The sequence below is a fragment of the Oryx dammah genome, unplaced genomic scaffold (assembly GCF_014754425.2).
Source record: "Oryx dammah isolate SB20612 unplaced genomic scaffold, SCBI_Odam_1.1 HiC_scaffold_4, whole genome shotgun sequence".
Classification (NCBI taxonomy): domain Eukaryota; kingdom Metazoa; phylum Chordata; class Mammalia; order Artiodactyla; family Bovidae; genus Oryx; species Oryx dammah.
In genome coordinates, this window is record NW_024070188.1 from 38,333,838 (window position 1) to 38,405,926 (window position 72,089).

The following is a 72,089-nucleotide window of genomic DNA, read 5'->3' on the forward strand; positions in this document are numbered from 1 at the left end:
AACGCCCCGGCCCCGCCAGGGTTTATTACATCCCCGCCACCGGCAAAGGTTAGGAACGCGCATTTGGAGATGGGATAATCCGAGTTTAAATATTAACAGTAAAAGCAGAGCCGGTGGAATATTTACCTAGAAACTGAGCAGATCTCCTTCTGCCAGGGGTGAGGAGCACGGAGGAGGCCCCGCTCTCAGGCCTGGGGCTCCGGCTGGGCTCTTCCCAGTGGCATCACGGGAACCACCCAAGACTCACCTCGGGAGCGTCCTCGGATTGTAGTTAAGCGGGGAGGGCCGCGGACCCCCCTCGCTTGGCCAAGTGGATCGGAGTCTGTGGGGCTCGCTCCGAATCTTCTGCTTTGTCATATTCTTCTTTTTAAGGGCCTCCCTGACCAACAAAAGGTGGCGGAAAGTGCGTTGGATCAATAGCAAAGATTGTTATTTAGATAACGAATTAATCTCCCTGTTATAATACTTTTTATAGTGAACTTTGCACCCCTTCCATAAGAAAAAGGAATTTAAAGGGAAAAAAAGTCTCAAACAGGATTAAGGTTTTAATTACAATTCCCTATCGAAATAGTATGTTTGATGAGCTGATCTTATCAATTAATAGTAACATTAAAGCTCAAGAAACAGATTCACGGGAAATATGCTTCAGGACGTCTCTTAAAAGTAATGGCACCTGGGGAACTAACGAGGCAGCGGGCCAGCGAGCCGGCGTCCAAGCAGGTTTCGGCCCCGCGTCTGCTCGGACTTTGTCAGTGCGGGGAGCGCATCTGGGTCTCAGGATGGGGTGGGGGCGGCGGGCCCACCCCTACGAGACGCGGCCGCGCGGGTGGGAGGGAAATAATACCAACAGACGCCTCTTCCAAGCCGAGGCCCACATCAAAGTTGGGGCCCCGCAAGGGCCATGCAGTTCACTGCGTTTGGGTCAGCGTTATATTCCAGGGGCAAATAAAGTAATTTGAACATGCACCAACAGTTTTCCATAAAATACGAGTTAAAAGAAGTAATAGAACTAATCACTGTCTCCTCAAATCAAGTAGAAAACATTTCAATGCACTAATTAGAGTAATTAGAATAATAAGCCTCTGCCTATATGTGGTAAGACAATGTGTACAAACAACTTTATTTAATGTATACTGGTAATCAGCGATGCGTGCCTGCTTGAATGCTTAGCGCAATAAAACTACCCTCCGTCCGCCCAAACAATCAAATACAAATTAGTTTAATGATTGTGCCTGCTGAATGTCTTAGAAATCCACAGGCAGAGGCGAGTAAATAGAAGCATCCTTGTTTGCGTGCGTCCCCGCCCGGACCAGCCCAGGGGCTCGGTGAGTGGCCGCGGGCGGGCGCGGCGGGAGCGAGCAGGAGGCCCCGCGCGCGGGGCGGAGGCCGGGCCAGGCGCCAGCACGGACCTGCGCCCGCCGGAGCCCCTGCCTCTGTCCTGGCCGCCTTCCCACCCCTCCTAGGCCGGCTTCCCGCCCTGGGGCCCAGTCGCGCACCTCAGGCCCCAGGAGCCCCAGTGTCCCGCTGGGCTTCCCCTCCTCCGGAGGCGAAAGGCCTTGGTAGAACTCCCTGCGCCCGTCGACAGGGGTTTTAAGAATTGAGTTATTTCCTTCCACCAAGCGACGCTTCCCAGCGGCCTTGGGGGACCAAGGGACCATCCGCCTGGGCCTTGGGTACCCAGACCCCAGAGGAGAATCTCGGGCCTCGGGTGGTGCGGCGCGGCCCCTCCCCGCTCGCTGCCCTCAGCTCTAACTTGGGATGATGGGGCGTCCAGAGGGGCTCCCAGGTTCCCTTCTCTGGGGAACCGAGTTTCCTCCTGTGTAGATCTAAGAGTGACTTTAGGCCCAGCAGGGAGAGATCAATGTCCGAGGGTTTAGAGATTCGTTTTTCTCCCAGTTTCAGCGCTTGGGAGCTGAGGTCAGTGGCAGCCACAAGTTTGACGGCTGTGGGCTGAACACGCTACACAAGTTCGCTTATCAGCTCTCGGCTCCCCTGCTCCATTCCTTGGCCCTCCCCGTTTCCCCACCCCTTCTCCCACAAAAGCGACAAACAGGAAAAGGCCCAGTTATCTACTTCACAGGCAGCTTATCCTTTTTCCCTCCCCAGTTTTCCTGCAGTTGCCTCCTCTGCCCTCTTCTCTTGGGGCTCCTTCTTCCACGATTGCCTCCATCAAGCAGAAAACCGTGTCCTGGGCCCAACTTTGCAGAGACAAACGGAAAAGCTGCTCGGGCAGAAAGCTAGGAAGGAGATTCATTGCCCCCGGACCCTCGACCCTTAGTCACCTCTGTGCCGCATGGCATCTATGCCCGGGCCAAGCACGCCCCCCGGAGAGACCTCGCCAACTCAGCGCGACTACAAACAACTTCCCCGGGGGCGGCGGTCGCACCCCGGGCATCTGCCCTCGTTCTCCTGACCATCAGATCTCCTCTGGCCAGATAACCAGATCTACCCGTCGTCTACCCTCCCTCGGCCTCCCAGGATCTGCCTGGACAAGGAGTGTGCTGGAATGGCCCAGAAGGTCTGGGCTGTTCAACCTCCCCCTAAAGGGTTGGGGCGTCCGAGCCTCTGGAGCCTCAGAGAATCTCCATCTCTGGCGAAAACACTTAGAGGTAGGTCTTCATCCCTCAGCGAAGGCTGGGGCTGGAATCGGGAGAAAGCGAGGCTCCTCTCCCTTCGGTCCCCCAACCGCCCAGCCGGCGGGGGATGAGGGGAGCAATCCAGGACTACCTTTCCAAGCTGGGCTCTCCGAGGTGGGGGGCGCGCGGCCGGGCTGCGGTGTCTCCCGGGCGCCCAGCCGAGACCCGCGCGCAGGACACTAGCCCGCCTGACTCAGTCGCTGTAACGACTTGGAAGGAATATTGTTAGGAGAGCAAATGAACAAACACAAAGTTGGTAATGTCAAATCATTCCCTCCAGAATCCAGCGCTGTGGAACACAAAATTCCTCGGACGGGATGAGATTTCTTAAGAGGAGGACGGAGGACTCCCAACACTCTCCACAAGGATTTGCCCAAACAGTAGAGCCCAGTAATTCACAATGGCTGATTTTACAAGCCCGCAAGAAACTTTTTCTTTTTCCCACTCTGCTGCCAAACTTTGGCCATATTTAGTTGTGCGTGGGTTTTTTCTTTCTTTCTTTTTAAACAACAAACCCAGAGGAAACACTGATGGGAGGAAAAATACATGCTCCAAATCAAAATGGATGCAGATTCAAATTTACTCCACCGCGAGGTTTCCTATCGCCGTCGTTCTGCACACTGAGAGTTAATCGTATACAATTTATAACAATCAAAATCCCCTCCATATTACTCAGATGGGGTCCAAGTGCTCCCCTGTCTTTCTGAAATCAGTGACAAGTGAGTCTTTGTGGGGCATTTATTTTCTTCTTTTCTCTAGATGACAGCTTCTCATTCTGAGAGCAGAGAGCTGTTTGCTGCCAGCTACACACCACCCCAGAGCCCAGGCTCCTCATCCGCGAGGCGTATGGAAGTCCCCCCCACCCCAATCCCAGACAAAGAGCTATAAAAACTCAGAAAAGACGTGGAAGAAATGAAGTTTAAGATATAGATGCACTTTTACTGATGTATTAAATAACATTTAAGACATTAAAAAAAGTAATACATCTTCATGTTATCAACAACCAGAATTCTGGGAACAATGAGAGAGGCCAGGGTTGTTTTGATGCGACATGATATTGTGTTTAAAACCTCTAATAGCTAAGCCAAGCAGAGTTGTTATTATGGTAAAGGGAAAGAACTACATGATAAAGTTAATTAACTTTTTTCTTAAAAAAAAAAAGGGAGGAAACATATTTCCTAGCTTCCCACCAAACACAAGAACAATGTGAAAATATTTTGATTTTTCTTTATCTCCATAACCAAGCAAAGCCTTAAATAAAACTAAAAAGCCATTTTCTGGCCCTCTGTACTCACATCTATATAAGGGGCATTGAAATAAGTCTGGCTTAAGTTCTACAAAGGTGAGCAAGTTCATTCCATAATTTGCTAGTTAAGTGGCAAGCCCCTGCCACTTGTGCATTATTCCCCATCCTGAATCAAGTGGTGATAGGTACCAGGAGCCTTGGTTCTCTCCTACCACCATCTGTCCCCTGTGAAGAGACTATGCATCATTGAAAAAGTAAACTTCCTGGAACAGGGAAAACATTTGTTTAAAATTTAGCTGTAGGTCTCATTTAGTCATGTTGTCAAGATTTGTCCATAGTACTTCAAGATGCATCTTTTTCTTTCATTTTAAATAAACACTGTCCCTTTTGCCTCACTGAGATATACAAGCAGACCCCAAAAAACACTTATACCTTTGACCTTCCCTTCACCATCCTTCTTCCTTTTTCTGTATAAGCTCCCGTTCTTTCCTTCATTCTTTACCTTGTCTAAGAATTTAATAGAATCTAGAACTGAGTTCTATAAACTGATTGAAAAATCAACAAAGACAAATCACAGAGAACAGTGATAAAAAGATCATTTCTCTCACCCTGCAATCCAGCACTATCCAAGTCTCTGCTTCCACAGTAAGGCAAATGAAAGGCAAATGAATGCAGCATATAGACACACAAGGGCAGGTACCTGTGCGTTCACATACCATCCTCCCCCGCCCCCCCACCCCCCCGCCATTGTTGCTGTTGCATCTTTTTATTAGTTGCTTTTGGAGAAATAAAATGATAGAAAGATGAGTGCCTTTATTAAAGCCATTTCACCAGAAAATTTTGCCAACCAGTGTGGCTCCCTCGGTAGGAGCTGGAAGGGAAGGAGAATATTGCTATTGTTGTTGCATCTGAAATATATAGGAGGTAACTTCGTGGGAACCGAGAATATTTAGAAGTGCCAAGCATAATATTATTTATGGCCATTCCCTCCAGCTGACCATCGCATAACTCTCCCACAGGATTGTTTCTTCCCCATCTTACACCATAAATTTTAAAAGGAAACAGAGGAACTCTTTCAGGATGGCTGTATTCTGCGTTATTGTCTTTAGGAAAATGAACGGGTTGGTCATGGCTAGTCAGCATTTTAGGGATGACTGCCCCACAGATTTCTCTCAGTGGCAATGATGGAGTTTTTCATCTTAGCATGCCATACACTCCCCAAAAGGGCATCAAAAACTGCCAGAGTAGTTCTAGAGTCGGAATGGCAGGCATGGGTCAAAACCATGGCGTGTCCGTTTAACACGTGACAGTTTCCAGTCAGTAGCCCCTGTGGCTAAGAACAAAAAACACCTTCTCAAGGTCCACTCAAATGCCCTGCAGAGGGCACATGCTGCTTGTTTTCTGCCTACAATGGAGGGGGATATTGACCCAGAACTCAAATCTATAGCCAGCTTAAACATTTTACCCATCAACATGACTGCGGTCACAAAATACTTCTTCTTTCTGTCACTTCTCTTTCAGACTATTGATAAGATCATTTGGCTGAATCTGTTTGGGACCTGGGTATTATTGACTAGAAGTTAGAAAAGATGATCAGATGTAATAAGCCCAGAAACTACCTTTCAAATGAGCATATATACTTAAACCACTGTTCCAAGGAGGGTTTTAAATACATCAGCAAACTTGTAAACTAATGCAACACTGCTGTATTTCTCACTAACCTTAAAACTGATTTTGGTTAAGTGTGATGTTCCCTCTAAGACTATCTGAAACAATATTATTCACATCCCAATCTTGAGTCTCTCCCATATGTTCTTTTCTTTTTCTTTTATTTCCTGTTTCAGATCCTGTTTGCTTGGCTGATGAGAAATAGACACTACTGTATAAACCATTGCAAATCCCATCTTTTTCTGTAAGCCTGAAAGGAAAAACATATAGCACCTACCTCTAATCACCTGGCAAACACACATAGTGCATATTGCCAGAAGCATTCTTTGTTGAAAGATAGTTGTTAATCATGAAAAAGAATAACTCTCTTAACTAACCCTTGCTCTTCTGTAGGTCCCAAATTATGTGAGGACATGTGGGTAAAAGATCAAAGTTCACCTAGTTCCATGGATGCTCTCCAAAAAAGCACAATCAGATAAGGTAAAGCTAACCTAGAAGGAAGATGCAGGGACACTGCAGATATATCAGGGGACAAATATCTCTTTGTCAGACCATGAAATGGAAACAAATTGAAGCTCAAACCCAGTGACCATTTCAATGAAATGCTACAGGCATAGTACCTTCAAGGTTTGGGACCAATAGTTTTTGCAAAGAAAAGTGAACCAGAAGAGTAACTGCTCTTAAAAAAAAAAAAAAAAAAAGCTCCTGAAAGTTATAAACATGAAATCTGGCAGTATATGCATAAAATTTATTCCAAAACTTCATGAAGTATAAAGGAAGGGAAGTGTTTACACACAACTCAACTCAGTCAGTATAAGGTCTAGGGTTTCCCCCCCTTAAAACTTGGCACTATTTTTAAAATAAAATAAAGATATTTCAATAATTAGAACAAACTACGAAGATATTGTGCATTTCTGTTTTATGTAGATAATAAAATATTACTTTAACATAAATATATAAGGATCTCTGCGTTTTTATTTTCCCCACAAGCACAACCAAATGTACCCAAACAAAGTATTTTTAAAGAGACTGAACAAAAAAAATTACATCCCATATAGATTTTGCTTACCTACTCATTTAAAGCTACAGAAAAACAGTTTCCAGAACCTTTTTGCTTTAAAAGAAATAAATATACATTGAGGCAGGCCACTTAAAAATGATATGAAAATATTTCCCTGGGTAGCATTTAAAAAAAAGAAAATAGACAAAGAAACATTTAAACTATTTCTGCATTTCAAAAGACAGATATTAAACATATATACATAGTGGTAAGGTTCAGTGGTAACTTTCATCTTAGTAAACCTATGAGAGTTAGAGGCTACAGACACATCCCCTGAACTCCAGCTTCTGACCTTACCCACTTGGTAATAAGAATTTGAAAATTCATTTCCTCCCTTTACCATTGGCTCTATGCCCTGCTCTGGATTGCTTCTATAAAGGCCAGTTCCCACACCTCAGGAACAGGCGGCATGATGCACCCCCAAGGAGCTCCATGCCATCTCCTTGAGACCTTCACTGGGGGAAATGAAATACAGGCAAATAAATATGCCCATTTATAAGCCATCATTTATCTTGCAAAAACACTAAAAATGAAACAATCACAGGTGTTTGAAAAGACAATATAAAGCATAGTTCCTAAAACCTTAACTACTGTTTGCAATGCTAATTTGATGCTGAACCATCATTTTCTGATAGTGAGAATTTAATTTTTTAAAATAAAAATTTGTCTAAGACCTAACCAGGAAAAAAAAGCCCCAAACTTTTAAGATGAATACAAAGTATTTTCCCTTTTAGCGCCCTTTTGTGCTGATTATTTAATATTTTAACTGATCACAGTTTAATGGTATTTATTTTCAGTAAAGTTACAAGTTATTGTTTTTTTTTTCCCACTTACACTTCTCGGTAGAGTCTTTTGTTAAGGGAGTCAATCATTTTCCATCAAGATATGGTCAAAAAAAAAAAAAACGCACTTAAAACTGTTAACAAAGGGAGAGTAGGAAGGATTGAAAATAACATTGTTTTCCTATACTTCATTTGGCTTCTTTAGTAAAAGAGGGGGGAAAGCTGTCCAAGTCAAACTGGTATTTTCTGTAATAAATTACATACGAATAGGGTGTGGGACCTTATATATGATTTGATAAACAAATGAGCTAGTGAAGACAAAAGTCAGCCTAGAGTGGAGATATTCTCTGTAGGCATGTGGGTATTTTGTGTGCTAAGAATCATAGTCTATGCATACACCATTAAGTTCCCAGATTATTTTATGTTAAAAAAAAGCTATTAGAGGAACAAAGTTTAACTGCTGCTGTCAGCACAAATAATTCCTCATAATTAAGTTATTAAAACTGAAGGCAAAGAACTGAGCGGTGGTGTCTGAAGATATATATTTCCCTTGTTCCTTTCAAGGTGCCACTTTCCTTCTGTTGGACAACTCTGAAAATATATTTAACCTCGGCATTTCCTCTGAGCTCTTTCACAATGGGCCCCGCCTGATAAAATGAAGCAATCAGTCACTCACTATCGATTTCGCTTTTTCTCCCCTCCACAACCTCCCCCAGAAACACTGCCTGAAAATGAAGTTTACTTTGTGGCTGGTCACTGAAACCAATGCTTCACTTTCATTTTTGTATTCCAAACAGGATTCTTGCCTTGAATAAAGCGGGTAGAACATGCCCATTTCCTGAAAGCAGAGAATTATTTATTTTGTATGAAGTCGATCGGGTTTGCTTTGGTAAAAGGAGTAAATAAACGTTATCCTAATGTAAGGAGACGGGATCTGAAGGTAACCAAAGTTCACAAACAGTAAGAATAAGGAGGGGTAACACAAGAGCATCAGAAATGGAGAGTGGCCAAAAGCTGGCTTCAACTCTCTCCCAGGAATCAAACCAAACCCAACCCGGCAATTTCAAAATTAACGGTGGGAGAAAGAAAAAACATGCTCGTGAATTTATTCATGTAAACTTCAATTTTCCTGCAGTGCAAATTTATGTGGTTAAGTTTTGCCTACATCAAAGAACGTGTGTATTTTTCCCTCTTTCCTGATGGGGATCCACATTGAATAAACACAGCAGCATGTGCCAACACCGAGCATCAGGAGCTGTGTTTTGTATTTACTACGGTTTGGTGGATTTTTTTTTTTCCTTTTTGGTAATTTATTTAGTTTTGCCAGGTATTTAACTCAGTGCTCGCCATCTCTCTCTCTCTCTCTTTCTGTCTCTCTCTCTCACATACACACACATACACACACTCTGCTCACTCTCTCTAGGAGACACTCCACTCCATTGCCTGGGTACTAGTCTGTAAAGGTCAAAACATATCATTACACCTGCTACCGTTTAAAGGATAGTCCAGTGCCTTAGTTGTTTTCCTTATTATTATTTTTTTCTTTTTAAGGGACGAGGAAATAATAATTAAAAAGAAAATAACAATCAGAAGTTAGAGAGGGAACAAGGGGGTCGGGAAAGGGCCGCGGACCAAAGGGGAGGGGGAGCCCCGCGCTCTGCCCCTCCCCCTCCCGCTCGAGTTCACTGGACGGGTGTCTGCACCCCATGGTGTGGTGGCGTGTCCCTACTCCCCCCGTACACATCCTCGGCGCCCGGCAGAGTCCCTCCGGGAGGGGTCATCCTTTTCTCTTTCTGTCTCCTGTTACAAAACCAAACTCTCACCACCTCCTTCTCCAGCTGTAAGCTGTCCGCGAGGGAGGTGATCTCCTGGGCCGAGGGCTTGGGGCATTTGAGGAAATGGCTCTCCAGAGCCCCCTTGACGCTCACCTCGATGGAGGTCCGCTTTTTCCTCTTGCGCCCCTGCGCTGCGATCTTGTCTATGCTCGTGGGGCTGCCCGAGGACGAGTCCGCCTCCTCCAACCACTTGTTCAACAAAGGCTTCAGCTTGCACATGTTCTTGAAGCTCAGCTGCAGGGCCTCAAACCTGCAGATGGTGGTCTGCGAGAACACGTTGCCGTACAGGGTGCCCAGCGCCAGCCCCACGTCCGCTTGGGTAAATCCCAGTTTGATCCGCCGCTGCTTGAACTGCTTGGCGAACTGCTCCAGGTCATCCGAGGTCGGCGTGTCCTCATCCGAGTGCGGGTCGTGGTGCGCGCCCGGGTGGCCGGGCGGGCCCTGCGGGGGCGGCGGGGGCGGTGGCTGCTGGTGCGCGTGCGAGTGCGGGTGCGGGTGGTGGTCCGCGTGGTGCGGTTCGTCGTGCGCGTCCCGCAGGCCGTGGTGGTGCAGCCCCGCCGGCTGCCCGCCGGCGCCCAGCATGCCGTTCACGGTGAAGCTGGGCTGCGAGTAGAGCAAGCCGCCGTTGGACGCTCCCATGGAGGGCGGGAGGTGCGCCGCAGCCGCTGCGCTCCGCCATGCCCCGGGCCCCGGGTGGTGGTTGGCGGCGTGGTGCACCAGATGCGGTGGCCGCTGCTGCTGCTGTTGCTGCTGCTGCTGCTGCTGTTGTTGTTGTTGTTGCTGCTGCTGCTGCAGGGTGCCCGGCCCGTGCAGCTCGTCTCCTCGGCCGCCCTGCTGTACCACCACCGAGGGCTTGATGTCCGGCTGGCCCAGGGGGCTGGTGGACCAGGGGGAGCCGTCGCCGCCGCCCCCGCCGCCACCCCCTCCCCCGCCGCCGCCGCCACCGCCCCCGCCGCCGCCGCCGTGGGACAGCGCGGTGATCCACTGGTGAGCGTGGCTGAGCGGGTGCCCGTTGCTCTGCAGCGCGCCGTAGTCGCCCTGCACCAGGCTCTGCGCCTCGCGGTAGCCCCCCGCGCCCTGCTGCATGCCGCCCGGCGGCTCGGTGTGCACGATGGAGGCGCTGGAGGTGAGCAGGCTGTAGTGGTTAGACGCTGCGGTCGCCATGACTCTCGGAGCCGGACTGAGCGCTCCGGTTAAAGGAGCCGCGCATTTGACAGTTACTTTTTCGCCTCGGGCTCCTCTCCTCGCTCGCTTTCCGTCCCTCTCCTCTCTCTCTCTCCCCGCCAGCAGGCAGCTCCGACGCCCGCTCCGACGCCTTCTGTGGCTGCTCCTGCTATTACTGCCGCCGCCGCCGCCTCCCGCCCGCCCGCCCGCCCGCCCTCGCTCTCTTTCTCCTCCTCTCCCTCCTTGCTCTCGCTCACTCTCCGACTAGCTCAGCGCTCCCCCCTCTCCCTGCTCTCTCCAGCTCTCTCCCGCTCTCTTGGCAGCGCCGGCTCGCAGCGGCACGCGCCTGGGCCCCGCCCCCTCCACCCCCTCCCATTGGCTCCGCGCCCTTTGATTTACGTGGATACCGCTAGCAACCTCCCAGGCCGGCGCCACTGATTGGCGCAGAGATGCCCCCTCCTCCTCCCCCCCTCCCGGGCGCGGAGTCCTTTTAGCTGTTCTCTGATTCCACCCCCCCGCCCCATTCAGATTCTCAGAGTTCTCACCTCCCCTTCTCCCCCACCCCCGGCCTCCTCCGACCCTCTTGGATGGGCCCGCCCCCCATCTGTCTCCGGAGCAGACGCGCCTGGCGGTCCGGGCGGAGAAGTGGCGGGGGGCGGGGGCGCCCCGGCCTTCTATCGACCACAGCCACTTGCAAGACTTGGGTGGCGGTGGGGGGGGGGCGGGGTGTCGGTCCACTTTCTTCTCCCAATAGGGCGGGAGAAGCAGTGAAGAAAGAGGAAGAGAAAGGCTGAGTCCCAACAAGCCAGGGGGAGTCCGACTTTTATTCACCTTGGGACATACACACACATACACCCCAACGTCTAATACCTAGAGCCAGAAGTCAGGCTACACCGCCTCCCCCCTCACACACACACGTTGAAGTCTCCTTTCACCAACTGTTAGAATTTCAGTGCCCATGTGCCTCTTGCTCCAGGGTGTGACACTTTTGCCTCCCCAAAGGTGCTTTTATTCGCCTCCCCCCACCCCGCTAGCGCCAGATCTCTTCCTTTCAGGTTCCAGACCCGATGGTCTTCCAGCACCTCGGGGTGAGGACCCCATTAAAGGCAGGCTCCACCGGCGCCTCGGTTTGTAAGAGTCTACTTGTTCAGGAGCGGAGGAGTTGCCTGTTCTGACAGCGCAGCGGACTGGACTGAAAACAAAACAAAACTCTAAAAGTCTCTGACACATTCAAACACTGGGGGCGCGCACAGGTTTGAGTTTAGAGAAAACTAGGATCCTACTCGGGTAGCCCTTCAGTTTGTGACAGGAGCGCTGTCAAGGGGGTGTTCGGCCTCCGGATAAGGGGCAGGGAGGCACCAACGGCGGCTTCGACTGCGTGAGCGCTTCTCCGTGTTCCTGGAGATTTTGGATGCAACTTTTCCCGCTAGCTGCTTCGAAAGAGAGGAAGAGCGAGTGAAGGAAAATGGGCTGTACTAGGGGAACCTTCCGGATCCTAAACTTCGGCGGACGCCAGCGGGTGGGGTGGTCTAACTCAGCTGCCAGGCGCTCACTGGCGAACCTGTCTGCTTAGCCTTCAGTAGAGAACTCCGGAGCGAGATTGCGGGACCCTGCACCGGCAGTACGTTTCTACCCAACGCGAGCGTGTCGCGCCGTCAGCGCCGCAGCCACCCGGAGCAGGTGCCTGCCGCCGCTTTCGGAGCCTGCTAGCAAGGGTAGAAGGATCCGGCGCAGGCCGGTGCTGGAGCAGCGGAACCACCACGCACGCTCGAGTGTACCGCGCGAATACTGCAAAGCGAATCAGAAGTTGCTGCCCTGGAAGGGGGTGGAAAACCCAACCACAGGGAAAGTGAATTGCGTCCCCACCTCTCATCCTCCGCCCTCCAACCCTCCGTGGTCGCCCTTAGCGCTGGCGTTGCCGGCGATCGTGGGTTTGTGAGGAAAGCCAAATCAACGCTCAAGGGGAGCACTTTGGGGCCTCCGAGCATCTTAATCTAGACAGCAAAGTGGAACGGGCCAGAGAATTCATCATGACTAACGAGGAGCGGAGGTCTTTGGGGAGTGGCTGAGCTGTTTATAAATCACCGCGTTGAGCACTCGCCCGGGCAAGGCGCTTTGGCGGAGAATTTCCACGTGCCCTGTGTTTATGAGCGTGTGTGGGGGAGAGAGAGAGAAATGGTTAGGGGAGGGGCGAGCCCACAGGCCGCCAACCGAACGGACCTGCATCCCCCCACGCGCGCACCCGCGCGGCGAGGCGAGGACACACACCTTCTGGCGCTGGGTTCTCGCGCAAGCGCGGAGCCATTCTGGCCGCGCGCCTGGGGGCTGCTAGGAATCCCGTAACTTTGCCCGGCTAGGAAAAAATGAAAAAGTCCAAGCCTGGAAGCGCGCAGACTCGGCCGCTGGCGCCCGCTGCTGCTCGACCGGGAGTAAAGGGGCTGGGCTGGGGGCAGGACAGCCTCCCTCAGCAGCGCCTCCGTGTCCCCAGAGCTGGGCGCCTGGCTCTCCTGGGGCTTTGGGAGCGCATGGGCCACTCGCCAACCGCGTCCTGGCCCAACCCGCCGCGCCTCTTTTCATCACCTCCACCCCCCCGCTACCCCCGGCCGCCGGCTGTCCTCCTCCCCAACCGCTCGGCTGGGAGACCTCGGAGCTCCCACAGATGGAAGGATCCAGCCGCCGGGAAGGGCCGCGTCCGGCTGCTGAACAGCTCGCCTCCTCCCCCTTCCGGGGCAGGTGTCTGCTTTTCTCTGGATTTGATTTCTCATTTCTCAAGGGACAAGGCCCTTTACAGCCGGTGGGGGTGAAACACTCGAGGGAAGAAAAAGGTTTCCAATCTCCGAGGGAACCGAGGCGGCCAGACTCGGAGTCAGTTTAAAATTTCTCCCAACACACACCCTCCTCTCCTTCTGCCTCCCTTCCCCCAGTTTCAGGCTTTGGGCGCTGGGGTTTTGGGTGGGGGAGCAAGAATAGGCTGCATGTGTACATCCAAACTTCCTGTCTGCAGCGGGACTTCACTGACGATGACTGCTCGGAGATTCATCCCATGCTGACGTCCCAGCTCTCCACTCCACCCCCCTTCCCCCACCTTCGCTTCATTTCGCTGGCAGGCAACGGAGCCGAAACATTCCCAACAGGGTAAGCCGGGTGGTTCTACTCGATTAATGCACCCAATAAATCCCCGGGAGTACACAAAGCACTGCCCTACCCTTGGGCCTCAGCCTCTGCACCCCACCCCCACCTCCGCAGCCTGGCCAATCAGCGGGCGGGCTGGGCTGGGCGCGCACAGTGTCTCTGGGTACCACCTCCCCCGCGCCATCCCCTCCTCTCCGCCTGTCGCCGGAGGCCCGGTTGGCGCGAACGCCGGGTCCTGAGTACCTCGGCTTCCAGTCCGCCTCCCGGCGAGGCCCCTTCCTGGGGCTCCAGGAACCTCAGAGATTTTAGATCCCCGATGAGGGGTTTTTGGTCCTCCCTTCCTTTCCTCCCACCGTCGTGGGCGCCTTTCTTTGCGGCTGACACCACCGGAGCAGAGTCCACGCGTCTCCCTGCATTTCTCCACCCTCATAAAAGCACGTTGAAAGTGTCTCGGGGAGACACCTCCAGGTTTTGATTCAGCTCATTCCCTTTCACTGTTCAAAGCACTGTTCAAATACAGAGGCTGCTTACGTCGACATGGAGAGGATTTCAAACAAACCTAAAATGCTTTGAACTGACAAGGTGTCTTGATATCTCCCTCACTCCAGTACAGTTCCCCGAGATCACTGGCTAGGACAATGGCTGAGCAAGCGGTTCACGCGGGCCTCGCAGCCTCCTTGGCTGACTGCTAGGTCCCCCGGGCCCCTTCCATGAGAACAAGCTCCAGGCGTCCTGAGCAACCTCGCCAGCCCATGCCCTTCCTCTAGGTCCCAGCAAGGGCTCTGCTGAGTCGGTATCCTGACCTGGACTGGTCTGAGGAATTGCTGCGGACTTCGTACTGCACTACTTGGAGAGAAAATAACTCAGAGAATCCGAGCTAAACCAAAAAGACAGATATTTATCCCCACATTTTCACACTTCTCAAAAGCGTGAGCCAGACCTGGGTCTTGGTAGTGCCCATCACCTTGACCAGAATCTCCCAAAGTCTTCACATGAGTAACACTAATGATATCAATCTGTACACTCTAATTTGAACTCTATTTTAACTTCATCTAGTAAACACACACCATATGTAAAATATCATTTATTGTATTTCTCCATACCAGGTCTTGGCAGAAAAACCACCATAATCACTCCTAAACATTGAGCTGAAAGGATGCAGTTATTAAAATAGAGGTGAGATGGTATTTATTCATTTGATAGATCTTAATTTATTTCTTACTGATGTTTTAATAGTTTTATGATAATGGAAATCAGGAAACAAAGGGAATTTTCTTCCAAGGTGGCAGCTGGTTTGAACTTGGATAAAATTACCTACTGGGATTTCCTTTTTAATATATCCACCTTGGAGGATTCCAAGTCCCTTCTCTCTCTCTCTCCTTTCTCCCTTATCCCAGTCATTGTATTCCTGGACTTTCTGCTCTTCTGCTAATATCCAGGAGCTGTTTGAGAGCTTCATTTAAATGGAACTTCTTTGCTAAGGGCCTACAGAATGTCAAAACTGAGGTTTCTACTTTAGAGCTTCAGCTTTAAACAACCAATCCACACAAAGAGGCAGCTGGCTCCTTTAATGAAACCCTCCTTAGAGCTTGAAGACTTACAGGCTTAGAGATGCATTTGTAAGAAGCAAGAAAAATGCATTTCCAAGCTGCCAGTTCTTGTGAGACACAATAAACATTTACTTTTAAGAAGAACAGAAATTAATATCTTTAATTATGCAGCACAATGTCTTCCCCATTAAAAAAATTCTACATAGATTTATATGTTATTGTGTATATATACATTTTACAAGTTTCTAAATGTGCATCCATCTCCATGTCATAAACGGTTTTGAAGAAGGAAAAGTTTTCTGAAAGTTGAAACACCCATTCTTCATATTCTTGCCAAATCTGTGTTTGTCCATGTCTCACATATGGATGATTCTATTTTATCTTTACTACTGTGTAAACCAGTAAGATGTAATGTTCTAAGTTCAGTATTTTAAAATGAAATTATTTGAATTTGTGGATATTAATCTGTTTCTCCTTTTCTTCAAGTTCTCAATCTCATCATTAAAAGTGACCCCCCACCTTTGTAGTCCACAAGTGACTATTTTATAGACAAGCACGGCTTGGCTTGAAGACTTCTAAAACCGTATCACGCAGGCAGTCTAGCTATTTCAAGGATTACTTTGAGTAATTTATCAAAGGAAGTCTGCTAAATTTTGAGTGGTGAATATGAGGCCTTACAGGGGAGAGAGCATAAAGGACACATTCCATCAGTGTACAAGGCAAATTCTATTTGGCATTAATACAGCTTGTTTATACCAAAATAGCGGGGAGACAACATGAGGGGATTGGTGGCTCTTAGTAATCTTTCTGAAATTTCCTTTTCAAAGGACTAACACTCTATGACTTCCTAACAATGAAGCCTGAAGGTGTTTCCCACCCTTATCCCTTGCCCTAAAGCAGAAGGAAATGACAACTTTTTAATAGATAAAAGTAATTTCAACAGAAACCTCCTTCCCTCCAAAGCTTTTGGAGATAGTACCGAGATTAAGCTCTTGCCACAGTCCTTTCTCTTTCTTATCTTTTGGGGCACAGTCTGAGAAGCAGAAGGAGGGGCCAAAAGCACCCCCACACACCTGTGCACAGGCGCAGGGGAAGAGTATCCTCAGCTACTTTATGGGTGATGTGTCCAAGATTTAGGGCTGGGTTTCCATCACTGGGGGAAACAAGGCTGCATTTAGTTGAAGACTTCATTTTTCTTATCCTGGTTGGACAGAGTATGAATACAAATCCCCGCTAAAGTGTAAGAATGCACTAAGTCCTATTGTTAGTGTCCTGGTGGATTGAGCAAAGTTTTTCTTGTGTACAGTTGACCACAGCAATAATAGCTGTGGACTGGGACCTTCTTCTAGATCTCTGAGTTTCAAAACTGTCATTCTAGGCACTTTGGGGCTTAGTGAAACTAGAGATGACTGTTTTTTAAAAGACTGGTTTCCAGAATGTGGGTCCTGGGAATGCAGAGGCTGGCATTGTCTGGAAGAAGACTCAGAAAAAAGGAGCCTTAGGTTGGAGCAATGAGACCATCTCACCCCTCTGGTCTTTGCTGCGAGTTTTGATGGTAATCTGGGGCAGCTGGATCCCAGCATTAAATGCAAAAATAGGAAAACAGGACAGGCAGAGTCACAGGCCTGATCATATTGACGCCCTAGGTCAGAGGAAGAGAATAATGAATAGGCGAGGAGCTCGTGGAAGGGAACTTAATTAACCTTAGGAGAGTGAAAGAAAAGTCAGAGATCAAGCCTAGGCCCGTGGTTTAGGATGCTTATATTTACGTGAATGTGCGGGGTGGAGGAGTAGCCTGTTTCGTGCATTATAGTAACCTTTTTTAAAAAAAACACTGAAAGAAGCTGGAGTTTGTGCCCCTCAGGGCCATCCAACCACCCACACGATCTCGCGGAAAACTCCGCGGTGGGATCCCGCGTACTCCGCCGGGAGGCAGTGTGTCCGGACCTCGGCCTGCGTGGGGCGTAAGCCCGGGTAGGGAGAACGGGCGGCGGCGTCCGGGCGCCCCGGCCTGACCTCCCGGGGGTACCGCTAGGGAACGCCGCGAGCTGGGGGTGGGGGCGTTCCCGGCCACCGAGCCACTGAGCTCCTAGGCAGGTCCTGGCTGCGATCCGGGGGAGGAAGGCGAGGGCGAGAAGCGGGAGGCCCGGCCATTGTCCAGGGAGGGCGCATTTTTGTCCGGATGCTGCTGGTTGCTATAGCGAGGAGGGAAATCCAAACAGAAGGGCTCAGTTCGCCTCCCTCGGGCCTGGGAGCAGCGTTCTCTCCTCTCAGCCAAAATAAAAGTGCCGCCCGGGGCCTGGCACTCCTTCCCCGGAGAGCTGACAGCGGGCTCGAGAAGAGGGGCCGGGAGGATCCGGGCACCGAACGAGGGGAGGGGGTATCCAGCCTAGCAGGGAACAGCCAAGCAGATTACTGCTGGAGCGGGCGGACGCGCCACACACACACTCTCTCTCCCTACACTTTCCCTGCCATATTTTATTTAGGAAAACTCTTACAACCCTCTCAAACTCGAGAGACGTTTCGATGGGTGAAACCCCCTCCTTGCTTAGACCTGGTGGGAGCGTCTCAGCGCTGGAAGCGCCGTCGGAGGAGAGAGACCTGCGCACGACCGCGACGCTGTACCGGGAAGGAGCGGTGACACCAGAGGCAGAATGAGCTGTTTGTTATGAGTTTAAAAATCACCCAAAGGGAAATTTTACTGGAAAGGCGTATAGATGCAAATTTTTACGTTAAAAAGAGACTCTTATTTTGCAATAGTGTTCTTTCTTCCTTTTCTGTTTTTCTTATCTTACTATTCAACTTTGAACACAGTGTGTGAAGGGAGGGTTACAATAAAGGCTCCTTACGATTTGGCTTATAATTTCTCCAACCGCAAAACTTAGGACAACTAGGGGAAAACAGCACTATTTAATTAATTATGATCTGTTAGTTTTAGAAGATTTTGAGTTGGTATTTTTTAAAGGAGAGAATATTCGTTTATTCTAGGCGTGGCAAAAAGTTATGATTTTGTTTGTGGGGACAAGTTATCTATGCCAGGAGGAAATCAGATAGCAAAAACTTAAAAAAAAAAATCAATTCTCTTACTCTGCTGTGACTTTTACATTCTCTTTCTTCTCTCTGTGTCTGCCTCTTGCCTAGAAACTGTCTGAAAATCCAGAGAGAAAACTTTTATTTGGCTGGAGGAAGCCATTTGAAAAGCATAACAAGAGAAGTTCTCTCCCTTTCCGACTTAAATTATATCCTTTCCTTCTAAGTGACAAGTCTCTGAAAAAAAAAAAGTTGAGACAACTTTGTAAGAAGTTCCTTAATTCATAGTAATATTCACATTTTTGAAAATGCTTGAAAGAAATCATGTTAATTAAGAGAACATTTGCAGTAATTTGGTGATAATTATCAGAATCGCCACATATTCGCAGAGGCTTGAACAATTCGTGTTCGGAGAAAAGCAAAACACATTATTTTAATAGTCTGATATGCAAACTATGGACCGTTCAATTACGTGGCTTAATAATGCATACATGATGCGATCTTGTTACTGGGATGGGAAGGTCTGCGGTGAGTCACTCCTAAGACCAAGTGTGCTCTCACATCCAGTAAAATCCATTGCCATGGATCAGGGGCCCCTGCCAAACTGCATCTAAGAGAATAAAAATTAATGACTGAGAATTTGAGCGTTAAATTAACATTAATTATATGACCTGCATGCTGGAAAGATTAAATTTCTTATGCCCTAATTAGATAACGTCTCCTCATACATCAAACAATTTCCATTTTCATTCCCGGGTTTCAGGAATACAGTGCAAGGTGGTGAGAGGCAGTAGTGGAAGGTTTTCCTTCTCTGAGGTCAAAGTTTGGGGTGCCCAGCCAGCCACCAGCCCCGCTGCTTTCCTTTGTTTCTTTCCGTTGGCTTCACTGGGGAAGAGCCCTCAGGTTGGAAGAGGTCATATTTTAGAGAGTGAATCTCCTCCACCCTGTACAGACAGTGGTAGTTGGAGAGCAAGGAGCTTGATGGGCGGTCCTCAAGTAGACCTGGAACTCCAGAGGGACCCGTATCAACTGTCTGGAGAAAACCTGGGTCACTGGCCATTGTCTCAGGCTGAGAAAACTAGGCAGTAAGATCCCTGCGGGGAAGCGGAAGGAAGGGAAGTCCAGCCAAAATGCACCGCCGCGAACCCTTTTCAGAAGAAATGTCAAAGCTAGAATTGCAGGGACGCGAGAGATCCTCGATGTTGTATTTGCAAAAGAAAAAATGTTTTCTTAGGTGGGAAACAGTCAAAGGCCAAGACAAGGGCACTCAGTTCCTTCGAGAAGAGGTTTGACAAGAGGCTTGTCCGCCGTCTCCTCAGCAGTGCCCTGACATTTTGAAATCTCACACCTTGTTGGCCACAAGTGACCCTGAGTCTCTGCCTTACCCTGTCTGGGGCAACACAGGGCGGGGCGTCGGCCACAAGGCGGCTGGGAAGGAGGACCAGATGTTGCGTGGGTCTCCTTGCTTTAGTACCTGTTGCTGATGCAGGCGGCAGGGTTAAAGTGAACAGTACAGCCACCGGCCCCCACCTCCAGGGCAGATGGTCAGTGGTGGCGCGCGAGTCCGTTCTCTCGGTTCATAAGACGTGACTTAGGGGTCCCAGGGCTTCGAAAAAAGCTGCTCCGTGCATTTGGCTTGGTAACAATGCAGAGGACCTCAATTCCTGGGATTAGGATATCCTCTTGTATACACCAAGTGGCCCCAGACCTCTCACGTTTCCTTCTCCATCCTCCCCATCCTCCTCGTCTCACCGTCCCCCGGGGACAGTAAAGAACTCCGGGACCTTGCGGACAGCTGCCCCGAGCGCCGGGCGGGACGGAGCAGAGCAAGATTAAAACCTCAAGGCGGCGGACGCTAAGTCACTCAGAATAGAGTTTTCACGTGTCAGTGTTTCCATTCAGCCACTTTCAGGCTTCTGGGGAAGGGGCAGGTGCGGGAACGCGAGTCTACGCAGTTCTCAATGGCATTTACGTGGCAGGGGAAAGGGGTGTCAGGGCAGTTAGCAGATTCCGGCTGCTCGGGGCTCTGCCTGTTGGGTCCCCTTCCCGCGGAGCTGTCGGGACCGGGGTGGGGTAGAGGGAGGTGGGAGCGGAGGCAGGAGGAGGGGGCCGGTGAAGAGGGGCTCATCCCGGGCGGAGCCGGGCGGGACACTTCCCGGGGCTCCAGGCCCGGCGGCTTCCTCCCGCCGCCCGCCCTCCGACCTCCAGCGCGCGGCCCCGAGCTCGCTCGGCCGCAGTAATTACTTCGCGACCCTCAAACTCCCAGTGCAATCCGGTCTCAGGGTTGGAATGGACCTGGAAGTTAGAGACCACCGTCTCTCTGGGCCCCGGGGCTGTAGGGGCGCCTGCACGGAGCCCGGTGAAGACCGGGGGCTTCTGCGAAGTTCGGCCGAGTTTGAAACCCAGAGCCCGCTCTCCTCATCCCCCATCTCTCCCTCCCGCTGTACAAGGATGGGGTTCCGAACGGAGGGCGTAAGGACCGGAGTAACCGAGGTGAGGCGACAGTGGAAACGGTCGGAAGAGGGTGCCTCCCGCCTCCCTGAGAAGTACAGAAATCTCTCTCTTTTGGCAGAGACAACTCTGGCGGCAGGTCCACCGAAAGAGAGAGTCGCAGCTGTTGTGGCCAGAACTTTGCAGCCCGGATACTTTGGCTGAGAGAAGCCGCCGCTAGCTCACCGCAGCTTCCCTCCTCCCGTCTCCGCAGCGCTTTCAGTTTGAAGTGTTTCTCCGTTACACAGAGCACCCCTCTCCCCCACCTCCCGCCCCCAGCGTGCCTCTGCTGGAAACGGTTACTCCTTTTAAAAATTGGAAAATCAATACCAGTTTAGCCTCTTCCGTGAGATGATGCACTGTCTAACATTACAGGGAGGGAAACGGCCCGGCCGGAGGCATGGCTCCAGCCCCTGGAGAATTTTACTTAGAAATTGACAATGAACCGTGCTCAAGAGCGCTGCTGAAATATACTTTGGCTTAGTAGCACTACTATAAACCTAAGGCACATCTCTTACACATTGTCTGTTTGGTTGTGGCTGAGGTTTGGCTAAACGATTGATCAGAAGCTTGCACCGTGGGTGTTTATTCTTCCTGTTTTCTTGAACCAAATCTTGGATGGCTTCCTGATAGTTTTCAGATGCCATTTGCTGCACAGACAGATCTCATATGCCTACTGCAGATTGTCTTCAAAGTTCTAGTTTAAAGAGCATTATGTAAGCCTCTCTCTATTTACATAAGAGCTTTAACTCAAACCTCTCAGAAAACCATTTATTACCAACTGAAACCCATACAGGGTAGCAGCATAAATGACCTGTATCTTTATGATGCTCTCAAGAACAGCAGTAGTTCATTCTTGAAAAAGTAGATGTAACAAAGAATTGGAACATTTTGCATTTTTATTCACCTTGGTATCTTGTAATTTGAGCATCACTCTTAAGCTTAACTCAGACAGTGGGGACATTTATAGGATACTCTTGTTCTTTGTGAGGTCAGCATTTATCTAGGCCACAGAGCTAGCCCTGCCTCTCTCAAGTTGAATCCCAAAAGTGAGAATAAGTTTTAGTTAGTAGAATCAATTAAGTGCAAATTTAACTAAATTCTAAATTATTAAAAGGATCCATGAATACATGATCACTGTAAACAAAAGTCAAGCAATAATATATGGAATAAAATGTAACTTTTCTATTTCACTACCTTCACCTACATCACAGTTCCCATCCTTGAGATAACCACTGCTGATAGTTTAAGTTCCCTTCCCTCCATGGCTCCCCATCTACTTACTAAACTTTGGGCCAGATTTTTATTGTTATGCATTGTTACAATTCCTTTTAGCAAGAGGGGGCCTGGTGAAATAAAAAACTTAGTAATGAAGAGTTCAAGTTTGGGATACTCTAAAGAAGGAAAATGTTGTCTAATCACCAAGTCGTGTCTGACTCTTTTGCCACCCCAAGGACTGTAGTCAGCCAACCTTCTCTGCTCATGGGATTTCCCAGGCAAGAATACTGAAGTGGGTTTCCATTTCTGCCTCCAAGGGATCTTCCGGACCAGGGACTGAACCCAAGTCTCCTGCACTGGCAAGTGGATTCCTTACCGCTGAGCCAACAGGGAAACAAAAAAACTTGTTCCAAATGATGTGGGAAGCCAGCTTTGGAGTATTGCTTTATCACTGCTACTGCACTAGCTGGAAACAAGACAAAGCAAAATATCATTTAGAAACTGGCTCTTTCATGTCAATAGAGTCAATAGAAGAGATCAACTAACGTTCTGGGAACATCTTTGTTTAACTATTAAAAGCTAGAAATATATCAATAAGGTTCTTAGAGTCCAAGGTTCTTCCTGTTGAGCATCTTCTGTTTAAACAATCTTACCTGTCTCAGCAGACACAGCCAGCTGCTTTTTACAGCTAGGTCTCCAACATGGGACTTGTCTTGTTAGGGGAAGGGACTAGACTCCCAGACATCCTTTCACTGGATGCTGTTTCTGACACACAGTAAAGCTGTTACCAAGAAAAACCGTAGTCAGGCTGTGTCTCGAGCATCCTGTCCCTTTCTACCCTTCTCATTTTTGCCTATCACCCTGATCCCGCAGTTCCAGGTCTGCCCTTTGTGACATTTTAGCCCATTTAGACTCTTCCTTGTCATCATCAGTCTGATAAGGTAATCAGTGTCAAGGTGTTAAAAGCTGATACACGCTAAGAGGTATTTACATATATTTCCAAAGCATCTTGAAAGGTCCATGTTACAGGCCCCAAACAATGAATCTCAGTAGTGGAATTGGAATTTAAGACTCTGGTTGGCAGATGGGGAAGATATTTTAGGCAAGAGGAATTTGCAGCATTCCTAAAATATAGCCACATGGCCATGAGTCACCTTCTTTGTCCTCTCTTTAGAGACCAGCTCTACCTCTGTGATCTACCCAGATATGAACTTTCTACTGGAAAAACAGTGCCATTATAGAATTCTTTATTAGTAACTGGGCAGTGTTGGAACTGTTTTAATGGAGTTGTATTATAGAATTTGCCTTTGGTAACAGGTTTTCATGGGACTGACCCCACAATCTGGGGAAGAATGACCTATTTTGGCCTATGATATTATTTGTACCCTATTGTGACTGGTTTAGAAAATGCACATGACCCGAATAGGCCAATCAGAGTCAATGAACATTAGCTTCATAATTTTGTCTAGAATGGTGAGGAAGAAGAAAAAAGTTAAAGTTCTCATTACCCTACCTGCTAAAGTAAAATCATTCATCCTCTTAAAGCTCTGTTATGAAGAGGAGATGCTTGAAAGAAACCAATACAGAGAAACACATATGACAAGTAACATAAGATGACATAGTTGAGCTCTTGGATTCAGCTGCACCTTTACCCTTGGATTCTTTTTTTATGTAAGCCAAAAAAATCACTCCCACCTGCCCCCTCCCCCAGCCCCGCCCTGGAATTAGTTTGAGTTCATGCTCTTAAGGGCAGAGAGTTAAGTTAATCAAGTGGCTCAGCTCATGGCACAGCATCATTGGGTCTCACAAAGCCCTTCTTATATCTATCTTCCTTCTTTCTTCCCTCTCTTCTTCCTTCCTTCCTTCCTTCTCCTTTATCCCCATATCTCACTCAGATTCCTGTCTCTGTCATAGGCCACTGTTCTGTTTGTATATATTATTATTCTTTTTTTTTTTTAAATCCCAAACTCCTAATTTACCCCTTTCCCACACTTCCTCTCTCCTTTGGTAACCATCTGTTGTTTTCTATGTCTGTGAGTCTGTTTCTGTTTTGTAGTGAAGTTCATTTGTATCATATATTAGATTCCAGTGTAAGTGATCTCATATGATACTTGTCTTTCTCTTCCTGACTTACTTTACTTAGTATGTGATCTCTAGTTGCATCCATGTTGCGGCAAATGGCATTATTTCATTCTTTTTTATGACTGAGTAATATTGCATTGTATACATGTACCACATCTTATTTATCCCTTCATCTGTTGAAGGACATTTAGGTTGCTTCCATGTCTTGTCTTTTTGTGAATCATGCCACTATGAACATTGAGTACCTGTGTCTTTTCAAATTATAGTTTTCTCTGGATATATGCCCAGGAATGGGATTGCTGTATCTTATGATAGTTTTATTATTAGTTTTTTAAGGACCCTCCATACTGTTTTCCATATTGACTGCAACAATTTACATTCCCACCAAGAATTCCATGTATTCTTGAAAATACATGTTGTTTTTCTGAAGGAATTATTTTTGATTCTTATAAGTGACATTGTGTTGAAAACCTTGTTCTGTTTCTTGCATTTTCACTCATTACTGTATATTTAATATCTATTTATGTTGCTATGTGTACATCTAATCCATTGCTTAGAATTGCTACACAGTTCTTGATTGTGTATGTATCTGTCAAGCTTCAGTAGGTAAGAAAATAAACCATAGAAAAAAGTTGGAGATTGTGCCCTGTGCCCAGTCTGTATGTATAGCCGCAAACTTCTTCCCTAGTCTTTCAGCATTGTCTTAAATATCCATCTGTGCTCTTATGTTTACACTTTTTGTGTTGCTCCTCATGTGTCCTCATGCTTTGCTTTTCTACTCTTCCAATTATGGGTACTCAGATAGCCTCTAACTCTTTGCCACTACAGATAATGCTACACTGACCAGCTTGTTAGATATTTCCTTATGGACTTTTGTGTGAGTTTTGTACATATATATGTACATATATATATATCAGATATATATATTTCATAATTCAAATGGTGATAGTTTAGTTGCTAAGTCATGTCTGACTCTTGTGACCCCATGGACTGTGGCCTTCCAGGCTCCTCTGTTCATGGGATTTCCCAGGCAAGAGTGCTGGAGTGGGTTGCCATTTCCTTCTTCAGGGGATCTTCCCAACAAACCTGGGTCTCCTGCATTGTCTCCTGCATTGCAAACAGATTCTTTACTGCTGAATTACCAGGGAAGACCATAATCCAGATATCCAGGGGGAAATTTCAGCACCATAAGTTATTTAAATACTTGATGTGATTGACTAATGTAAAAGTGTTTTCCCAAATGGCTATACCAGTCTATATTTATACCAACTATCTATGATGATTCCTCTATCCCAGGGAGATCATGTGATTTATGCTCTAAATGGAGACACTTTTGACAATGAAAGCAGATATTAATAATTATGATGGACATTAAATGTAAACTAGGACTGTGGCATCTGGTCCCATCACTTCATGGGAAATAGACGGGGAAACAGTGGAAACAGTGTCAGACTTTATTTTTGGGGGCTCCAAAATCACTGCAGGTGGTGATTGCAGCCATGAAATTAAAAGATGCTTACTCCTTGGAAGGAAAGTTATGACCAACCTAGATAGTATATTGAAAAGCAGAGACATTACTTTGCCAACAAATGTCCGTCTAGTCAAGGCTATGGTTTTTCCAGCGGTCATGTATGGATATGAAAGTTGGACTGAAGAAAGCTGAGTGCTGAAGAATTGATGCTTTTGAACTGTGGTGTTGGGGAAGACTCTTGAGAGTCCCTTGGACTGCAAGGAGATCCAACCAGTCCATTCTAAAGGAGATTAGTCCTGGGTGTTCATTGGAAGGACTCATGCTAAAGCTGAAACTCCAGTACTTTGGCCACCTCATGGGAAGAGTTGACTCATTGGAAAAAACGCTGATGCTGGGAGGGATTGGGGGCAGGAAGAGAAGGGGATAACAGAGGATGAGATGGCTGGATGGCATCACCGAATCAATGGACATGAGTTTGAGTGAACTCCGGGAGTTGGTGATGGACAGGGAGGCCTGGCGTGCTGTGATTCATGGGGCTGCAAAGAGTCGGACATGACTGAGCAACTGAACTGAACTAAACTGAGGACTGTTTCAGACAAATCTGGATGTACGGTCACCTTGTGCTATCCTACATCTTGGCCAACTTGATGTTACCCAGCCTTCTTATTTCTGCCAGTCTACCTGTATGAAGGTGTTTTCCTTTTCCTTTTCTTTTGTTTTTCTCTGATTATGTTTAAGCACATTTTTCATGCTTGGATTTTCTTTTCTGTAAATTATCTGTTTATATGCATTATCCATCTTTCTTCAGTTGGGATTGCTACAGGGTTTCTTTGTAGATTCTAGATATTTGTAATTATTAGTTATAAACATTGTTGATGTCTTCACACTTTTTGCTTCCTGCCTATTAACTTAATCCAAGGTATTCTTCACCAAAAAATATTTAATTTTAATGGAATCATACACATCAGCAAAGTGGATCCAGGGGTATGCCATCCAACTCCCTGTTCAAGGAGAGACCTGTTATCCCAGCTGCTGGGGATGCTATTAGCAGACATATTTTAGTTTTCAGCCACTAATGGCCTCAACTGGACTCTTAGTTGTATTCCATTAACAGGTTATGCCTATTTGTCAGTACCATACATTGTTTTGTTTACTGTAGATTTGAAGTAAGTTTTTTTAATATAAATTTATTTATTTTAATTGGAGGTTAATTACTTTACAATATTGTATTGGTTTTGCCATACATCAACACGAATCCGCCACAGGTATACACGTGTTCCCCATCCTGAACCCCCCTCCCTCCTCCCTCCCCATACCATCCCTCTCTGTTGTCTCAGTGCACCAGCCCCAAGCATCCAGTATCATGCACTGGGAAGTGTGGTTGCTGCAATTTTGTTCTTTTTAAAGATTGTTTTGGGAATTCTCTGTTCCTTGCAATTCCAAATGCAGTTTAGGATCAATTTGATCATTTCTGGAGAAAAACGCAGCTAAAATTTTAACAGGGATTATATTGATATGCAGATCAGTTTGGGGGTCGTTGCCATTTTAACAATAATAAATAAATAAGTCTTATAAACCATAAACATGGTGTATCTTTCCATTTATTTAGATCTTCTTTAAGTTCTTTTAATAATGTTTTGTAGTTTCAGGGAACACACCTATCTTGTACTTTGGTTAAATGTATTCCCAAGTATTTTATTCTTTTTAATGCTATTATAAGTGAAATATTTTTCTTAATTTTATTTTTACATTATTCATTTCTGGCGTACAGAAATGAAACTGATTTTTATATGTTGATCTTATATGACCTTATATCCTGTAACTTTTTGAACTCATTTATTAGTTCCAATAATTTTTTCTTACTACATATCATATCATATCATCTATGAGCAGAGATAATTTTAGTTCTTCCTTTTGTCTAATTCCCTTGGGTAGAACTTCTAGTGCAGTATAAATAGCTGTGGTGAGAATATACATCCTTGTCTTGTTTCTGATCTTGAGGGAAAGGTTTTGGTCTTTTAGCATCAAGTATGATGTTAGTGTGGGTCCTTTTGTCAAACTGAGAAAGTTCCTTGTTTGTTCAGTGGTTTTATCATGAAAGGGTGATGGATTTTGTCAAATGATTTTTCTGTGTCTATTGAGACAGTCATGTGGTTTTTCCTACCTTTAATCTATTAATATGGTGCATTGATTGATTTTCATGTTGAACCAACCTTGCACTCCTGGAATAAATCCCACTTGGTCATGATGTATACTCATTTAATATGCTTCTGGGTTGAGTTAACTAGTATTTGTTGAGGACTTTTACATCTATATTTATAAGGAATATTGGTCTCTAGTTTTCTTGTGATACCTTTGTCTATCTTTGGTATCAGGATAATAATGGTTTCATAGTACGAGTTAGGAAGTATTGCTTCCTCTTCTATTTTTTGGAAGAGTTTGAGAAGTCTTGATGGTAATTCTTCAAATGTTTCATAGAATTCATCAGTGAGTTTTTCACTGATTATTAAGATCACGCTACCTGGTTTCAGTTTGAATGGTCTTTTTACACTCCTACTATGCGAAGTGAAGACTGCCTATGTGTGTGTGTGTGTGTTTTGTTGTACACAAGAGCATATTCTACATTCTACACAGGGCATATATTCAGTTCTCAGTTTATAATTGTAAGAAGAACTTCAGATCTATTCTAATAGCTGACCCATTAAGATTTGTTCTTCAATAACTTTGCTCAGTTAAGTTCAGCTGGGCCATCAGTCTTATTATCTTAGGCATTTATACAATAACATTATTGCATAATAAGGATGTCAAAATTCCAGTAGGTGGAACCAGTGACTCTCTAAGGAAAATAAATTTGTTGTATAGATGAAGTGAAATCATCATCATTCAAACACTTGGCAGATTTTATGTTTTGGCTTTTGTTTTATGTATGTATTTATTTTAACTTTGCTTTCATTGCAGTTTGTATTTACTTACATACACAACTTCCTGTGAGAATTCAAAGGGAATTAAAGAAATGTCATGATAATTCTATCACACTATTTAAATGATATCAATTTACCAAGATGTATAAATAAAATAATGAGAAAATAAGTAAATATTCACACATTTTTCAGCTATTTTATGTGCTGAAAAAATTTTGCAGAAGAGACTCAGTAAATATTTCACCTCCCCAAATGAGAGTCTCTCTGGCTTTATTTCACAAAATTCAGGAACATTCTAGCTATATTTAGGCCAGGAGAGCAAGTAAACCTCATCTCATTCACGCTGGGGATAAGGGAAGCTTAATAGCAAACATTCACTGAAACTGGAAGCAGGCATCCCTGGCTACTTAGGATAGTTTATAATAAATGGCCATCCGGTAAAGGATGCATTATTTACATTTGTGTTCATGAGGTGTGAGCCTGTCCTTTTTTGGATGATGTGCTCAGCTCTTCCAGGAGAGCCCCCAAAAGTCCAGAGAAAAGCCAAAAAGGATGTATTTTCCCACTTGTTTCATGATTTTCTCAGAATAATCAGTCAAGGCCAAATTGCTGTACATTGACTATTCAGTACCTAGTTCTGTGTTTATGGAGTTAGCACACAATATATGTGGAAGCGGAACAGTGGCACACTTGTTTCTCTCCTTTCACTGGAAACACATGAGCAAAATCTAATCTCTAACTCTCTTCTACTTAAAAAATATTTTTAAAAATTCATTGACCAATAAAATTCTTTTCTTCTTATTTCATGTTACATTTTTTTTTCAACCAAATATTGAGCCAAGGGATGTAAAGGTGAATGAGACACCATGTTAGGAGATGGGGATAGGAAGCAATACGCCCCTTGGTTCTCTCATGAGCTCACAGCCTACTGGGGGAGATAGCATAATGTAGTCTCTGACATCTTCACTCATTTACTGATGAAATTTCCTATTCATTCGATGTAGCGTGCCCACACAGCAGGTACTGTGCTAAGCCTTTTAAAGCCGTGGTTTGCAACCTTGGTTCTAACGCAGAGAATCCCCTGGAAAACTTAACAGAGATATCTTGGTTCACCTTCAGAGATAATGGTTTCAGTGGTTTGAATGCAGCATGGGCACTGGGGCTAGGAACAATGTCCTGGGAGATTCAAATTGCCCTCAAGGCTGAGAATCACTGTTCTAAAGAGAGAAAGGTATTCTTCCTTTCTTCAGGGAAGAAGAATATCATAATATCCTGGGAGAAACAGACAAGCAACCAGACAATTACAATCCAGTGTGAAAAGCCTTTGATAAACATGAGTGTGGGGAGCTGTGGTCTTTCTTCTCATTTTACAAATGAAGAATCTGAGGGTTTCTCCTGTTAGTGGATTTGTCCAACATTATGGATTGAGCATGTAGGTGACACAGTCAGGATAGAAACCTAGATCTGTCAGATCAGATCACTACACTAACTCCCAGAAAAAGGAAACTATACTTCCCAATAAAAGGTAAAGATAAACACCAGGATTTATTTTCATTATTTTAGAAGGACGTTTACAGTGCTCTAGTATGGATAAAGTGCTCACATGAATTTCTAAAGATTTGTAGGTGAAGAACTATAACAACATAAAAATACTGTCATGATTCCATGTTCTTAAAATATTTACCAAATCTACTGTAAGGAAATCATGCAAAGTCAATATTTTTGCATCATGATTCCTATGTGTCTTATTGTATCCACTTAACACAATTGGGCAATGTTTATTTACTTACGATTCTCATGAAAATATGGAAACAGTGAATATAATTTTGGATGTTAGGATGGACGCCTCTTCGATAATCTGATCCATAATGATTAACTCTTGAAATGTGCAACAGTACTCTGGACACCCTTTCTCGAAAGTGCCATTCTAGCTGGGCTTCTTTGCTTTCCCAGAGACTTCACAGCATCCTCATATTTTTATGCAGGAAACTGTAAAAATCTGAATGCAAAGTTTCTGTTTGTTCTATTTTAGCTTTTTATTTTTCATTTTTTTTCTTTAGGAAAACTGTTGCCTGTGGAAAAACATCTCAGCTCATCATAAAAAGGGTCTACGCAGGCAAAAAGCAAAAGAACTTTTCTGTATTTTGTACTAATGTTTTATACATCAGTGAGGTTGTGCATGGCATGTCCAAATTGAAAAGAAAAAAACTGAAGCAACGTCTCAGCGATGTCCATCTGGAGGTTTCCTGAGTAAGGATTATTAGCTAAACCCTAGAAGAAACCCCTAGATCTTGCCAAAAGAAGGCTGGAGGTGGAACTGACAAAAAAAAGACAAAACAAACTGAATTTTCTATCCATATTACAGGAGCAACCCAGTCTAGGCAGAGATTCCATTTCTAAAAGTGATTTTAAAAAGAATAAAAAAAACCTCAATGATGCAAATATTTTGTGAGAATAAACATTTGAGCGTCATTGAGATATTTAATAGTTATATTAAAATGTTTTTGATTTGGAAATTTCTGAAACTTTAAAATATTACAATTATTCGAATTATGCATATCTGTAGGGGTTCTTTTAGATGTCATGTAGCTGTTCCATTTTTATCTGTGAGACTCTATTGAAGTTCTGTTGAGCTGATTGTATGGAAAGGTCCTACAAAGTTCAAGATACATTTTCTTCCCTAGATCTCAGGATAATAATAACCAGAGGTTACTGCTTTTGGTCATTATATGGAATAAAATCTTTAGTTATTTCCATTCATTGGTTTATATATGTAAGCCAGCTTCTTTTGGAGCCACACCCAGGAAGCAGATGTCTGGGATTTTTGCTGTTATCTCAAAGAGACTGAGGCCCATATGAAATTTAACATGGGCAACTCAGCATGAGATGCTTCATGGTGGGCATTCAAACCTGAGGAAGCAGTTTATGGAGTATGGAAAGAGCTATTCCAGGATATAAGGTTATATGTGGAATATGGAGCTTACCTTTTCTACAAATTATGTGTATAACTGGGCTGTTGTGTAGTAATGTTATTGTGAACACAGCCCTCTGTATCAGCAAGCATGTGAGTAATGACTCCCAACCCCAAAGCTAACTATCTTAACAATAGGAAACTTCTGTTGTCCTACATATCAAGAAATCCTGAGTCAGAGTGTTGTCAATTCGTTGGCTCATTGATTCATTAAGAACCCACGTTCTTGCCATTTCTTTTTTCCTCGTTTTTGCAAAATTGTTCATGCAGTTTCAGGCATAACATATCACAGTGTCCAACAGTAGAAGAAAGATGTTTCATCTCATGTGTCTCTTTATTGAGAGGAAGTGAAAGTTTTCCAAAGTCCCCAGAAGACTATGTCCGTAGACTGGAACTCAGTGTTGTGCACATATCTAAATCAGTTACTCACAAAGCAATCAGAATTATCTGAATTGTATTCCTTGCCAGGTTTTATTCTGAGTCATATGAGAGGATGGACACTTTAACTGAACTGGGGCCTCTCCTCGTAAGGGAGAAAGTGAATGACTGTTAGCTGGGCAAAAATGGGTGGGATTATAAAGAAAGTGATAGAGGAGAGTGATCGAGGGAAAAAACCGTTCAAGGAAATAAGGTGCTTCTTTATAGGAACAGACGGACTATAGGAAGCAACACAGTAAAAGGACTCTATTTTTAGCCAACCAAAGTGGATCTCGATGTACAACAGGTCAGGATTGTGGGTAAAACAGAAAAAGGATTTGGAAACTGCCTGTGCTGGTCCCTGAATTGATGTCCATTTTGTTTTCTGGATGATTAAGCCAGTTAAAGTAATTTTTACAATGAATCAAGATGAGGGTGCAGTGTTTAAATGACTTGCTCAGGTTCACATGATACATTCGATGATCACTTCCAATCTGCAAATAGACATGGGAATGGTTTCTTGTGAATGCCCCTGACATCATTTGTTCATTCATTTCTTCACAAGTATTTATTGAGCGTCCATGTTCTAGGTGCCATTTTAAGCTCTGGATTTTATGTTAAACTATGAATAAAAAAATCTATGCTCACATGAATCTTACATTGTAGCATAAGAAATAATCAAGTAATCAAATGAATATATAAAGAATAGATGGTGATAAGTTCTACGGAGTAAAATAAAGCAATGCAAGGTAAGATGAGGCAAATTTGGTGCTTTTACATGTTCAGTAAGGATCCTACTGGGCTTCCCAGGTGGCGCTAGTGGTAAAGAACCCTCCTGCCAATGCATGAGACTTAAGAGTGATTGGATCCCTGGGTTGGGAAGATCCCTTGGAGGAGGGGATGGCAACCCACTCCAGAATACTTGCCTGGAGAATCCCATGAAAGACAGAACCTGGCAGGCTACAGTCCACAGAGTTGAAAAGAATCGGACACGAGTGAAGTGACTGCACATGCATACACACAAGGAACTTATTAAAATTATTTGATCAGAGACTTCAGGGAGGGTGTGGCCATGAGGATATCTAGTGGGGGAATGTTCCAGGCAGAGGAAATGGAAGATACAAAGATCCTGATGTAGGAGCTGGCTTGAAGGCCAAGAAAGTTAGTGTGGCTTGAGTACAGAAGAAGCCAGGGAGCAATGAGTTGAGAGCAGTCACAGATCACACAGAGCCTGTTGGCCATGGTTCTCTGAGTGTATTCTCCAGACCAGCAGCACCAGCACCTCCCAGAACTTGTTAGAGATGCGAATTACTGTGCTGCACCCCAGCTTCCTGAGTCAAGAAACTCCAGGTATGGCCCAGCAATCTGATCTGTGTTTTAATAAGATGCCAGACATTTCTGATTCTGTTGCAGCTCAAGTTCAAGACCCAGGGTTGGAGGCTATGTTTGGATTTTATTCTGAGTTAAATGGAGAGCCACTGAAGTGTTTTAATCATAGGACATAACTGGATTTTCATTGAAAAATGATCACTCAGGCTGCTTTGTTCAAAACAAACTACAGGGAAGCAAAGGAAAGAAGCCAAGAAATCAGTTGGAGATTACTGTCATGGTGTGAGCAAGAAGTGATGGTGGCCTGGACTGGAATGGTAATAGAGGTAGTGAGAAGTAGTTGGATTCTGCATTTATATTGAGGCAGAGCCAAAAAGAATTGCTGATGGAATATATATGATATGAGAGAAGAGGGAAAGAGTAGATAGGAAGGACCCCAAAGGTTTTGGCCTCAGCAACTGGAAGGATGGAATAGCTCTTTATGGAGATGCAGAAAACCACAGGGGTGGATGGTTTAAGGGTGAAAATGAAGAGTGTGCTTTGGGGATAAAATTTGGCTGTTGTCAGGGCATATGTGCTATTTAAAGCAATGGGCCTGAGGACTTCCCTAGTGGTCCAGTGGCTCAGACTCTGCTCCCAATGCAAGGTACCCGAGTTTGATCTCTGGTCAGGGAACTAGATCCTACATGCCGCAACTAAGGACCCTGCATGCCGCAACAAAGATGGAAGATCTTGTGTGCCACAACCAAGACCCAAGGCAGCTAAATAAATGAGATAAATATACAAAATGATAAAACAATGGGCCCAGATGAGATCATTTAAGGGATGAGTATAGATGGAGAAGCAGTCTTAGAGCTGAGCCCTGAATATCTGAGAGATAGGGGATGAGGAGAAACCAACAGAGGAAACTGGAAAAGAGTAACCTGTGCGATTGGATGTTCTTAGGATGTTCTTAGTCACTCAGTTGTGTCCAATTCTTTGCGACCCCATGGACTGTAGCCCACCAGGCTCCTCTGTCCATGGAATTCTCCAGGCAAGAATACTGAAGCGGGTTGCCATGCTTTCCTCCAGGGGATCTTCCTAACCCAGGGATCGACCCAGGTCTCCCGCATTGCAGGCTGATTCTTTACCACCTGAGTCATGACAGATTGAAAGAGAAAGAGAAGATGATGCCCTCAAAGCCAAATTCAGAAAGTGATTGAAGGGAGTGGCAGCAGGGGTTGAAACAGGGTGAGGAGAGCCAGGCACTTGACTCGGGGGCAACTTCTAAAGGGGGCAGCAAGAAAGTCATCAAAATAATTAATATAATGTAATATTTATAAAAAGAAAATGTTACTTAAGCAATCCATGATAAACAAAATATCACAATTTAAGTCAAGACAAGATCAGACCCTCCAGCTCACACCACTTAACTTATGCCTCTCACTTTGGTCCTGGCCTGGCCAGATTTTATCTTATTTACAGTTTTGGTATTTGGTTCATCATGAATTTTTTGTATTTATTTTCCTTTGAAAATATTACAGTGAAATATTACTTTCAATGTTTGGGGCACCTACTTAAAATTTGCACCTGCAATGAACACCTCACTTGCCTTACCTATACTCAGGGTAAAATACAGGCAGAGGATAGATTGGGTTTAAGAATACAGATCTGGGATTGACACATATAGACTATAGATATTACATATAAAATAGGTAACTATTTTATATAGGTGTTTTATACAGATAACTATTTTATAACTATTTTATACAGGTATAAAATAGCCCTTATGCCCAGGGAACTCTACTTACTGCAGGTCACTGTGGTGACCTGAATGGGACAGAAGTCCAGCTGTGCAGGCATAGAAGGGCCTAGAGGAGCCATCCCACGCTGAAGGTCAGGAAGGGTGGCGGGAGGAGATACCCCTCATCCAAGGTAAGGAGCAGCAGCTGTGCTTTGCTGGAGCAGCCGTGAAGAGATACCCCACACCCAAGGTAAGAGAAATTCAAGTAAGATGGTGGTGTTGCAAGAGGGCATCAGAGGGCAGACACACTGAAACCATACTCACAGAAATCTAGTCAATCTAATCACACTAGGATCACAGCCTTGTCTAACTCAATGAAACTAAGCCATGCCCATGGGGCAACCCAAGATGGGCGGGTCATGGTGGAGAGGTCTGACAGATTGTGGTCCACTGGAGAAGGGAATGGCAAGCCACTTCAGTATTCTTGCCTTGAGAACCCCATGAACAGTGAAAAGGCAAAATGAGAGGATACTGAAAGAGGTACTCCCCAGGTCAGTAGGTACCCAATGTGCTACTGGAGGTCAGTGGAGAAATAACTCCAGAAAGAATGAAGAGTTGGAGCCAAAGCAAAAACAGTACCCAGCTGTGGATGTGAGTGGTGATAGAAGCAAGGTCCAATGCTGTAAAGAGCAATATTGCATAGGAACCTGGAACGTCAGGTCCATGAATCAAAGCAAATTGGAAGTGATCAAACGAGATGGCAAGAGTGAACGTCGACATTCTAGGAATCAACGAACTAAAATGGACTGGAATGGGTGAATTTAACTCAGATGACCATTACATCTACTACTGCGGGCAAGAATCCCTCAGAAGAAATGGAGTAGCCATCATGGTCAACAAAAGAGTCCGAAATACAGTACTTGGATGCAATCTCAAAAACGACAGAATGATCTCTGTTCGTTTCCAAGGCAAACCATTCAATATCACAGTAATCCAAGTCTATGCCCCAACAAGTAATGCTGAAGAAGCTGAAGTTGAACAGTTCTATGAAGACCTACAAGACCTTTTAGAACTAACACCCAAAAAAGATGTCCTTTTCATTATAGGGGACTGGAATGCAAAAGTAGGAAGTCAAGAAATACCTGGAGTAACAGGCAAATTTGGCCTTGGAATACAGAATGAAGAAGGGCAAAGACTAATAGAGTTTTGCCAAGAAAATGCACTGGTCATAGCAAACACCCTCTTCCAACAACACAAGAGAAGACTCTACACATGGACATCACCAGATGGTCAACACCTAAATCAGACTGATTATATTCTCTGCAGCCAAAGATGGAGAAGCTCTATACAGTCAACAAAAACAAGACCAAGAGCTGACTGTGGCTCAGATCATGAACTCCTTATTACTAATTTCAGACTTAAACTGAAGAAAACAGGGAAAACCGCTAGACCATTCAGGTATGAACTCAATCAAATCCCTTATGATTATACAGTGGAAGTGAGAAATAGATTTAAGGGCCTAGATCTGATAGATAGAGGGCCTGATGAACTATGGAGTTAGCTTCGTGACACTGTACAGGAGACAGGGATCAAGACCATCCCCATGGAAAAGAAATGCAAAAAAGCAAAATGGCTGTCTGGGGAAGCCTTACAAATAGCTGTGAAAAGAAGAGAAGCGAAAAGCCAAGGAGAAAAGGAAAGATATAAGCATCTGAATGCAGAGTTTCAAAGAATAGCAAGAAGAGATAAGAAAGCCTTCTTCAGTGATCAATGCAAAGAAAGAGAGGAAAACAACAGAATGGGAAAGACTAGAGATCTCTTCAAGAAAATTAGAGATACCAAGGGAACATTTCATGCAAAGATGGGCTCGATAAAGGACAGAAATGGTCTGGACCTAACAGAAGCAGAAGATATTAAGAAGAGGTGGCAGGAATACACAGAAGAACTATACAAAAAGGATCTTCATGACCCAGATAATCACGATGGTATGATCACTCATCTAGAGCCAGACATCCTGGAATGTGAAGTCGAGTGAGCCTTAGAAAGCATCACTATGAAAAAAGCTAGTGGAGGTGATGGAATCCAGTAGAGCTATTTCAAATCCTGAAAGATGATGCTGTGAAAGTGCTGCACTCAATATGCCAGCACATTTGGAAAACTCAGCAGTGGCCATAGGACTGGAAAAGGTCAGTTTTCATTCCAATTCCAAAGAAAGGCAATGCCAAAGAATGCTCAAACTACTGCACAATTGCACTCATCTCACATGCTAGTAAAGTAATGCTCAAAATTCTCCAAGCCAGGCTTCAGCAATATGTGAACTGTGAACTTCCTGATGTTCAAGCTGGTTTTAGAAAAGGCAGAGGAACCAGAGATCAAATTGCCAACATCCACTGGATCATGGAAAAAGCAAGAGAGTTCCACAAAAACATCTACTTCTGCTTTATTGACTATGCCAAAGCCTTTGACTGTGTGGATCACAAGAAACTGTGGAAAATTCTGAAAGAGATGGGAATACCAGACCACCTGACCTGCCTCTTGAGAAATCTGTATGCAGGTCAGGAAGCAACAGTTAGAACTGGACATGGAACAACAGACTGGTTCCAAATAGGAAAAGGAGTATGTCAAGGCTGTATATTGTCACCCTGCTTATTTAACTTCTATGCAGAGTACATCATGAGAAACGCTGGGCTGGAAGAAACACAAACTGGAGTCAAGATTGATGGGAGAAATATCAATAACCTCAGATATGCAGATAACACCATCCTTATGGCAGAAAGTGAAGAGGAACTAAAAAGCCTCTTGATAAAAGTGAAAGAGGAGAGTGAAAAAGTTGGCTTAAAGCTCAACATTCAGAAAACGAAGATCATGGCATCTGGTCCCATCACTTCATAGGAAATAGATGGGGAAACAGTGGAAACAGTGTCAGACTTTATTTTTTGGGGCTCCAAAATCCAAGCAGATGGTGACTGCAGCCATGAAATTAAAAGACGCTTATTCCTTGGAAGAAAAGTTATGACCAACCTACATAGTATACTCAAAAGCAGAGACATTACTTTGCCGACTAAGGTCTGTCTAGTCAAAGCTATGGTTTTTCTTGTGGTCATGTATGGATGTGAGAGTTGGACTGTGAAGAAGGCTGAGTGCCAAAGAATTGATGCTTTTGAACTGTGGTGTTGGAGAAGACTCTTGAGAGTCCCTTGGACTGCAAGGAGATCCAACCAATCCATTCTGAAGGAGATCAACCCTGGGATTTCTTTGGAAGGAATGATGCTAAAGCTGAAACTCTAGTACTTTGGCCACCTCATGCGAAGAGCTGACTCATTGGAAAAGACTTTGATGCTGGGAGGGATTGGGGGCAGGAGGAGAAGGGGATGACCGAGGATGAGATGGCTGGATGGCATCACTGACTTGATGGACATGAGTCTGAGTGAAGTCCGGGAGTTGGTGATGGACAGGGAGGCCTGGCGGGCTGCGATTCATGGGGTCTCAAAGAGTCGGACACGACTGAGCGACTGAACTGAACTGAACTGATGTATGGCTGATTCACTGTGCAACTGACACAACATTGTAAAGCAATTATAACTCTAAAAAGTTAATTAAAAAGTCCAACTTAAAAAAAATAGAATATAGAGTCAGTGGTGATTTTTACAAAAACTAACTCAGTAGTGCTGTGAAGAAACATGTAACCAGGGAGGGTTCAAGAGGGCATGGGAGGAGGAGAATTGAAGACAGTGAACCCAGACTCTTCTCTTAGAGAATTTTGCTATGAATGAGGCACGGAGAAATGGACATTAGCCTCAGGGTACATGGGTTCCAATCCAGGTTCTATTTCATATGGAAACTATTACAGCAGGTTTATATACAGAGAGAAAGAAAAGTTGGAGGGTTGATCATTTATAAGAAGGGACGTGTACCATAAAGAGAGCAGATGCTGGACAGTTGTGGATGCGAATGTGCTGATGAGGAGGGTGTCCATGGCTTGGAGTAAGGACAGGGAGCTATTTTCAGTTTCACCGTAAGAAAATCAAGTCAGTTTAAAAAAGGACAAATGTTAAGAACATATAAATTCTTTTTTTTTTTAAGTTAATGGAGGAAGAAGTTAATTATTTTTTTTTGCTGCCCTGGGTCTTTGTTGCTGCATGCGGGATTTCTCTAGCTGTGGTGAAGGGAGGCTTCTCTCTAGTTGCACCGCATGGGCATCTCATTGTGGTGGCTTCTCTTGTTGTGGAGCACAGGCTCTAGGTGCTCAAGCTCAGTAGTTGCAGCTCTCGGGCTTAGCTGCTCCCGGGCATGTGGAATCTTCTGGGACCAGGGATCGATCCCTGCATTAGCAGGTAGATTCTTAACCACTGGACCACCAGGGAAGTCTCATATGAATTATTAAAAGAGGAAAAGCAGTTTAAGAAGGAAAAAATAACATTAAACAACAGTGGTTATGATTGTGAGCATTTCTGGCAGCAAAGACAATAGGGAGATGATATAAATGACCTAACTTATTATGGAGAGGAGGAAATACAACCATCCCTTCATGGAGGAGCTGCTCCTATAATTGACCCCTGTAACTACTGCATATGTAGCATGTGTAACAGAAGGGGTAAACATCCTTAGCAACTGTTGGCCTCACCGAAACAGAAGTGCAGTCAATGTGGATCATTCTTATGCTCTCCTCTGAGATAAGGCCATGTCGTATGCTACGAAGGGAAGTTGCCTAAGTATTTAACCTTTTGATATTTAATATGACATATCTCTGGGCTTCTCTGGTGGCTCAGACGGTAAAGAATCTGCCTGCAATGCGGAAGACCAGGGTTTTATCCCTGGGTTGGGAAGATCCCCTGGAGGAGGAAATGGCAACCCACTCCAGTATTCTTGCTTGGAGAATCCCATGGACAGAGAAGCCGGGTGAGCTACAGTCCATGGGGGTGGCAACAAGTTGGCACAACTGAGCGACTAACACACACACACACACACACTGTATCTGTAGAACTTCGACTCTAGAGGTGCAGGCAGCTTAAACTTACTTTCTGTCTGGGTCTCATTGTCAAACACATCAAGGTCATTCTGTCTAGCTTGGTGAACAGTCTATTAGCTCTGCTCCACTGTGGATTAAGGACAGTTTAATTCCTATGGGAACCAAGTGGTGGTATTCACACATTTAAGAAAGTAAGGAGGTTGCTTTGTGTTTTTGCCCTCACGTGATGCCTTTATACCTCACATGTAGGGTCATAGACAGACCTGTGGGCAAAGCCAGAGTTTTCCAAGGCAGTTGAAACTGTTTTGTTAAGACAACCCAAGTAGCATGACAGAAATGACTTTTGCTTTAGTATTTTCCAGAGAGGGTGCTATCAGACATCCACAGCCAAATCAAAATGTTATGTTGTACAGTGTACACTTACCATCTAGACGTCCTGATGGGGTCCCAGAGTTGCAGAACACACCCCTTAGATGATAGAATGAATTAGACTCATGAATGGAATTATTTATTATTGATCTCTTAGAGGTTGGTGTATATCAGCCCAGAATTGTAATTTTCATTTGACAAATATTTTTAGTTTGTTATTCCTGAAAGTAAGTGGCTACTAGGATCATTTGGCACTTAAGAAGAGAGCCATTTAGTGTTCAGTTCAGTCAGATAAGCAAACACCACAATTAAAATATAGTCAAATCAAATGTTTTGATGCACACTGACTAAATTTTTCAAATTTCAGCTTGTGGGGTTGGTACAAGTAAATCCAGCCAAAGCATGTGTCTTCAATGCCCCTTTCCCTTCCTTTTTTCTGTCATCAGTGCAGAAACTCTGCTAGGAGAATGAGATGAGAAAATCTAACTGGCAGAACTGGGAGCTAGCCTGTCTAGGGGATCCTGGACTGATCAAAGCAGGTGGAGGGAAGGAGTGAAGTCTCAGGACTGTGCTGGGTGGTGAGGGGGGAGACAGAGTGCCCAGGAGCCCAGAAAAGTGTCACAGGGTTAAACTAGTACAGACGCTAGAGTTCTGCTTGGGTGGGATCACACGCTGCTCTCCCAGACTTAAAGTGCCAAGATCTCTGTGAAATCATGAAGAAGTCCGATCTCAAAAGGGGAAACCATTCAAGTCTCTGGTCTCTTAGAGATGATTCATCTCTAAGTCATTTTATACTTTTGAAATTTGTCAGTGATATAATGGGAGCAAAGTTTTTCCTGTAAAGAAGACATAGGCTGTTTGTTTCTTGCAAAGGAAGTGAAAAATGAGGAAACCATCTGGCATTTGCTCAAAATATCTAGATAATTGAGGCCAAAGTATCTTTTAGCTTAATTTTATATCAATGAACATCCTTCATGCTCCCTTCCACATTTGCTGGGTAGAAAGCATCTTCAGGAAAGAGCTCGAGATTGTCTAAGAATTTTGAAATACAACAACTATTAATCCTATTGGATTGTGTCCTCCTCTATCCCTAGCAATTCTGCTTTTTGAATTTCATATATATGTGTGTATCTATTAATTAAAGTGATATTCTTTAAGCAGCATTATAGATGGAAAACTCTTACCTTTATTGAAAATTTCACTGTGCTGATCAGATAGTTTTCATAGGTGATGTGATCGCTCTGTGATTTCTTGGAATTTGCATTTCAAAGCTGATTGATAGACAAAATGAGATGAAGTTGATGTCCTTTTTGTACAATAGAGATGTAGGATGATTCTTTGCTGGAGAAACATTATTATTTACTGACAAGGTTATTTAATAAATTTAACTTTGCATTTTTAATGCAGAATCATATGTTTCTGTACCACATATTAAAAGCTTCCCATTTCTTAGGAAAGCAAATTCACATTTATAAGACATCTAATAGATGTCTTATCACCTCTACATAAGTGTTATAGAGTATTGTTTTATTATTCATTGAGAAATATATTGTTATATCTTCTCGTGTGAAAAGATAAGTACCATCTTTCATTCCTAGTGTTAATCTGGATTTTTAATTCCTAGTTTTCATTTTCTACAAAGTGTAGACTACTTTTTGTTTTGCTGGGAATAAGTTAAAAAGTTTTAGGAAACATTGTAACTCCCTAACTCTTTTTGCAACCTCATGAACGGTAGCCTGCCAGGTTCCTCTGTCCATGGGATTTCCTAGGCAAGAATATTGGAGAGGGTTGCCATTCCCTTCTTCAGGGGATCTTCCTGACCTGGGGATTGAGCCCGAATCTCCTGCATTGGCAGACAGATTCTTTTAGACTGAACCACCAGGGAAGCCCCAAATAAAAATGTTTATTTCATGGGAAAAAATAATAGTAACACCCAATCAAACTTGAAACCATAGTGTCATACAGGTACTAGGATAGTCAGCTGGGTTCCTTAAATTTAGCTGGTCACTATCTGAAAACTGCTGTAAATTTTGCATCAAAATTTTCCCTAAATTATATGAAAAGATTATGTATCATGCTTTTCAAAGTTTAAAAACTGGATAATCCAATTAAGTCCTAGATTTGAAGGAAGCAAACTTTCCCAGAGTGTTGAAGATAGAGAATTTTATCTTTGCATTATGTTTTGCTGGGAAATATATAACAAGAAGCATATGACAAGAATGTAGTGTTGACCTTAGTATTCTGTATTTTTACAATAAGTCCCACTCTTCAAATTTCTTCTCCTTTTTCCTCTCCTCCTGCCCCTCCTGCCCATGCTCCTTCTCCTCTTTTACTTCGGTTCAACTTGATTTTTGATAGAAATGATAAGCATCCCACTGAAGACAGTAATAGCTAATTAGCCAAACAGGAGATGAGCAGCAATTTTCCTTGGTTGAAGGATCAACATGATTTCAAATTTTACCTTCTCATTTTTAGCAACTACAAAACTGAAAGAAATATACATGAAATAATAGTTTGCAAGACACTGGCATCATGCAGTGAAGGGCAGTGATTCCTAAGAGATGGGGCAGTAGAGAGGAAAGCCTCCTGATTGCCCCAGCTTACTTCTGGGAGAGAATTTTGAGCTACAGTGCAGAGAGGGGGAACCCAAGTGGATGTCTGCAGTTTATCTGAATTCTGTAACCAGTGAAAGTATTTTTTTTAAAGCAATGGTGAAATGACTTTTTCAGCTTTTCAGACATAAGCTGAAAGACCTCATCACCAGTAGAATGGTACTATAAGAAATGTTCGTGGAAGTCCTTTAGGCAGAAGAAAGATGGTATCAGATGGAAATCTGGATCTGCAGAGAGAAATGAAAATACTGGATTAGTAACTATATGGATAAACATAAGACATTTAAACCCCTTTAAAATATAGTTGACTGTTTTAAAGCAAAAGTAATAATGTATTTTGGGGTTATGACATATGTATGAGAAAAACTGAACAAAGTTCAGGAAAGAGAAATAAAAACAGTATTGTAAAATTCTTATATTATACATGAGGTGGTATAATGTCATTTGAAGGTAGACTGCGATGTTACACAATGAATCCAAAAACAATCACTAAAACAACACAGCAAAGAAACTTATCTGATAAGCCAAAAAAAGAGAAGATGAAATCATGAAAAATACTCAATTAGTTCAAAGGAAATCAGAAACAAAAAGAAGAAAAGGGGAACAAAAAGAAAAAAAAAGCCAATGGAAGAAATAGCAAGCAAATAGAATGTGGGAGACTAACCCAAACTATATTATTAATCACATTAACTATAAATAGTCTCAATATCTCATTTAAAAGGTAGAGATACTCAAATTGGATAAAAAAACAAGCCTCAAGTATATACTGTCTACAACAAAAATGTGCTTTAAATATAATGACACAAATGTATTACAAGTAAGAGGATGGGAAAAGATATACCACGTTAATCAGACAATGCTGAAGTGGCTGTATTAATGTTAGACAAAGTACCATCAAGAATGACAAATTACCTTCAAGAGGGGTTTTACAAAGTATTCATCTCTTTATGTAGTCTGAAATAAAAATTTTACAAAGACTAAATCTTGCCCTGATCTCTTTCAGCAATGTGATTTTTCAACTACAGTTTTAAAAACTGCAGACATAGAAAGCTCCTCCATGCATATCTTTCTTTTAAAATGCTCTCTTTTCAAGGTGGGAAAAAAGAGAGAGACAGAGACAGAGAGAGGCAGAGAGAGAGAGAGAGGGTTTGTGTCAAATTAGTACCCAAATACAGAATAAATTCTTAGCTCTCTGAGTTTGAGTCAAAAGAAGATACGGGAATTTTCTTTCTTTCCTCATGAGGATTCTTCCTTTTATTATTATTTTTTCTCTTTGGTGGTGTTCTCTGAATGCCCTGGAGTTCCCCCCAAACGTGAACAAGCATCCTCATTCCACTTGGTAGTAAGTCCACCTTTTCAGTTGCTTATGCTGAGTCTGGGGTCATCGTTGCATCTTCCCTCTCTCACTCTTCACATCTTACCAGGTGTCTGCTTTACCTTCAAGATGTACCCATAATCTGGTCTCCTATCACCCTCATTGCTCTTACCTCCTTCAAGCCACTATCATCCCAGTCACTGGGATGGTCTTTTAAAATTTTTTAAAACAATTAATTAATTTAATTTTGGCTGCACTAGCTCTTCGTTGCTGCGTACGGGCTTTCTCTAGCTGTGATGAGTGGGGGCTACTCCTCGTTCCGGAGCTAGGACTTCTCATTGTGGTGGTTTCTCTTGCTGCAGAGCACCGGCTCTAGGGTGCCTGGGCATCAGCAGTTGCAGCACACAGGTTTAGTTGCTCCACGGCATATGGGATCTTAGTTCCTGGACCAGGGATCGAACCTGTGTTCCCTGCACTGGCAGGTGGATTCTTAACCACTGGACCACCAGGGAAGTCCCATGATGGTCTTTATATGGATTTCCTCCTTCATTCTTGTCCCATAATAATATGTTTATCCCTTTAAAGTCAAATCATGTCCTCTTCTTTTCAACACCCTCCACCCTGACCTGTGTTCCACCTTCTCTCAGTGTAAAATCTGAAATCTTTACAGTGGTCCACAGCCTGGAATGATCTGATTCTCTGCCTTCTCTGTGAGTCATTTCCTTGTCTACTCATTCTGCTCAAACAACTGGCCTCCTTGCTGTGTTTCCAGCACACCGCACGTGCCCCCTCTTAGATTTCTGCAGTTTTCTCTCTGTCACACTTTCTCTCCAGACAGTCTCATGGATAACTCCTTCACCTCAACCAGATCTTTGTTCAAACTTTAATGTCTCCATTAGATCTATCCCAACAGCCCTATTTGAAGTTATAACATCTTGGCTTCAAGTCCCCTCTCTACTCCCCTAACTGCCAACCCTGCTCTACTTTATCCTATAGTTTTTATTACATTCTGACCTACTCTATAATTTACTTATTTATTATTTTTATTGTTGTATTATTAATTTTGTGGTTGGTCTCTCTACAGTAGCACAGAAGCCCTGTGAGGATGGGGATTTTTGTCTATTTTGCTCAGTGGTATACCCCAAGGCCTAGAACAGTGTCTAAGACAAAGTAAGAGCTCAGTGGTTATTAATGATCAAATGGCCACTGGAGGCTTCCCTTTTGGCTCAGTTGGTAAAGAATCTGCCTGCAACGTAAGGGACCTGGGTTTGATCTCTGGGTAGGGAAGATTCCATGGCAAAGGGAATGGCACCCCACTCAAGTACTCTTGCCTGGGAAACCCCATGGACAGAGGAGCCACGTGGGATAAAGTCCCTGGGGTGGCAAAGAGTTGGACAGAACTAAGTGACTAACATTTTCACTTTCAAATGGTTATTTGCAGGAAAAAGACCTCGCCAGGAAAAAACACCCATATTTCAACTTTTCTGCCAAAATGTTTACCATGGTGCTACATGCATCTCAATTTAAATTATTGGTTGGCAAACATCTAAAGATGACACTTAAAAATTGGTTTTTAATTGAAGTGTAGTTGACTTACATAAGCAGGACACTTTCGACAGATGAGAAGCTAGCTAAAGATTTTAGCCATGTGGGCAATTGTTTTATTTTTGTTCAATTTCTGTGGTAGAAATCCCATTGTTCTTATTTGAGTGTAATTCTTATATAACTCAGTCAAATTATTAATACATTATTAGCTTGTTAGGCCTAAGGAGGTGGAGTTTCACCTGTTTAATTATTGTCATTTGTTAGTCACGGAGTAAGGAGTTTATCTCTCAAATTGGAACATTTCTCTAGGCTTGTGGGTTCTTGAGAATCACTCTTAAGCTTTAGCAGAAGGTCTCAATGGACGTAAGTGGCAGTTTCTATATGGTGAGTCAAAAGATGGCACCCTTCATCTGGACAGAAATTTGGAACGAGAAGAGATGGAGCCAAAGTGTTGATGTTCCTGACTGTGGGGCTACAGGACATGTGTAAGACAGGCGAATCCTGACCCCAGCGGCTGTATTCCCTGCTCAGGACAGTAGGGTAGGATGACGGGACCAATGCAACTGAAGGAAAGTCAACCAGGGTAGGAGGTGAGCACATCCGTTCCAGGTGTATCCTTTTGGGGTTTGACTTCTGAATAAATGAGAGAGGTGGTTTCTTCAATCCTTTCCTTACCTGTGGTTGACACTTGTGGTTTGAATTGATTGTCCCTTTGGCTAGTGGTATGTACAATGTGCACTGTGTTACTGTATGAGTACGTACAGTGTTTGAAGTGGCCAAGAGTTATATTTGCTTGGCCCTGCTATTTGCTGGAATGGCGTCTCCGTGTTTGATGTGGTTGTGATATCATCCTTTGGGCTCATTGAGGGCAGGGGCCTCCTGTTTACTTTCTTTCATCGTCTTCTATTGCAATGATCTGGGCAGTGACAGCAGAAGTCAAGTAGAAGAAATAATCAATCAGTTTCCTTTTATTGATCTTCTGCTATGTGACAGGAAATCTATTAAATATTTTACAAATGTGTACATGTATACTGTTATTGTGCTTTCACTCTCTGTGGTTTTCTTAGACCTCGTGACACTTTCTGGGAGAGATGGATTTATTTTTTACCTGACAGATTGTTTCAATACAGAGAATGGACAGGGAGTGCAGGAGGGGGATTGGATGGGGTGTGAAATAAGCAGAGCCACTACCAGCTCATCCTTAAGTAAACAGATCCAACCCGGGTCTCAAGAAACAGTGAGAACACTGAACTATGAGTCCAGCATTCGTGGGGGGAGCCCTTTGGTTGCGGTAATTAAAAAATGAGGGATGGATCCCAAGCCTTCCCAAATAGCTTCTGATGACTGACTGTGGATCAGCACACTAATCAGTAATGAAAATGATTTATGAACACTTTAATAGTCTATACTTTTTTATGTCCCTACCTCTACCAGGATAAGTGTCAAAGCAAATTTTACTATTTTTCTATTGGTTCCTTCTCTAGAAATTGTTTTCCTTTTCTCTCACTATTATAGTTCAAATTTTGTCCTAAAAATTTATCCTGATGTGTTTCAGGACACTAGTTAAATTTTTACTGAAATTTGGTTACATTACATGATTTAGTTGGTCATTGTTGAGGTTTAGGGAATGAGCAATTTGTTACACAGAGATTTTCACTGTGGTGTTATTTGGAAGTAGTATAAGGGCTTCCCTGGAGAAGGCAATGGCATCCCACTGCAGTACTGTCGCCTGGAAAATCCCATGGACAGAGGAGCCTGGTGGGCTGCAGTCCATGGGGTCGCTAAGAGTCGGACACAACTGGACGACTTCACTTTCACTTTTCACTTTCATGCATTGGAGAAGGAAATGGCAACCCACTCCAGTGTTCTTGCCTGGAGAATCCCAGGGATGGGGGAGCCTGGTGGGCTGCCATCTCTGGGGTCGCACCCAGTCGGACATGAATGAAGAGACTTAGCAGCAGCAGCAGCAGCAGCAGCAGCAGCATAAGGGCTTCCCAGGTGTTGCTAGTGGTAAAGAACCCTTCTGCGAATGCAGGAGATATGAGACCTGGGTTCAATCCCTGGGTTGGGAAGATCCCCTGGAGGAGGTACTGGCAACCCACTCCAGTATTCTTGCTTGGAGAATCCCATGGACAGACAGAGCCTGGCAGGACACCCCATAGGATTACAAAGAATTGGACATGACTGAAGTGACTTAGCACAGCACAGCACAGTATAAGCAAAGCAGAATCCCTTTGGATTAAAACCACAGTGTCTCCAATGTCCCCTCTGTTCTTTGGGTTTGAAATGAAAATTGACTTTTAATTAATTTTGTAGTCACAGTTTTCCTCCTATCTCTACTGTCATTGCTTTGCTTGAGTTCCCCATGCTCTACTGCTTGGATCAATCATTAACCCACTTATTCAACACTTCGTTGTTGTTCAGTTGCTAATTTGTGTCGGACTCTTTGTGACCCCATGGACTGCAACACTCCAGGCTTCCCTGTCCTTCACTATTTCTCAGAGTTTGCTCAAACTCATGCCCATTGATGATGCTATCGATGTCAATGACGGATACACCCATCTCATCCTCTGCTGTCCAAGGGACTCTCAGAAGTCTTCTCTAGCACCACAATTCAAAAGCGTCAATTCTTCAGTGCTCAGCCTTCTTTATGGTCCAACTTTTACGTCCGTTCATGACTACTGGAAGAATCGTAACTTTGACTATGGACCTTTGTTGGCAAAGTGATGTCTCTGCTTTTTAATACACTGTCTAGTTTGTGATAACTTTCTTTCCAAGGAGCAAGTGTCTTTTAATTTCATGGCTGCAGTCACCATCCACAGTGATTTTGGAGCTCAAGAAAATAAAATCTGTTACTCCTACTTTTCCCCTTCTATTTGCCATGAAGTGATGGGATGGGACGTCATGATCTTCGTTTTTCAAATGTTGAATTTTAAGCCAGCTTTTCACTCTCCTCTTTTACCCTCATCAAGAGGCTCTTTAGTTCCTCTTCACTTTCTGCCATTAGAGTGGTGTCATCTTCATATCTGAGGCTGCTGGTATTTCTCCCAGCAATCTTGATTCTGCATATAAGTTAAATAAGCAAGGTGACAATATACAGTCTTGTACTCCTTTCCCCATTTTGAACCAGCCAGTAGTTCCATGTCCAGTTCTAATTGTTGCTTCTTGACCCACATACAGATTTCTCAGGAGACAGGTAAGGTGATCTTGTATTCCCATCTCTTTAAGAATTTTCCACAGTTTGTTGTGACCCACACAGTCAAAGGCTTTAGCATAGTCAGTGAAGCAGAAGTAGATGTGTTTCTGGAACCTTCTATGTATGTATCCCTAAATGATATATTGTTTTGTATTTCTTGCCCTTAAATTTCATTAAAATGGAATTATATAGCTTAGTCTTCTGTGACTTTACTTTTTTTCTCTTCAGTATTGTGGTTTCTGCAATTGGTCTACATTGTGCATTTTTAATGCTGCCTAATATTCCATTGAATAAATTAACCACAGTTATTTCTAATGTGGCACTGGAGGTTTTGGGCTTCCCAAGTGGCTCAGCAGTAAGGAACCCGCCTGCCAATGTGGGAGATTAAGAGACTCAAGTTCCATCCCTGGGTCGGGAAGACCCCCTGGAGGAGGGCATGGCAACCCACTCCAGAATCTTTGCCTGGAAAATCCCATGGACTGAAGAGCCTGGGAGACTACAGTCCATGGGGTAGCAAAGAGTTGGACATGACTGAAGCAACTTAGCGCACACAGACGCAGTGGAGGTTTAGGCTGTTATGATCATTATTTGCTGTTACAAGAAACACTGCTCTGAACGTTTTTGTACATGTCTTGTGGTGGACATATGCAAAACTGTTCTAACATACATACACACACATACATATGCACACGCTTAGAGCAGAATCGCCAGGTTTACAGTATGTGGATGTTAACTTGACAAGGTCAGGCCACATTATTTTCTAATACATGATGCTCATTAAAATTTTTTTTTTTTAAACTACAGGATTATCCATGACTTATCCCCCATTGCTACTTAATCACCGTATTCCTGGCTCTTGGCTCCTTATAGGAATCATTTTGATACATTAATTTTAGCACCAACTAACCTCTCTTTATTGCTGTCTCTAATTATGAGAAATATCACCTTTAATTTATTCCAGTGAAAGGATCTTAGGCCCTGTGTTGTGAGACTCCGAAGATGAAGGAATGTCCTCTTTCCTAGCTCCTCCCAGGAATGGATGTACTATGAAGCTGATGATGCTGAACTTTCAAGACTCCTCATTTGCCTGGGCTCCTACCAGCATCATTTGGAAATACTCATTTTAGTATGTATTTTTAATTTATAATTTAAAACTCTTTTTCTTAAAAAAGACCCCAAGTTGTGTAAGTTTAAGGTCCCAGGAAACCTGAATTTGTCCCTTTGTTTCTTTTGTATTATAAACCCCTTACTTTGGGATTAATTTACATTCTATGACCTTGGTCTTCCCAATCCTCTGCAATAGCTTTTAAGAGACTTTCTAAATGATTTAAAAGTTTCCCCCTGAATATTTAAAAATCACCCCAAAAAACACCTCAGACTAGTCCTTTAACTGCATAATGAGCTCTTCCTAAGCGACATCAGCCCCGTTTTAGTGAGGTTTCTTGGAAAGGAGTCAAAATCCTAAGTTTTCAGCACAGTGGTTTAATCTATTTAAGATTCTTCTTGGAACCACTCAGTTTACTTTGCTTATGCCTTGACTCTGTGGGCCATGTAAAACTGAAGGGTCTAATGTATGGTATTAGGGTTCTATAGTCTTGTCCCAGGGTTTTGCTATAATCTCTGCCTGATTTCTCTGAATTAAAATAATCGACAATGTCAGGTGTGATAAATCAACCAAGTAGTTATGAGAAAGTCCTGTGATCATAAATAGCTAACAAAATCTTAGAGTCATCAGAATATACTCACAGACCTCAGTTCGAGAAACAGTGATGTGTAGACATAAAACTTGGCATTTTAGTCAATTTAGATGTTCTCAAACTCACAAGGTGAGGCCTTGTCCCATTCAAGCTTCCTACAAGACTATCTTCCATGGATACCCCCACCACCCAGACCTGTCTTACTCCCCCACCAACTGTAGCCTCCCTTTAAGTATTTCTGCTGGTTGCCTCTCTTCTTCCTCAGAGAATGAGGCATCTTTGTGTTTCTTAAAAATTCCAGCAGCACCTCAGTCTCTGAGAGGGTGTGCTTTGAAATCTCTCTACCCAGCTCTGGAAGTAACACTAATCCATTCGCTGCCCATCTCAGATAATGTGATACTCAGGCAGAGGGAAGCCGTTCTTAGCCACAGACTAGCAGCTCCAGTTAATTTGCACGAGATATCTTATTCCTTCGTTTCTCTTTTGTAACACTTGTCTTCTGGTGAATATAAGACTCCTCAAGCAATAACAACTTGCATTTATACGGCCTTATGAACATGAACTCACATAAGTAACGTTCATTAGTACTGCTTCCCTTCGAGGTTCCTTTCCCAGGTGACTGGCGTGCCTCCAGCCTGCCTCCCAACCTCAGCTTCGTCTCTGTTATTGGTATAATCGTCCTGACTCTCTCAGGGGAAGCCCACCTGCCCAGTCCTTTTCCTCATTCTTTTTCTTTCTTTTTTTTTTTTACTGGGGTATAGTTGCTTTACAATGTTGTGTTAGTTTCTGCTGTACAGTGAAGTGAATCAACTATGATGGTGTTTAGTCCCTCAGTAGTATCTGACTCTGAGACCCCATGGCCTGTAGCCCTCCAGGCTCCTCTGTCCATGGGATTTCCCCAGGCAAGAATACTAGAGTGGGTTGCCAGTTCCTTCTCCAGGGGATCTTCCCGACCCAGGGATCAAACTTGTGTCTCTTGCATTGGCTGGCAGGTTCCATTTCCTCCCTCTAGGACTTCCCTCCCGTGCTCCTTCCCACCCCACCTCTCTAGGTCATCGCAGAGCACTGAGCTGAGCTCCTTGTGCTTCCCAGCAGGTTCCCACTAGCTGTCTGTGTTACATATGGTAGTGTATATATGTACATGCCAATCTCTTCAGTTCATCCCGCCTTCCCCGTGACCACACGTCTTCTCCAAGTCTGCAGTGGAGTACTACTCAGTCATAAAATGGAATGAAACTGGGTCATTTGTAGAGATGTGGGTGGACCCAGAGTCTGTCATACAGCATGAAATAAGACAGAAAGAGAAACACAAATATCATATATTAATGCATATATGCGGAATCTAGAAAAATGGTACAGATAAACCTCATTCCTTCTTGACTCTCACACCAGTTTAGCTGAGGCCCAGGACTCTGCTCCTGCTCTGACAAGCCTCTGTGCCTGCCCTTCCACTCACCTACATGTGTCTGCTGCTGGAGCCCCTCTTCCATGGGGTTTTGTCTAGAGGACCGAGGGCTCCTCTCCCATGTAAGCACTTATGTCTTCTCCAGCCCCCAAATCTCCCTGGTTTTCTTTTTTCTTTTTTTTTTTCACTTTCTCATCTTTCTCCTGATACTGGGTAGCTCATCCAGTGACTAAATACAGGATAACATAGTAGTTCATGACTGCAGGCTGGACAGCCAGAGTTCTTAAAAAGTTTGAAACATCCTCCTGTCCCTGGATATTTTGATTCGGGGCTGTTTTACAGAAGTCTACAGGCTTCAGTTTTCTTTTTTTGTAAAATGGAATTAACAATAGTGCTAACTTCTTAGAGAAGTTGTGAGGATTAAATGAGAAAATAAACATAATGTATTTACCACAGTGCTTAGCACACAGCCCACAGACAATAAATGTTAGTTTTCATCACAGATTTATTCAGGACTGCTGATTGCTTTGTGTACAGGAGAGTGAAATGTTTACATTTTATACAGTATATATAAAATATCAAAATTAAAAATGTCATGTTTAATTAATTTTTGATTAGGGCTTTTATTATGATTGTTTTTCTTTAAGTATTGGAAAAGATAACATTGTCTCCCTAACACTGCCTGGTGATATTTTTCCACATTGCTTAAATTCTTACCAAATAAACATGCATTCATTTTATTCATCTCATTTTGCTGGAGGACAGGAACTATCTTTTACTATTACTATTCCCATTTCAAAGATGGGGAAATGAAGGTAACACATCCAAGGTCACAGAAGGACTAAGGGGGAAAGATAAGGCATCAGCCTAGACCTAGTGTACTCTTTGTGCAATTTTGTATCAATATTTTAAAAATGCACCAAAAAACCTAATCAGAATCTTCTGAATAGTAATCATGTGCTGAAAGATGGTGTATTCTTTTTGCATAAAAGATTTTCTGCATTACAGCAGGGGGCCCTACCCTGATGTGTCAGGAGGAAGAAGAAAATTCATTTCTTATACCAGCCTGTCAGCTGCCCTTTATGACTGAACCATATACCATTAGACAATCACAAACAGTGACAAGAGCTTTTGCGCTATAGTGATTCTCATGTTTGAATTGGTTTGCTGAAATGCTGCACTCCGCTGCATTACTGGAAAACACTACAAAGAACAGATGTGCAGGACCGTGCAACAGTCATCATTTAGATGTTTAATCTGGGTGTTTTAAATACTACTCCGGTTTTGTTCCAGTGTGCTTGATACGCGAAGTGTGTATTTTTAAGAGCTGCATTAAAAGTACAACAAATGTTATATTTTTATGGATTAAGTAAATCCTTCATTGTTGATGTAATCACATCTTGAAAGTGACTGAAAATAAAAATCTTCCCAATTTTCATATACACATAATTTTGATAGTGTATTTGTACCAATTTTACTAGAGTAAATTCACACCCTCTGCGGCTGGTTTAATTCTCATGCCTACCTTAGGGAAGACTTCTACAGAAACACAGAAGATATGTGCACTTACATTAACTCCCGGTAGATTACAAAAAGTAATCAGAACCAAATGGAAGATATACTCTTCATCATATATTTTCAGACTTGAAGTAGTTTTTTTTTTCCTGCATACTAAAGCAAGTGGGGACCTTTTACATTATCTCTAGTCCCTTCATAACTCCTTGAGTAAGTGTATTGCAAATAAGCACATTTATCATTGAAGACTGTTAGTAAAGAATAGGGTATTTATTCAGATGATTCAGAGACACAACGTTTGAAGAGTTTTTAAATTGCTTATTTGGTTTAGAGCCATATTCGCTTCTTGACCAAGATATTGTTAAGTGATGAAAGTAAGAAAGCTTATCATTTCACTGATCTCTGTCACAGTCAATGAAGACATTAATTTTAAAGAATTAAAATGTAGAAGTAGGCTATATGAATTTTAGTAATGAGTTTCATGTTTAAATTATTAGAAAATTTAATAGAACATATATTCCTAAGGTTAATTCTAAAGACACTACATTTCTTGAGTCAACATGAGCACTCTGAAGAGATTTTAGGATGAAAAATTAGTATAGAACAAAGCCCACTGTGGAGAATCACTAAGTACCAGCTATGATAATGACCTGTTGCAAGGCACCTGGTTATACCATGGACTTGATCATGGAGGTCGATTCCCATTCTTTGTGTACATAGTGATGTGTGATACATCTTCTTTCCTTCTTTCTTGAAACTTGGAAAGCATATGATAAGGGGGCTGTGTATATCCTCTGGCTCCTGCATTATAACAGGATTCTATGTAGTAAGGCCATTAAGACCTTAAGTGTATGAATGCATCAATGGTGACTTAGCTGGGAGACTGCAAAATGCTGTGGCTGGAAAACTCATGCTTACATATTTACTTATTTAGAAATTTCCCCTTAACTGCCAAAAGAATATGGAGTGGCTTTCACACATAGAGCAATGGGGTAAATATATTAAAACAAATATTAGCCTTTTAGACAAACATTTTCTCATTAGTTTTCTCTGTGAGAAGAGAATGAGGTTAAAAATGGTTTGAAGTTTCTTAAGTCATTATGTTCTGTGGCTTTTCTAAAATTAGAGTGTCACGTTTTCAGTAACTGTGTTAGTATTTACATAATTTTATTAATTTTTATTACAGTTCAAAGCATACAACCATTTTACCAATTGCCTTTTTGTAATTAGAATGTTATATCTTCACTTTGTTTTGTCTCTCAGTGAACACAGTAGCATCACATTTTATTAGCCAATACAGAACGGTATTTCCTGATGTAATTAGACAAGTGTATTTGGTATTTAACATGATTTTCATCTTCATTAGAGAGAGATGTGAAACTTAGGAGTCTCCTTTATCACTTTGAAAATTCTTCTGCCTTGAAAGAGTATCTCTGTGTAATTTTATTGTTCCTATTTGATTTTGTAAGACAGCATGTTGCCTGAATCTGTGGATGTAGCAAAGTATCTTCGTTTGTCTGGTGGAAGAATATAAGGGGGTATGTGTGTGTATGAGATACAGAGAGATCTTGTTTGGAAGGACAACATAAAATGATTATTTTGCTCCACCTGAGAAGGTTTTGGGGATTAGTCTTGCACATTTAACAGGGATGTTTCCCTTTTTCTCAGAACTGGAATACATTTGAACACTGGCTACCTCGCTACCTAAAACCCGCTTTGTGGAGACCAATGGTGGTTTAGGGTTAAATTAAAAGAACATTATGTACTATTGGATAACCTTTTATTTAAAAACACTGGGGAAGCAGAGTCAGTATCAGCCATTTGGCACTGTATCTCCTTCTTCTACTAAAAATAGGAATTATTTATTCACGCTATAGAATGAACAATGGAAATAAGGATTTGAGGTGCTTTAACCTACCTACATTTCTTCCTTCTTCACTTCTTCCCTCCCTCTCTTTGACAAAAAAGTCACCTAATCATGTTGATTAGTCTTCTTCCTTTTTTATTGGTAAAATATGGAAATTTATATATTTCTGTTTATGTCAGTTTTAACTTGGGTTCTTACATCTATACAGTACTGTCCATGACAAAAATGTTGTTAGAAACTGTGTTGAACATTGGGGTACATGTGTCTCTTTCAATTCTGGTTTCCTCTGTGTGTATGCCCAACAGTGGGATTGCTGGGTCATAAGGCATTTCTATTTGCATTTTTTTAAGGAATCTCCACACTGTTCTCCATAGTGGCTGTACTAGTTTGCATTCCCACCAACAGTGTAGGAGGGTTCCCTTCTCTCCACACCCTCTCCAGCATTTATTGCTTGCACATTTTTGGATCGCAGACATTCTGACTGGTGTGAAGTGGTACCTCATTGTGGTTTTGATTTGCATTTCTCTAATAATGAGTGATGTTGAGCATCTTTTCATGTGTTTGTTAGCCATCCGTATGTCTTCTTTGGAGAAATGTCTATTTAGTTCTTTGGCCCATTTTTTTATTGGGTCGTTTATTTTTCTGGAATTGAGCTGCAGGAGTTGCTTGTATATTTTTGAGATTAGTTGTTTGTCAGTTGCTTCATTTGCTATTATTTTCTCCCATTTGGAAGGCTGTCTTTTCACTTTGCTTATGTTTTCCTTTGTTGTGCAGAAGCTTTTAATTTTAATTGGGTCCCATGTGTTTATTTTTGCTTTTATTTCCAGAATTCTGGGAGGTGGATCATAGAGGACCTGCTGTGGTTTATGTTGGAGAGTGTTTTGCCTATGTTCTCCTCTAAGAGTTTTATAGTTTCTGGTCTTACATTTAGATCTTTAATCCATTTTGAGTTTATCTTTGTGTGTGGTGTTAGAAAGTGATCTAGTTTCATTCTTTTACAAGTGGTTGACCAGTTTTCCCAGCACCACTTGTTAAAGAGATTGTCTTTACTCCATTGTATATTCTTGCCTCCTTTGTCAAAGATAAGGTGTCCATATGTGTGTGCCCCAATGTTCATTGCAGCACTGTTTATAATAGCCAGGACATGGAAACAACCTAGATGTCCATCAGTAGATGAATGGATAAGAAAGCTGTGGTACATATACACAATGGAGTATTACTCAGCCATTAAAAAGAATACATTTGAATCAGTTCTGATGAGATGGATGAAACTGGAGCCGATTATACAGAGTGAAGTGAGCCAGAAAGAAAAACACCAATACAGTATACTAACACATATATATGGAATTTAGGAAGATGGCAATGATGACCCTGTATGCAGGACAGCAAAAAAAGACACAGATGTGTATAGCGGACTTTTGGACTCAGAGGGAGAAGGAGAGGGTGCGATGATTTGGGAGAATGGCAATGAAACATGTATAATATCATGTAAGAATCGAAATGCCAGTCTATGTCTGATGCAGGATATGACACGCTTGGGGCTGACGCGCGGGGATGACCCAGAGAGATGTTGTGGGGAGGGGGGTGGGAGGGGGGTTCATGTTTGGGAATGCATGTACACCTGTGGTGGGTTCATGTCAATCTATGCCAAAACCAATACAGAATTGTAAAGTAAAAATTAATAATAAATAAATAAATAAATTAAAAAACAAAAAGAAACTGTGTTGACTAATACATATAGTATTATGTACTAATTATGATAATATAAACTGCTGTTTGAAAGTCCATAGAGGTTAAATACTTGTGATATTTTTCATAGCTAAAATTGCTTATGATATTTACTTACATTTAGGACAGTTCTTTTTGGTAAGGTCTTCCTCTGCAGTGGTTTTGAATTGATCACTTAGTTCAATGGAACAGCCGGCCAGCAAGGGCCCTTTGTGTGGTCTCAGAACTTTAGTATGATAGGATAAAGTAGCATGCTTTTTTCTTGTGTCTTAGGCTGTATTTTGTCATGTATGTCTTTAAAATATTATTTATTTTACTCTGTTTATTTCCTCAAGGGATTTGAATTAATTTACACAAAGAATGGCAAAATATAAAACAGTTAAATAATCAGGATTAAGGGAAATTGGAATTAGAACAAAAGACAAGATCAGAAAGAAAACAGGACACATTTGAAATAGCTGTGCTCTATTAGGTTTAAGCTTTCTGGTGGCCTAAGTGAAAAGGGAAAATTGGATAATCGTTCAAGAGGGAAAAACAAACATTTTCTCTGGTGCACATAAAATTTTTCTTAGCACATATCCCCAAAGGAAATTTCTCTTGTAGAGCTATATATGAGAAGACTCATATGTGATGTTCATAATTGTGTTTATACAGCGAATGCAATAAACGTTCTCCAAAACAAAGGTTCTCCCCTTTTCATTAATATAAGTGAAAGCAAAAGGAAGACTGAAAAGAATAGTTCTGAATATTCTGAAAAGAATAAAAGAATAATTTCCTTCAGGGATATGTGCTAAGAAAAATGTTATGTGCATCAGAGAAAATGTTTATTTCCCCATCTTAGAGTGTCCAATTTTCCCTTTTTACTTAGACCACCAGAAAGCTTAAACCTAAATATAAAGCACAGCTATTTCAAATGTGTCCTATTTTGTTTCTGAACAATTCCATAGGGGTGTAGAACATATGGCACTAATGAGAGCATTTGATATCCACTTTGGTAGAGGGATGGTTAACTAGCAGGTCCCTTAAATTTCTTTCATGAGTGGTTAAGTAGTTTGAAGCTGACTCTCTGGTGAGGTATTCTCTATGTGCACTGAGGTGATACATTCTCTTGGTGGTATGAGTGATCATCACAAACCCAGAGTCCCCTATGAGCAAGTATTTCCTTGTATAATCATTTCCTGCTTTGTCACAGGACCTTGCTACTTTGGCCACAGCCAGAGTTGGGTTTGTCCTAAGAGTCAGGACCATCTTCTGTGTTAGTATTTGAACGGTCAGGTAAGATAGGTCCTTCCACTGTGGCTGCTCTCAGCAGGATGAAGATTCATTACCCAAATTGCATCCTTTTTCTTAAAGAGCTTGGCTTTAAACAGAACGAAATGAGGCCCAAAAGGATGGCTCTGAAGTGAAGGGAGGCTCTGAAATGAGACAAGCACAACCCCGAGTTAGAGATGGAGCGGGAAGTGGAGGCACATGATGGTAGCTGCTGAACAGGTTTTTCAGTGGGATGGTGAGTGATGGTTAGCATTTTCACAGGTCTTGCTTGGAAAAAAATTTTCCTGATTCCTTACTCTCCTGGGCCCTTACAATAAGGCCATTATACTAGGTAATCTGCATGTTTTTGTTCTTTGTAACCAAAAAGAACCAAACACAAGTGTCAACCCATATTATCTAGAGATTAAATAAAAGGATACTTTATTATTCTTTAATAGAAGTTAGGAATTCTCACAAAATTCTTACCAGAATGAATCATTAATGTATGTTTATTTATTTATTTATTTGTCATGAGTGAGAGAAAGAGAACAACTAAAATTTCTTCCTGGTGTAATTACAGATAACACCAGTTGAGGATTATTGAGGCTTCTGTTTGTGTTAAATCTATAAAAACATTTAGGAATTCTACACAGAAAACTTGTATTTGTTTCAATAACAGTTCTGGCATTGAACACTGTGATGTCTTAAAACAGCATAACATTTCTTCCTTTTTTTTGGCCATGCTGTGCTGCTTGGGGTATGTTAGTTCCCTGACCAGGGGTTGAACCTGTGCCCTCAGCAATGAAAGCACAGAGTCCTAACCACTGGACCACCAGAGAATTCCCAAAACAGCACAAGAGTTTTGAATACAGTGGCCCAAATGTTAAAGAACACTACAATTTGGAAAGTAAGGTCTTCTATGATTTACCAGGTTTGGGGGCTGATATCTTTGATTATAATCAGAACAAATAGGTAGGCTGCATTTACAGCGTTGTTTGTGTTTTGGAGAAACAATGTCATGGTGTAATTAACCATGGGGTTTCCACTAGAGGAGTATGGGATCTGGGACTTCCCACTTGTCCTATGGTCTCTTCCTACTGAAAAATCAGAATACAAAGGTGCAGTGAGATAATTCTAATGAAGCAAAGTACATTCATCCCATAGAACACTCTGCTAGTGTGGTCTCTTTTCTCTAACGATTCCACCCAAATTGGAGATGACCTTTCTAATGAAACATAAAACCTACAATATGCAACCTTACTGATATATTCTAATGCAATTAGGTCACACAAAAGCCTTGTTAAGTTTGTAATGTCTGCTTTCCCCTTTACTAGAATCTCTAATTACACCAAAAGTGTGTTGTTTCTCACTGTAGGACTGTAATTCTGCTCCAAATAAATAGATGTTCATTAAATGAAACTTCTAAACACTATAAATAAAATTATTAGAGTGCTTGATGATTTAAAAATTATGGAAGATATTTAAGAATAACAAATTATTTTCATTCCTACTAATGGCCGCTTCATGTTATCATTTTTATATTTAAAAGCTATTATGTATATTCTTAGATGTAATTTTTCCATCTAAGAACATATAATAAAGGGTGTATATATACACACTTATTTATATTATATTCTTGGTATAGCATTGCAAAATTATTTTGTATAGCATTCTACATACTGTTTTTGACTCTTGCTTCTTTGCTAAACAATGTGTCTTAGAAATTATTCAAATAAATACATTTAGAGATGCCAAAAAAAATAAATAAAATGTGTTAACTAGTTTCAAATTTAATAGTGTTTTGTAGGTGTCTCCATTAAGTGGTTTCCTCATGAGGAATAGCGATCTACTTAGAGCGGGTGATGCTTGTGGGAACGTTGCCTTCCCAAATAAACATCCACGTTGATGCCAACCTCCTGTGCTGACCAGACTTGTTTGCTGAGCAGATCGTTGAAAACTGACATTTCTGAGTTAAGCCCTAGTGCTTTTGAAAATGTATTAACCGTCTGTCCTATATATATATATATATATATATTTTTTTTTTATATATATATTTAAAAAATCACCGAATGACCTCTTAATGTAGACTTACTATTTTGCATAAATAAATATGGGGAAAAAGCAATCAAAGCCCTTGGAATTGCAAGCATACCATTTTATTCTCTTATCTGGCTACACGTGGCCACTCCTAAGCCAAAGTTTCTGGAGCTGCTGCTACTGCAGCAACCTGCCTGGCCTACGGTTCTCTAGAGATAGGAGGTTGCTTGCTTTCCGAGTGGAACTTATGTAACACAGATAACTGCCAGGAACTAAACTGAGCCCACAAAAGTTACTGAAGGTGTGAGATTAGATCCAGGTCTGGTGGAAGGGGGTGGCAGACGAGACCCCAGAGGGGATTCCGAGGGAGCGGAGCTGTGCTGAGGCGGCGCGCAGGGTCCGCTCCCCGGCGGGCAAGTCTGGGCTGGCTTCGCCGCAGTCAGCCACCCGGGCGGATGTGGCTGCAGGCGCCGTAGAATCTCTTAATGTACCGAAGAAGAAAGGGGGCAAGGACAGCAGGGAAGGAGAACCGGGGGAGAAACGTATAAAAAATTCACCACATAAATTAGCTGGGCCGCTTGCCGCAAAAACTAGCAATTTCATCTGAATGTGAATCCCGCGGCTCATTCTCCAAGTGCCTGGAGGAATGGCATCACGTAATCTACAAGGTAATTATTAAAAATGCATAGATGGTCGCGTAGGTACCAAAAAAAAAAAAAAAAAAGTAAAGTTGTCTGCAGAAAAACATTAGAAGGTCTGCTTAGGTCTATGAATTGGAGTCTGTTTTCTTCTAACAGCTGCTATTTTGGGAATTCCTCGGAGGATGTTTAAAGAGCAAGTTTTGTATATTGAGGTGGCTGCTCCATTGTCGTGGACAGTTGAAACCAGAGTAAGCTATTGAGGGGAGCTAACGGTTTTGGCACTGGTTTTGGGTGTTAAGTATCAACTAACATGTTTATGCCCGCCCTTCAGATGTCCACATACAAAGACCCCTTTCTCTCCCTTCTGGCAAGAATCCAGGCCAATCTTGGAATGTTTAGTCCCCCGCCCATCATTAAGGGCACTGTGTTAATCGTGGGGCTTCATCTCAGAAGCACCCTGGAAAGGAATGCTCACTGACCCACAACATCCACATTTCCGCTTCTGTGGAAATTGCATGCACGTGAACATGGGTTTCTGAGGCTGAACTAAGAAACAATCAAGTTCAAGTTCACTTAAAACTATCTAGAGATTTAATATTTTAGGCATGCTAACGAATAGGTCGTTGAATTGCTACAGTCATTAAAAAATCTGTGTTATACTAGAAATTATGATATTTGTGTATATAAGATAAACACAAATATATATGTATGTATACATGAATTTTTTTTCTCACCATATTTCTGTGGAGAGCACAGATACCATGTATTTCATTCAGTAGCATGTAGGCCAAGTCTTCACCTGCTAAAATGATCTTAGCCTGGTCTGAAATAATGTGTTCGAATGAAATTTTGACAGATAGGCAGATAAGCAGGTAGACAGAGAAAACAACGCACCTTTTCTTGTAGCTTTAAGCTGAGTACAATAACTGTGCTGGTACAACTAAAGCAATAATTTGCCTCCTTTTGTGATCTGTTTGGCATTAAAATTATCTTTATGTTTTGTAGGCTTTGCCTAGATCAAAGATTTTAATGAGTTGTATGTTTATAAATTTATTAAAATAAAATCTACTATCAATAGAGAAGAGAAATTTGAATCATTCTACTATTCTACAATTTGCAGGGTATTTTTTGAAAATAACTATAAAGGAGCATATAGTTTCTTTTGTGAATATTGCAAGTTGGGCAACTACAACTGGTTATTTGGGAAGGTGTTAAAATAAAACATGGTCTTGCTTCTAAATTATTAGGTTTTTTTTTTTAATGTATATACATGTTTACTTAAAATTGTGACTTATTTGGATTACATATAGCATTACAGTTCTCACAGGCTTAATACTTTCATTCTTACAATTCAAGAATGAATCTTGGCAATCCCCATTTTGTTCTGCATCAGTGAGTTTTGTTTTGTTTTTTTATTTCACATATAAGTTAAGTCACGTGTTATTTGTCTTTTTTTAATCTGACTGACTTCACTTAGCATAATATCCTCTAGGTCCATCCATATTGTTGTAAATGTCAAGATTTCACTCTTTTTTTGTGGCTGAGTAGTATTCCATTGTATGTATGTATGCCACGTCTTTATCCATCCATTCACCACAGATGGTAACTAGACATACTGTGGTGCTCATTCCACAGTGCATATAGATATCAAATCATTATGTGGTACACCTGAAACTAATATAATGTTACATGTCAATTATTTCTCAATTTAAAAAATGATTCTTGAATCTTTGGAAAAGCAGAAAAATTCTCCTTTGCATGCCAACTATTTTGCATATGTATGCTGTTCAATTTGCACTTTTTTCCTTCAAGGAATTCATGCAAGAAAATAATAGTGAGATCTGTGATAATTTGCTTACTTAAAAAATCCTCACACATTAGCTTTATTTATTACTTCTCCAGTTGCATTGCCAGTATGATGTCTCTTTGAGGCCAGCACAAGCATGATTCTTCACCCTCCAGCTGGAATAGTGGTTTTAAAAATCCTTAGAGACAGGCCTGGGTTGCTTGCTGGGTAGGACATCTGTCCTGCTTGGTACTGTATGCCTGGCTCATAGCTGGCACTCAATAAATAATTTTTGAATGCATGGCTGAAGAAAGACCTCTGGGTGATTTATGCAAGTGTAGAGGGAAGCATTATGCCCCTCTTCTCTATGTGTGAAGAAACCACAGCGTTTGAGAGGCCAACAGCCAGGGTAAGGGTCACAGAGGTTTCATGAGAATAAGCTTTTGGTTTCCTGGTCCTCTAGAGGCTAGGATGCAACAGCCCTTTGTGCCCCTGTTGGGAGTAATGAGATTCACCAAACCTCACAGCCCTGCTGTCACTGTAAAGAGTAGACGATTCTATTGGAGGGGATGGGAGAGCCTGGGGGTGGGGAGAAGGGGTTGGCAGAGGCATCCTTAGTTTGTGGTCAGTGGTAGCTCAGATGGTAAAGAATCCCTCTGCAGTGCAGGAGACCTGGGTTCGATCCCTGGGTTGGGAAGATCCCCTGGAGGAGGGCATGGCAACCCACTCCAGTGTTCTTGCCTGGAGAATCCCCATGGATGGAGGAGCCTGGTTAGCTACAGTCCATGGGGTGACAAAGCGTCAGACACGACTGAGGGGCTAAGCACAACACAGCCCCCTCTTCTTCATTCAGACCTGTCTCCCCTCTGTGACACGACACCCTGTTGACTTTAAGGTAACACCCAACCCCCCTTTGATATTTCCCTCCATTCTATGTTAAAGTCTGTGTTCTATGGGACTGTTCCAACTTTTCTGTTTCAGCATCCCCGTTGCTGACCACAATCCATCATTTCTTCTCAGTGCATCTTTTCTGTAGCCTGGTAAAAATCTCTAGTTCCTTGAATCCCTTACCTTCTAACTTCTCTCTCTTTTCTTCCCTATTTAACTTAGATGTTATACTCCATCCTTTAAATTATTCTCTTGCCAGCAGCCTCTACCCACTTGCCCCATTGCCCCACAGGCCTGCAGAACTGCAATCCTGGGTCACTCTAGTTCTCTGCCTCCTTCAGACCTATACCAGGCTGCCTTAACCTGCTGGAAAAAGACTGCTTGGCAAACCAGAAATTTGTTAGTCAACCCTGACAGCTCTTTTCCCTATTTCCTTTCCCTGGAGGTTCTGTGTTTCTTACCTAAATTCCTCTTAAATGTGTTCTTTTCTTATTTTGCCCATGACCAGAGTTGACTCATTGGAAAAGATCCTGATGCTGGGAGGGATTGGGAGCAGGAGGAGAAGGGGACGACAGAGGATGAGATGGCTGGATGGCATCACCGACTCAATGGACATGAGTTTGGGTGAACTCCGGAGGTTGGTGATGGACAGGGAGGCCTGGCGTGCTGTGATTCATGGGGTCTCAAAGAGTCGGACATGACTGAGCGGCTGAACTGAACTGACTGATGCCGTGATCAGGGCACTATACTCTTTTACCTACATCACTGCACTGAGTTGCTAATGAGTCTCCAACTTCGTGCTTGTCTTTCTACAGGTGACTCCACACAGCACTCATAATGTTCTTTATACATTTCAAATATGATCAAGAAACTCCCCTTCTATCACCATTTACTGGCTCCTTTTCGGTTCAGAGCAGAATCCAAAGTTTTCATCACGGCAGGTCCCTGGGTGATCTCCGGTTCACGTGTCTGAGTTCACCTCGCCTCTCTTGTCTGTCTTTCCCCAACTCCAAAAGTGCTTCTTCAGTTCTGCAGATGCTCTATGCACTCTCTTCCCGTAGGACTCTCTCTCTCTCCCTCTCCCAGTCTTCGCCCTCTCACCCCCACTTCATTTCTCCTGGTGATTCCCTACTCTTCTTTCTAGTTTTTGTTTCAAGGATTCCTTCCCTGAGATTCCTCCTCCCTCCAAACATATCTGAGTTTTGCTCTGACCCAGTACTCTTAGGGCACCCTGTATCTCCTCTAGGCTGATACCTAGAATCCTTTATTTTACACACATATTTTTTATATCCTCCACTGTTTTATAAAATCCCTATTTTCCTCATTTACTATTGTGTCCCTGTGCACAGTCTATTACTTTTAATATAGTGAGGGGGTAAATAAATATTTGTAGCAGAGACTATGGAGTGATGGTGAGATAGATGAGCAGGAAGCATACCGCCTGGATTCAAATTCCGAGGCTGCCAGTTACTTGCTGTATAATCAACATTCAGAAAACGAAGATCATGGCATTTGGTCCCATCACTTCATGGGAAATAGATGGGGGGAAACAGTGGAAACAGTGTCAGACTTTATCTTTTTGGGCTCCAAAATCACTGCAGATGGTGATTGCAGCCATGAAATTAAAAGACGCTTATTCCTTGGAAGGAAAGTTATGACCAACCTAGATAGTATATTGAAAAGCAGAGACATTACTTTGCCAACAAAGGTCCGTCTAGTCAAGGCTATGGTTTTTCCAGAGGTCATATATGGATGTGAGAGTTGGACTGTGAAGACAGCTGAGCGCCGACAAAGTGATGCTTTTGAACTGTGGTGTTGGAGAAGACTCATGAGAATCCCTTGGACTGCAAGGAGATCCAACCAGTCCATTCTGAAGGAGATCAACCCTGGGATTTCTTTGGAAGGAATGATGCTAAAGCTGAAACTCCAGTACTTTGGCCACCTCATGCGAAGAGTTGACTCATTGGAAAAGACTCTGATGCTGGGAGGGATTGGGGGCAGGAGGAGAAGGGGACGACCGAGGATGAGATGGCTGGATGGCATCACTGACTCGATGGACGTGAGTTTGAGTGAACTCCAGGAATTGGTGATGGACAGGGAGGCCTGGCGTGCTGATTCATGGGGTCACAAGGAGTCGGACACGACTGAGCGACTGAACTGAACTGAACTGAATCTTTGATAAGTTATTTAACTGTTCTAGGTCTTGCTTTCTTATCTAAAAGGTGGGGATTTTAATAGTGCTCACCTGAGGTGGTTGTGTTGATCACTGAATTACTACATGTAAACTGTTTAGAACAGTGCCTAGCACAGGTTAAGCACACAATTGACTACTGATAGTCATTAAAATATTTAATATGGCCGTTTAAAAGCAGTGGGAAGCTATCTATCATCTATATCTCTAGATATATCTTCAACTGAGAATGGCCACATCTTTACACACCTTTATGCACTAGGTGTGCATGTTAAATTGAGTCTGTAACCCAATTAGTTGAACATGTTTCCCATTTAAATAATATAGATCTCAGTCTACACTTTCCCTTTAGTGATGCCGAGAGCGTGGCCATGTACACTTTTACACAGTGACCCGTGTCTCTTCATCTTTTTTTTCTCTCTGTTATAACAGTGACCTCACCCAGCAGCACCAGCAATGGACTGGCTGTCAAGCTGACCGTGTCTGTCTTTATATCCTACCCATCTCTAAAACCAGGGAATATCAAGCTTACTGAATTTTTAAATTAATGCCTTCCTTAATTTTTAGAGGCTTGGAATTGTCCTTCATCTACTTAGGGTGACCTGAGGTGGAGACAGTCATACTTTTTTTCCGTAAGAAAGCGGTTTCCAACCACCTTTTATAAGTATCAGAATAGAATCTTGCAAATGCTTAGTTCTGTGTCCAGAGATACGCATCAGTTAATAGTCAAACCCGGAATAAAGAACCAGTATTCCATGGTGCTCTTGAATTCACAAAAAAACCTTACTGCAAAACAGTGTTAGGAGAGAAAAACTCAAATATGAGAATGTAAAATATGGTATTTTTTTTGAAACTATAACCATGAATTGATGCTACACTGGTTCAACTTTCTCATAAGGTAAAGAAAATTGATAAAAGATTGGTGCTTAAGTGTGTGTGTGTATAAGTCTATAGAAACACACACATATATATATCAGTTCAGTTCAGTTCAGTTCAGTGGCTCAGTCGTGTCCAACTCTTTGCGACCCCATGAATCGCAGCACGCCTGGCCTCCCTGTCCATCACCATCTCCTGGAGTTCACTCAGACTCATGTCCATCGAGTCCATGATGCCATCCACCCATCTCATCCTCAGTCCTCCCCTTCTCCTCCTGCCCCCAATCCCTCCCAGCATCAGAGTCTTTTCCAACGAGTCAACTCTTCGCATGAGGTGGCCAAAGTACTGGAGCTTCAGCTTTAGCATCATTCCTTCCAAAGAAATCCCAGGGTTGATCTCCTTCAGAATGGACTGGTTGGATCTCCTTGTAGTCCAAGGGACTCTCAAGAGTCTTCTCCAACACCACAGTTCAAAAGCATCAATTCTTCGGCGCTCAGCCTTCTTCACAGTCCAACTCTCACATCCATACATGACCACAGGAAAAACCATAGCCTTGACTAGACAGACCTTAGTCGGCAAAGTAATGTCTCTGCTTTTGAATATACTATCTAGATTGGTCATAACTTTTCTTCCAAGGAGTAAGCGTCTTTTAATTTCATGGCTGCAGTCATGCATAAATAAAATGAAGCACTGGAGAAGATATCAGACAGCTGTCCCTAGGTCTTCCGTTGTTTGAGGGCCAGAGTTTTGTTCACTCTTTCGTTTGTCTTTTGGAGAGAATTAGGTGAAAACCTTTCATCTGTGCCTTTGATGGCTTTGAGTCCTAGGTCCTGCCAGGTGAGCCGCTCTTGTTTCTTTCCATCCTCCTTTACCCTGTCAGACTTCTTCTGTGGGGCATTCTTAATCCTAGGGACACTACTTTCTATATGCTTTCTCATTAATTAATCTTTGGCAATCTAGTTTCTGGCTTTTTAAACTCTACCTGAAAATGACAAAAGTCGCCTGCAATCTTCTGACATTTTCCTAGCCTTGATTCACCTTCCACTTTCCTTCTAGTTGATGATGTCTATCAAGTCCCATTGTTGAAACACAGCGCTTTGGGTGGCAGGGACCCTGGGCTTATCCAGGTTGTTTTCCTAGTTTTCTCCACCCTGTTTCTGTTGTCTCCTCTTAATTCTTGCATGTTCAACAGAGGATTCACCAAGTTGAAGCCTCTTCTTTCTCTTCTTTAATTTCAGGCCTTTGAACATTTTGTTCTCCTCTACAATTTACTCTGAGCTTTGTGAAAGAGGGAACACTGTGTTTTTGTCATTCTTATATCTGTTCCTTATTGCTTAACCCAATACCTGGGTCGTGGTGGGCGCTCTAAGTCTATTGCCGTGAACTTAAGCTGTGCGGATGATTCCAAAGTCTAAATCGATAATTCTGACTTTTAGTCCCAATAACATTACCTCCTTCCTGTGTATGTCCAATAATAATAAAAACAGCTTCTGCTATGAGGTACCTGTTGTGGGCTAGCCAGTCTGCTAGGTGATTTAAATACACTATTTGTACTCTGTCCAACAACCTACCAAGGTACATATCATCAATATTTTAAAGTCAGAGAAAATTGACATCCACTTGGATACCTAGAAGGCATCTCAAACTTGGCCTCAAAAGAACTATTGACCACACTTGCTCCAATCAAGTCTTCTGCATCTCAGGAAGCAGGGTCTCATCCATCCAGATAATCTCCACTCACTGCTTTGTCATCTCACATCTAATCCATGAACATGTCTAGTGACTACTCCTGATCCATCTGATTTTCCTCATTTCTACTGCCCCATCCCAGTCCAGGCCATCATCATCTTTTCCAGACCAGTACAAGCACCTCCTAACTGGACTCTCCTTCCATCCACCTGCACTCTATTCCCCACACAGTAGCCTGTGGTCCTTGAATCTCATCACAACCCAGGAGTGGCCACATTCTGAGGGTGGCTGTGAAAGCTACCTGCTGGTTTGACTTGATGGTATTAGCAGTGTGGTTGTACTTGTGCTCTGCTTTAGGGGAAATGTTTGAAAATTTAAGTTCTTTAAAAATATCAAGTAAGGCTTGATTCACTTATGAAGGGATTAGCAGAGGCATCTGTAAGCAAACCTAAGAGATGATTATTTTATTGGAAAATGCTACACTTTATAGCATATACCTAGACAGCATATTAAAAAGCAGAGGCATTATTTTGCCAAAAAAGATCCGTCTAGTCAAGGCTATGGTTTTTCCAGTGGTCATGTATGGATGTGAGAGTTGGACTGTGAAGAAAGCTGAGTGCTGAAGAATTGATGCTTTTGAACTGTGGTGTTGGAGAAGACTCTTGAGAGTCCCTTGGACTGCAAGGAGATCCAACCAGTCCATCCTAAAGGATATCAGTCCTGAATATTCATTGGAAAGGCTGATGCTGAAGCTGAAACTCCAACACTTTGGCCACCTGATGTGAAGAACTGACTCCTTGGAAGAGACCCTGATGCTGGGAAAGATTGAGGGCAGGCAGAGAAGGGGACGACAGATGATGAGGTGGTTGAATGGCATCACCGACTCGATGGACATGAGTTTGAGTAAACTCTAGGAGTTTGTGATGGACAGGGAAGCCTGGTGTGCTGCAGTCCATGGGTTCACAGAGAATTGGACACGACTGAGCAACTGAACTGACTGACTGACACTTTATAGAAACCTAATATTTCTTTAAGTGGCAGGCACTTAAAATATTAGCTCATTTACTATAATTTATTTGTACAACACTTTGAAGGGATATATTGATTATGTAATGTGAGGAATGTTCATACCCACATATGGATAATGTATGTGTCTCAAGTTTTATTATCCTATCAAACAACAAGTGGTATTTGTATTGCCTATAATTTTGATTTTCATTGAAATCTGACTGCTGGAAGAACAAATAACCAAAGAGAGAAGGAAGATAGCCAAGGGAGCTGTCATTCATGGTTCCATGGTTCTGGCTTTTAAACTGTTATTCATCTGAGATCAAATTATCCAGTGCTGGCTGTGAGATTCATAGATGTCACTGGCTCTGGTTATTTCCAGACTAGGTATACTGGTCGAGGAAGTTCACACTTGGGTACTAAATATAAGTTCTGTTTCTCTTGATACAGTGTTACAGTATGTAAAAAATTCTCACATACAGAGATTCATGTTCATGTCTTTGAAAAAGTGTTTCAAAAAGAACCCAACTCATTTTTGTATTAGACAAATATGATTTTTAATGGTTATCATTAATTTATCAGAAATGCAAATATTTATCTCTTTTTTAATTAGTGGAGACAAGTTACAAGTGAGAATTCTGTCAATGTTTGCTTAATTGGTATAATTCTCACTTCATTGAAAAGTATTTACCAATGCTCTTTGTTCAAAGATCTGAATTTGCTCTCATGGAAAAGCAAAAGTAGAAAATGCCTAAACTCCTCCTGTGTGAAAGTGTCTTCTTTCTTTTCTTTTTTAGGGGGACAGGGTCTTCCCAAGGTCTGTGACAAACCTCTCCTCTCTATGTTTAAGAAATTATTGACTTTGGTGGAGAATTTGTTACTTAGAAGATATATTTGTTAGTTATTTACAGATAATACAGTGCCTGTGTGTGCTTAGTTGATCAGTTTTGTCTGACTCTTTGCAACCCCATGGAATGTAACCTTACAGGCTCCTCTGTCCCTGGGGTTTCTCCAGGCCAGAATACTGGAGTGGGTTGCCATGCCCTCCTCCAGGGGATCCTCCCAACGCAGGGATTGAACCCAGTCTCCCGCATTGCAGGCAGATTCTTTACCAGCTGAGCTATCAGGGAAACCCATACAATGGCTATTCAGCTATTAAGATAATCATATTTTTAAATACCATTAAGGGAAGGGAAAATGAAATATAAGGAAATTACAAGCCACATTTTTATTAAAAGTAAGATTATGTTTTGGAAATTTAAGATGGTCAGATTCTTTATGCTGAAAAGGTCTGTAGAGTCAAAGCTATGGCTTTTCCAGTAGTCATGTGCAGCTGTGAGAGCTGAGCTGAGTGCTGAAGAATTGATGCCTTCAAACTGTGGAGCTGGAGAAGACTCTTGAGAGTCCCTTGGGCAACAAGGAGATAAAACCAGTCAATCCTAAAGGAAATCAATGCTGAATATTTATTGGAAGGACTGATACTGAAGCTCCAATACTTTGGCCACCTGATACAAAGAGCTGACTCATCAGGAAAGACCCTGATGCTGGGAAAGGTTGAAGGCAGGAGGAGAGGGGGATGACAGAAGATGAGATGGTTGGATGGCATCACTGACTCAATGGACATGAGTTTGAGCAAACTCTGGGAGATGAAGGACAGGGAAACCTGGCATGCTGCGGTGCATGGGGTCGCAAAGAGTCGGACGCGACTGAGCAACTGAACGACTGAACAACAGCAATTCTTTATTTTGCTTCAACTTTTGTTTTACTACCTCTTTCTGTTTTTCCTTCCTTTCCCCCACCTCTCCTCCCTCTTTCCCTTCTTTGTCTGTGGACTTCTCTTCCTCATCTCAGCTCTTTTACCCATGAGTCACATCTAGGTGATCTCTTCTTCCTCTGGATGAAATTCATCATCACGGCTAAGTTCACTCATGTCCCTCCATGGCTTCAGCCATGCCTCTGACAATGCCAAACAAATTTTTATCTTCTGGCTTTACCTCCTCTCAACACTTGAAATGTATTTCAAGGAGTACCTCAAATTTAACATCTCCAAAAGGGAGCTTACTAACATCCATAATCAAACTTCCTTTTCTTGCATTTCTACCTTTGTCGATGCTTGACCAAGGGACTTAGCATCTCCCCAGTGGCTCAGGCTAGAAACCATGTCACCCTGGACTCCAGTCTCCACCTCATTCTCCACCCCCTGTTCCTAGGGTCACCAAACCCTGTTAATGTAACCATTAAATCTTTGTTCTGTTTCTTCCTGCGCAGACTCACCATCATGATGAAAATCTTCACTGTCTCTTGCTTGTGCTTTTGCAATAAATTTTTACAGGTCTTCTTACCTCTAATTTCCTTGATGTCCAATCCATTAATTAGTATAATTCTCACTTCAAATAACTAACAAATATATCTCCTAAGTAACAAATTCTCCACCACAGTCAATCCATTCTTTTTTTTAAATTTAATGAATTTATTTATTTATTTTTGGCTGTGCTGGGTTTTCACTGCTGCATGGGCTATTCTCTAGTTGTTGTGGGCAGGCTTCTCATTGTGGTGGCTTCTCTCGTTGTGGAGCACAGGCTCTAAGGTGCTTGGGCTTCAGTAGTGGTGACACGTGGGCTTGGCAATTTCAGCTTCTGGGCTCTAGAGCACAGGCTCAATAGCTGTGGCACATGAGCTTAGTTGTTCGGCAGCATGTGGAATCTTCCCAGATCAGGGATCGAACCTGTGTCTCCTGCACTGTCTAGCAGATTCTTTACCACTGAGACACGAGGGAAGC

At 42.8% G+C, this 72,089-nt stretch overlaps 1 protein-coding gene and 1 long non-coding RNA gene across 2 annotated transcripts; one reads left to right on the forward strand and one right to left on the reverse strand.

The window, feature by feature from the left end:
* Positions 1 to 8,690: 8,690 nt before the first annotated feature.
* On the reverse strand, positions 8,691 to 10,806 carry POU3F2 (POU class 3 homeobox 2). Its single transcript, XM_040239143.1, has one exon. The coding sequence runs from the start codon at positions 10,389 to 10,391 to the stop codon at positions 9,075 to 9,077; it is 1,317 nt and encodes a 438-aa protein (XP_040095077.1). The 5' UTR covers positions 10,392 to 10,806; the 3' UTR covers positions 8,691 to 9,074.
* A 2,399-nt stretch (positions 10,807 to 13,205) lies between these two features.
* On the forward strand, positions 13,206 to 17,809 carry LOC120862965. Its single transcript, XR_005720890.1, has 3 exons — positions 13,206 to 13,526; positions 14,630 to 14,699; positions 17,560 to 17,809. It is a non-coding gene; the product is annotated as an uncharacterized LOC120862965 (long non-coding RNA).
* Positions 17,810 to 72,089: the final 54,280 nt, after the last annotated feature.

Coding starts and splice junctions, on each gene's coding strand:
- POU3F2 (XM_040239143.1), bottom strand. CDS start 10,391: ATGGCGACCGCAGCGTCTAACCACTACAGCCTGCTCACCTCCAGCGCC.